Below are 72,089 nucleotides of genomic sequence, written 5' to 3'. Positions count from 1 at the left end.
TTATTTCAAAGTTGTGATGCAATTGGACTTTGATTCTCTATAATAATACTATGACACTGTATAATAACGTTAGAGAATCGCTTTCATGTTGTTATAGCTATGGATCTTCAACAACAATGATGCTGAGTTGAACACATTCGAATCGATGGAGAACTTGAAGTAACGAAGAATTCAAAGAAGTTGAAGAGCCAAGGAAATCAAGCATGACGGATCAGAAGCTACAAAGTTTATTTATTTTCTAATCCATATGTATTGATAGTTTTGTCACTAAAATTGACAAAGGGGGAGACCGTTAGAGCACTGCTCGATCGAACTCGCAAGCGTTCCTATGTCAAGCTTGTTTGTCAAGTTTAGTTGATCAAGACTATACACTTGATTTCTAGTCTACTCATAACTATGTCTCAGATTAGGATATAAGTGTGTAGTTGAGCTTTAGACTTCACGATGTTCACCAATTGAAGAAGAAAATATATTGAAGAGCTTGGAGGAACTTTATCAACAAAAGGCATGTTGAGACTAAAACTTATCTATCACTCAGAAGTCTATTTTATTCTATCTTCTAAAAAGACTAAGTCGTATAGCTATATAGACTTTTACATTATACACAATTGAAATTTCGAGCAGAGTTTATCTCGCTTATATATTTCTCGAAATATGTGTTGGAAGCTTTTAGATTTAGTTAAGTTCATCGTATACTTGACGAGTTTAGTTGGAAACAATTTATTTGTTGGAAAATAAATATTAAGTCAAAGTTGATCATGTGAAAATTACCTTGAACATCTTACATGATTTGTGTGAGACAGTCATTTGATGTTAACTTGGAAAGTTTCGTATTAATCGATCAATCACTTGAAAATTGCTTGAAGCTAGTGGTATTGATAAGCTTACCATTATTGTCTTCTAAGAATGTTTCAATGATTAAATGATAGTTTAGAACGACTACCAATACTTATATATATCACAATATGTATACTTTGTATGTGCAATGTGAAAGTCTAGTTCACGTCAGAACTATTGTTTGCGAACCTTGTTTGCGAACTGGTTTACCTGTGAAAAGGTCTGGAACTGTTGCTCGCGTACCCTGTTTGCGAACGGCTAGACAAAGGCTAAGTATGGAACTGTTGTTCGCGTACTCTGTTTGCGAATGACTGGATCCGGAACTGTTGTTCGCGAACACAGTGGTCAAGTTCTAAAATCGGTAAAGTGTGATTTTCATACTCATGAACTCAATTGCGAACTAAAGTGCCTGGAACTTTAATGACTAAGGTATGTGAACTAGTTTTACAAACCGTGACATTATATTCATGAATTGGTTCTTATATAAGTACTTTGTACAATTACAAACCAAACCGATTTTGTTTCAAATGGTTCATATATATTTTTATGAGATGATGAACATTTAAACAACTCTCTTGAAACACATTTACATTCACTTGATTATCTATCATGATTGATTGATCATCATATCTGATCTAGAAGTGTTAGATGAATATGTCTAAGTTATAAGTGTTAATATGACTAACTTCGGTTAACTATTATTGAGCCAACAAGGTATACACGTTTGAGCACGGTTCATCTATATCTAGATATAGGTATATTTCATTTGTGTGTATAAAGCTAATACCATCCTACAGTGGAGATTGATTGCTTTAGTTTCTAAGCAGACTTAGCTTGAATCTTAAATCAGGAGTTCATCTAACGGTGAATATCAATTTCTTTGTTACTAAGCTTTCTTAGATTTGATTGTAAGCAACCCTGATTTGAAAGACTATATAAGGGAGAAGTCTAGCAGTTGGGAAACCTAATCCTGACACCTTCGTGTGTCCTAGTTGTAAACTAGAGTCGATTCTCCTTTAACCTAGGTTTTTCCAAAACCATTATTAGGTTAACGACTCGAAGACTTCACTTGGGATTCGTGAAGCTAGATCCAACTATTTTCTACGTAGTTGCGTATTCTGATCTTAATTGTTCTATCGTATTGAGTTGTATCTTCTCTAAGATTTACTCGAGAATCATCTCGATAGGTAATACATAAAAAGTAATCACAACAGTTCTTCGTCTCAGACTCTTGTGATTCCGCAATAACTTCTTATGTCAATCAGTTAGGTTATTGTGAGGTGACTAATATTTCTAGGCCGCTCTTCGGGAGTATAAGACCGGATTATTAATTGAGTCTTCGACTTTAGGTCGTATCAACTCTTAGTTGTGAGTGAGATCAGCTAAGGGAATCAAGTGTGCAGAGTCCTGTTGGGATTCAAGAGGCGTAAGGAACGCGACTGTACCTTAATCGGTGTGAGACTTGGTTAGGGCTCAACTACATTCTAGTCCAAAATTAACTTGTAGTAGGCTAAAGTATGTAGCGGCTTAATACAGTGTGGTTTTCAAATCTGGACTAGGTCCTGGGGTTTTTCTGCATTTGCGGTTTCCTCGTGAACAAAATTTCCGGTGCCTGTGTTATTTCTTTTCCGTATTATATTTATTTATATAATTGAAATATCACAGGTTGTGCGTAGTTCAATCGGTTGATAAATCCGATCTTGATTGCTGAAAAGAACTTGATTGACACTCGACCATTGGTCTCTGGTACCATCCGAGTTATTCTCATATCAATCAGTCTCATGGATTTCTATCTAGTTGATTTATTGATTGTATTGAGAAAGAGATAAAGATCTTTGATATCTTTTTTGATTGAGTCTCACTTTTAAGTTGGTGCTCTCAGAATTATATTGGAGTTTAGTCCATACAGATTGTCGGACGAAATATTGGGTGTGGTTGTTGTACCCCCGCGTTTTCAAAGTGTATAGTGATAGAAATGTCATCGAGCGATCTTGTTTATAGCGTCAATGATAGAGAGTCCATCGTTGGCTTTGGAGACTCCAATGTTGGTGTTGGGGACTCCATCGCTCGATGGTTATTCTGTCGTAAATGGCTATTTTCCCCCACTTCATTCTTATCAATGCACCCGTTACTTCATCAAGTTACTCACACATATTTTCACATAAATTTTACACTATTTTAACCCTTTTTTTTTGTTACATTCATTCTCAGTTTACTTATTTTATATTTCATAATCGTTGACTTATTCCAATGAGATGTGAAAACACCGGGGGTACCAAAATACACCACCAACTTTTCCGTAGGCAATCTGTATGGAAGAACTCAACACAACTCCTATAGCTAAACTCAATCAAGGAAAGTGTCTAGAATTATATCAAGGTTATAAATTGAATAAATGGGCTTCATCTATAAGTTACTTAATGTTTGCCGATGATTTACTCTTCATTGATGAGAATTCTATAATTAATGTGCAACATTTGAAGGAAATCATTCAAGTACATTCTGATTTATTTGGTCAGCTGATAAATTTCAATAAGTCTTCCATATTTTTCAGTAAGGGTAATTCCACTTTGAGAAGACATACTATTATTCAAGAACTTAGTGTAAAAGAGATATGTTATGTTTGGCTCGTGGCTCTAACCTTGGCATTGGGACCAGTTTGTTGCCTTGTTTACATTTCAGTACTTTAGTTAATTATCAGGGTTAATTGCGTCTTTTATTTGATTAGGTTAAGTGGCGATCAACGTTTGTGATTGGCCAGGAGAGTAAGTGAGGATTGGTGAGTTATATTTATAACCCAATGATTGTATTAACTCGTTAAGAAAGAAAATAATCAAAACTCAGGCTCTTTCCTTTGGAAGAGAAGATTACTGTTATGTGTGAATCATCTTAACCTTGTTGAATCATAACATTTGGTATCAGATTGGTCGATCTTGCGTCCTGATTCATGACGGGAGGAGTTGATAAAGCACCTACAATGAAGGACGTTGCTCATCAACAGAAGCTTGATGGAGAACGATTACCAGCTGTTGAAAAAGATTTATCTGATCTAAAAGCTCAGATGGGTTTATTCACAGGTTATATCACTATTCAGTTTACTGCTCTATGGAAGTACTTGGGAGCACCGATTCCTATTGTTTCGGCTACAAATTTTGTTCAAAACCCAAATTTGCAATCTGAATCTGAGATTGGTAATCCTTTTGGTGAATCGAGTCAGAACAATGGGTTTCATCTCACTACAGGTAACTTTCATCGCTACCCTAAAATTGATTTTCCTAGATTTGATAAATCCAATCCTAGAGGATGGATAAGGAAATGTGAACGGTACTTTCACCTTAATTCTATTGAGATGGCTAAGAGAGTGGAATTAGCTTCTATCCACTTAGATGGCAAAGCTGATTCGTGGTTTTTAGATTACCAGGAAGGTAAATTGTTTATTGAATGGACTAAATTTGCGTTTGACGTTTGTATGCGATTTGAGGATGTTGCTTTTGATAATTATGTGGGTATATTCAATAAGTTGTCTCAAACTACCACAATCAAAGAGTACTATGAAAGATATGAATCCCTTAAGGCTATTATGAAAGCTAATAACAAATCCTTATCAGATGAGTATTTTACCATGAGCTTCATTAGCGGACTGAAGGAAGAAATTCGTAACCCAGTTCAAATGTTCAAACCCAAATGTGATACTCATGATTTTTATCTATCTCGTATTCAACAAGCTTCAGTAGACTCACAGGTTAAACCATATAAACCATACACTCGCCCCTTCCAACCCTCTACAAGCTCCTTTTACCCCATCTACATCTCCATACAAACCTGCTTTGCCATCTCTCACTACTCCACCTAAACCATCATTCTCATCTTCTAAACCATTTGTCACTATGCCACCTACTCCTACAAAAACAACACCAACTATTCCTTATATAAAAGAACTAACTCCAACTCAAATGAAGGTGCGTCGATATCAGGGTCTATGTTACAATCGCGATGAATTCTACAGGTCAGGACACTTCTGCAAGACCCAACAATTGTTTATGCTGGTGGCATCCGATGAAGAAAAATCACCAATGTCTGTGGAAGATTCAGAAGAAGAAGCAGCATCGCCAACTACTTCTGGTGACACAACAATGGAGATCTCTCTCCATGCTTTAACAGGACTTGTGACACAACACACCATTAGAGTATCAGGACAACTTAATAAGCGCAAGATTTTGGTCCTTATTGATACTGGTAGTACTCACAGCTTTGTATATGATGTTTTGGCAAAACAATTACATCTTCATGTAGCTCCAACTGGTCACATGCTTGTTACTGTCACCAATGGAGATACAACTATCAGCAAGGGTGTATGTCCTGAGCTTTATTGGTCTATGCAAGGCTACCAGTTCATTGGATATCTAAGAGTCCTTCCACTTGGTGGTTGTGACATGGTTTTGGGGGTGGATTGGTTAAAACAACTAGGTGATGTGATGTTTAATTTGGCTGAACTAAAAATCTCCTTCTTACATCAAGGTCAGCAAATCACCTTACATGGTAGTACTTATACTCCTTCTTGCTGTATGATTAGTGGTGACTCCTTCTTGAAGTTTCTCAAAAGCAAAGCCCCTGCTATCATTGGTCAGTTCTTCTCAGTCTCTGTTATTCCTACTTCTGAGGTCCCTCCTGCTATTGTTTCTGTGTTGGATAATTACTCTGATGTGTTTGCTGAGCCCACAGCACTTCCTCCTTCCAGAGAATTAGACCATAAAATTCCTTTAAAAGCTAATGCTACTCCTTCTGCACAACCACCCTACAGATGCCCTTATGTGCAAAAATCTATGGTTGAAAAAATGGTTTAGGATATGCTAGAAGCAGGTATCATCCAAGACAGTCATAGCCCTTTTGCATCACCTATTTTGTTGGTTAAGAAAAAAAAGGGTCTTGGAGGTTTTGTGTAGATTATAGGAAGCTGAAGGAGCTAACCATTAAAGATAAATTCTCTATTCCACTCATTGAGGAATTATTGGATGAGTTAAATGGTTCTGTTATCTTCACAAAATTAGACTTAAGATTAAGATATCACCAGATTAAAATGCATATATCTGACATCTACAAAACTGCATTTAAAACTCATCATGGTCACTTTGAATTTAGAGTCATGCCTTTTGGCCTTACCAATGCACCTGTTACTTTTCAAGCTCTCATGAACAAAATTTTCCAACCTTTTCTTAGGAAGTTTGTTCTTGTTTTCTTTGATAACATTCTTGTCTATAGTCCTTCACTTGAAGATCACATTATCCATATTTCTCAGACCTTGCAAGTATTAAGAGACCATTCCTTATATGCCAACATGAGTAAATGATGTTTTGCTCAACCACAATTGGAATATCTTGGTTATTTGATTATTGCTGAGGGTGTTGCTGCTGACCCTGAGAAAATCGTTTTGATGCAAAACTAGCCTTAACCCTCAAATTTGAAGCAATTAAGAGGTTTTTTGGGCCTAACTGGGTATTATAGAAGATTCACTAGAGGATATGGCACTATTAGCAAGCCTCTCACAGACATGCTCAAAAAGGATTGCTTCAGTTGGTCTCCTGCTGCTTTGGAAGCTTTCTAGACTCTCAAACAAGTGATGACTACTGCTCTAGTGCTTGCATTGCCAAATTTCTCATTGACTTTTATTCTTGAGACTGATGCTTGTTCCAGGGGAATGGGTGCTGCGTTAATGCAGACCAACATGCCAATTGCTTTCTTTAGCAAACCCCTTGGCCCTAAATCTTTAGCCTTGTCTACTTATGGAAAGGAATTGCTAGCCATTGTGATGGCAGTGCAAAAATGGAGACACTATTTGTCTCACTAGATTCATTATTCATACTGACCATCAAAGTTTGAAGTTTTTCATGGAGCAGAAGATTACTTCAGTACTTCAACAAAAATGGATGATGAAGCTTCTTGGCTTGGACTATGAGATCAGATACAAGAAAGGGCATGAGAACAAAGCTGCTGATGCATTATCCAGAATACCTCACTCTGCTACAGCTTGTATGGCTATTTCAGTTATTCAACCTAAATGGGCTCAAGATGTTCTAAGTAGCTATGCAGAGGACCCTACAACTCAAGAACTTTTGCAACAATTGCTCATTACACCTGCTCACAGGTCTTACACCTTGCAGGATGGTGTCATCAGGTACAAGTTCAGGATATACATTGGCTCAGCCAACAACATTAGGCACTCCATTATCCACTCAGTGTACAGCTCAGCAGTAGGTGGACACTCTGGTATGCATGTTACTTATAACAGGGCAAAAGCATACTTTTACTGGCCTAAGATGAAACAAGATATTACGCAGTTTTTAGATGTTTGTGATGTGTGCCAATGCAATAAACATGACCACATGGATCCAGCTGGTCTTCTACAACCCCTGCCCATCCCATACTCTGCTTGGCAACATATTTCTATGGACTTTATTGAAGGTCTGCCACTCTCCAATAGAAAATTTATCATTCTAGTAGTGGTGGACAGGTTAACCAAATACAGTCATTTCATTGCCCTTGGCCACCCATTCTTAGCTATTTCTGTAGCTAAGGAATTTCTACATCACATTTTCAAGCTTCATGGTCTGCCATCTTCAATAGTTTCTGACGGAGATAAAATATTCATCAGCACATTCTAGCAAGAGTTATTCAAATCATTAGGCACCACACTGAAGCTCAGCACTGCCTACCACCCGCAAACAGATGGACAGACTGAGAGAACCAATGCATGTTTGGAGCAATACTTGAGGTGTATGACAGGTACAACACCTAAACTTTGGTCAAACTGGCTAGCACTTGCTGAATGGTGGTTTAACACCAATTATCACTCAAGCCTTAAAATGACACCATTCCAAACTTTATACCAATATAGTAGCAACTGTCCAAGATTACATTCAACAAAGAGACCATATGCTTCACTTACTAAAAGAGGATTTGACAAAGGCTCAAGCAAGAATGAAGTTCTTTGCATATCAGTCTAGAACTGATAGATCATTTATGGTGGGTGACTGGGTATTTTTGAAGCTACAGCCCTATAGACAATCCTCAGTCGCTTTGCGCAAAAACTTTAAACTTTCTGCTAAATACTATGGCCCATTTGAAGTTATCCAGAAAGTCGGAGTTGTGGCTTATAAACTGAAGTTGCCAGTGGGTTCCAGAATTCACCCTGTGTTCCATGTTTCACAACTCAAGAAGAAGATTGGTATCCATACTACTTCTGCTCCGACCTTGCCACTGGTGGATACTAATGGTACATTTATAGTGGTTCTTGTGGCTATTTTGGATACTAGAGTAACCTTGCGTGCAGGTACTTCTATCTCACATCTCTTAGTACAATGGTCCAACTCCCCACCTGAAGATGCAACATGGGAAGATAAAGCTCACATGCAAGCGCAATTCATCCTTGAGGACAAGGATGCTTAAAAGGGGAGGGTATTGTTATGTACCCGTGGCTCGTGGATCGAACCTTGGCATTGGGACCAATCTGTTGCCTTGTTTACATTTCAGTACTTTAGTTAATTAACAGGGTTAATTGAGTCTTTTATTTGATTAGTTTAAGTGACGATCAACGTTTATGATTGGCCATGAGAGTAAGTGAGGATTGGTGAGTTATATTTATAACCCAATAATTGTATTAACCCGGTAAGAAAGAAAATAATCAAAACTCAGGCTCTTTCCTTTGGAAGAGAAGGTTACTGTTATGTGTAAATCATCTTAACCTTGTTGAATCATAACAAGATAACACAAGATGAAAAATGCTTGGGGTGTATATCTTCTTAAGTCTGATTATAGAATCTCAAGTTTTGATTTTCTTGGTGAAAAATTCAATTCAAGATTGTCAGGGTGGAGACGACATTTCTTATCTCAACTGGGAGAACTATTCTTGCAAAGACTGTGTGCAATTCCTATATTTCGAATGTGAATTTTTTTACTGCTAAAAGGTGTTACCAATCACATTGACAAGATTATTGGTTGCTTCTGGTAGGGTCATCCAACTGATTCTAGAAAATCTCACTTTATTAATTGGAATAAGGTTTTGTTGCATACAGAGTTTGGTGGATTGGGTATTAGAAATATGGAATGGGTGAATAAGTCGTTGATTTTCAAGTTAGCATGAAGATTTATAGAAAATAGAGATGCAAGGTGGGCTAAAATTTTGGACGCAAAATATCCTAAGGGTGACTCTTTTTGGACAACTGAGCCTGCTAAAATTGTTATTTTATATGTAGTAGTCTAATTCAGATTACAGAAATCTTAATAAACAAAGTTTTCTAGCAAGTTTCTAGTGCATCCATTCTCAAGATTTTGAAAAACCATGGTTACCCAATCAGTTGGAATATATAATCCAGAGGCCGGGTAATACCCCTGAAAAATATTTAGTTTTTTCTGATCTTCTTATCCTAGGGACAACTGAATGGAATATCATCTTAATCGAAAGCATTTTTCCTAGGGAAGTGGGCGATGCATCATAAATACTTATATTAGCAATGAGGAAAACAAGGATACCCTAATTTGGACTACTTCTAAATCAGGTAAATTTCCAACTAAATCATATTACAAGATTTTTATTGATTTTTTGCCTACTACTTCAGCCATTAATGACTTCCCGTGAAAAAAGTTCTGGTCTTTCAATATTATTACTCCTAAACTTTTGCTCTTTTAATGTAGACTTCTGCATAATGACTTGGCAATTCCTGAAAATATCTTGGGGTTTAGTAGCAACACCGAGTAATTTTATCCCTTTTGCATGATGAGGAAGAATCAATTGTCTATCTGTTATTCAGATGCCAAACGGCTAAAATAGGAACAATTAATTGGGGGATACTTCACTGTAGCTGCCGACATAATTTTTCAATTCCGACAATCCATCAACCATGCCGATTTCATTGAAAAACTATGCCGACAGCTACAGTAAAAATATCCCCTAATTAATAAAAGTGTCCCCCAATTGCTTGTTCTAAAATAGTATGCACCAATGTTCTGATTCTTTCTTATTATGCCGATGATGTTTATGTTCCAAAGATAACTCTTATTTAATGTATCGATGACAATGATAATCAAAAATTCAAAATGGGTCTCTGCATGTTATGGAACTCACCGAAGATGAGAAATGACATGGTATTCTCAGGAGGTTTTTTTTTCTCAATGCATAGTTTCAGATGGAGTGGTTACACAAATAGTCAAAATTCGGATGCATATCCTCAACGGTGGGAGCTTCCTAATCCACATTTTCCAAAAATTAATGTGGATGTTGCTTTTGTATCAAATAAGGGTGTTGCTGGTGTTATTGCTCAAGATCACTTCAATCTTTTTTAAGGTTGTGGTACCTTTATATCTGATGCTACTTCTCCTTTAATACCGGAAACAAAAGCAATCATGTTGGATGCAGAATTGACAAAAAGATTACGTTTTAGAAATGTGATTATTAAAGGGGACGCTCCAAATGTGACTAAACTTATTTTAGGTGATAACAAAGACATTTCATGGAGCTTTTACTTGATGGTTATGTAGATCAAGGACTCTATAATTCATTTTGATAGTTTGTCTTTCTGTTTCTAAAATTGTAAGTGAATTGGAACATATTCTTTGCCAATATGTTATGCACAATAATTATGAAGCATAGTGGAATGCCACCTCTCCTTCTAATTGTATTTTGTCAAGCCTCACCTTGAATGAGGTAATCTATTAATAATGTTCTGGGCCTTAAAGCCCTTTTGTTCCTTCAAAAAAAAAAATTTAAAAAAAAAAACAAACAAACTATGTATCTACTTGATCCATCAATGTTTCACTACCGAGGGATTTTTCGCTTTCTCTCTCCCCAACCCATTTTTTCCTCTCTGCAAAAACCTATTTCAAAGTTCCTAAGATTCATCAGGTTCTTTCCTATTGTACTTCTAATCTACCAGATTAGGTCGGATTTTTTCAGGTCTCCTGGTTAGATTTGGATACAATTATATATATATAATAAACTATGTTAAGTTTTCTAACCAAGTTCTTTTTTTTTATTTTCTTTTGTAATGGCTTTTATACGCCAATTAGATTACTTCTTATACGCTTTTAAAAAGGATTCTTATAGCCTTCATGACGTTTCAATCTGTATCATCGAGGAAAATTTAATTCGACAAGACTGACTTCTACATCTACGTGAAGAAAGACTATCAGAATTGATTGTGGTAACGATGATTTGCGTGTATTATTCCCTATTGGGACATTTTTTTTGAAGGAATGAGGGGCTTCAAAGAGTCCCTAAGATTAATTTATTATACTACCTCATTCAAATTGAGGTTTGAAGGATTACATCGAAGAGGTGGTAGATAGACACACCCTCTTATTTCATCATTATACATTTGGTACCAACAGAACAATTGGATAATGTAATTTGCGTTTTTTACAAGTGAGAAAAATGATGCTCCAAAGAATATTTTGATCATTCCCCATGCCGGCTTGTGGATCCCCTTGAATTATCACATCAATAAGATTAAGATTTTTCTTCAATTGAGATTCCAAAGCACATACCTTTGTCTCATCCTCCAGAGAAGAAGTTGTATCAAAATCAGTCTGGTATCCCATTTGTTTTACCAAAAAATCTTGAATATTCTTCATGAGAAACCAAAAAAGATTTCATCCAACATGACACATCTTCTCTATTCTTCCTTTCACTAATTTGGATAGATGAGGTTCTTGAGACAAGTTTTGAAGAAAAAAAATCTGTTGTAACAATTCCATATGTTGTTTATATTACCAAATCCCATTAAAAAGCCCAGGGGCTTATGATAAACCGCCGTATAAGCGTAGTAGAAGAACATAAGGCATATAATAGCCATTGAAATTAAACAAAAACAAAAACGGAAAATGAGTCATTTGTCCAAATATTTTTAAAACATGGTTCTAATGGACAAGTATAAATTATTACGGGTGAAATGGACAAAAAAAAAAGCAAGGATGAAACTGGATTTCCTGGCTTAAACTTAAAAAATAGTGAGGATGAAACTGGATGCATACTGATGTAAATTAAAAATAAGAAAAAGCATTTGAAAATGGGTAGGATGAAACTGTTTACATCCTGACTATTTTAACATTTTTGTCCATTTAAACAATATCAAAACCTAGATGTCTTTTTCACCAAGAAATTGTTGATTTTGGTCTTTTTAACCAATTTTGTGAAACAAAAACCTAAACCAAATATTGCTTAGATGCAATATTTTTATTAAAAAAGAAAAGCAAACTAATTACTATTTCCTAAATTTCCTCGGTAGATCTGAAATTTCAACCAAAAATCGAGTAAATCTGAATTAAGAAGGAAGATAATGGAGGAAAACCAGGAGAAAAAATTTATGAATTTTTTTAAGAAAAACGGTTATGCAAAGCGGAAGAGAAAGGTTCTAAATTGATATTTTGCTATTGGGACATTCAAATCTTAATGAAGAAGAATTCAAAACAACATTTTTAGATCTCAAGTTATCCCTCTCTCATCATCAGTCCCTTCTGAATTACATGTAATCAACACAATTCTTTTTGTAACTGTGCAACATAAAATTTTTGTATTATTTCATGTTCTTCGTAGGTGATGTATTCGGACAGGATGTATGAATTTTCAATATATTAATGAATCAAAAAGAAATCGTTGTTTCAGAAGAAAAAAATAAAATAAAATATTAAACGAAAAAAAAGTAATCCATCGAACAAAGCACAAGTGACACTAGTATTCTTTTCCATGCAAGTATAGTGATGATCTGCGTGTGTCGGCCAAACTGCCTAGTACCGACCTAATAGCCTTTCTCGGGTTTGCATGCATTACACGCGGAGTAAAGTGTCGTGTACGTGTCAGAATGTATAGGTTTCTGTAACCGTCCCTAATTTGAGAAGAGAGCTAGTTTTATCTAACAATTGGAACCATACGTGTCAAGAATAATAAAAATATAGGACACGCGTCAGCTTTAGAGTACACGTGGCATCTGCTTAGCCATTCGTGTTTCTGTATAGAAATGGTAGTTTCCATGCTTCGAAATAGCCATCAACTAACTACTTCATACACTATCACTGAGAAGAGAAATTTGTTAGCAATCGAAAACGCGAAATTCGAATCAACGAATTGAAATATGCAGACAGGAAAGAACGCAGCGGCAGCGGTCAAAGAAACTGCGTCAAATGTTGCAGCTTCGGCTAAGTCCGGCATGGACAAAACAAAAGCCACGGTGCAAGAGAAGGTATGTAATTACAAGCCCTTGGATACTCCAGTCTTGCTAGAATGAATTGTTACAGTCATGTACCTATGCGATAGGTTCATTGATATATGTTGGTGTTAATTTGCAGGCTGAGAGGATGACAGCACATGATCCAATGCAGAAGGAAATGGCAACCCAAAGGAAAGAAGAGAAAATCAATGAAGCAGAAATGCACAAACAAATGACACATGAACAAAACGAAGCAGCAAAACAACAGAGAAACGTAGGTACCCCTGCCACAGGTGGTGTTCTTGGTGGTCATGGTCACTCGACTGGGATGAACCCAATGTCAGCATTACCAGGACATGGTACGGGTGCTCCACACGGTGGGCATGTTACTGAAGGAGTTGTGGGTTCACACCCAATTGGTACCAATACAGGTACTGGCGGAACCACTGCCGGTAACCCCCGCGTTGGTGGGACTCATAATTCCTCCCTCACCGGTGGAGGATACAACTAATCGAGGCTTGGGAACTCTTTTACTATATTTCTAAGCTTCTTTGGTTTATATTTATTTTTAGGAGTGCGCTTTATGTTTTTGTATGGAAGACGTTGTAATTGGATGTTTGCAGTCGTTGTATGTGTTTGCTAGGAATGTAATTTGATGTTTAATAAAAATAAAAATAAGTTGAACTGTTGAACTATTTCTGTCCTGCTTTTTCCCATGGAATGCAACACAAATCGGCTGTATTCAGACAAGTACTTCTATTGGAAATGTGAAGTGTCAGTGTCGTAAAAAAAGGTAAAAAAAAAGGGAAAGAAAAAAGATTCTTTTTCTTTAATTTGTAATAAAAATGTAAGTGCAATCAAAATTTGTACTCGCAATGATGTTGCTGCACTCGCAGAGATTTTGCAGAACTGACTTGTCACCTTACAGTCTTCGGCAATACAAAATTTATCGAAGCTACTACATCCCCCCGCTTCACTCCCCCACCTTCCTCCCCCTCTATGTGGCGCTGATACACACCACAATTTTTGCTTGGGGCCTACACATGGAGATAGCAGGGGGGGCCGCTATTATTTGAATGTGAGTATGGGGGCAAGTTGGGGGAGAAGGGGCGGGGGGTATAAAGCATTTTCGAAAAATTTATGAACGAATTTGATAGTTCAGTAGCATATACTTTTGTAAATTGATAGTTCAGTACCGTATACTGTTGTAGAGTAAATGCGTACCGGCTGGATTGTTGGAAGGAACTATATATAATTGGAACAAAGTTTGGTTTTCCATATGATCAAATCAAAAAAGTAAAGTTTGCTTTTCCGTATTATTTGATATTTAAGCAAACTAGGGCCGGTTGATAAAATTTTGTAGAGATCCCCCACTTCATTAATATGGTACCCAATACCATGAAGACTTCCCAAGCTTTAGCCATAGGTTGTCGTGCGCTTTAATAGCTCATTTTCCTCGGTTGCCGAAAAGTTAATTAAAAGTCTTTCTTTTTCAATCAAACGTCCCTAACGTGAAACAAACCGGAAATTAAAACAAACAGAAAAGAGAGAAACATCATGAAAAATCTGTAATTGTGTCCCTAGCATGACCAGATTAATGGTCCCAATTATTTGAACCAAACAGAGTTGAAATTGACATGGCGTCCACTTGTCTACCCACTACTCACGTCGTTATCTGTGAAAGAGAATGCAAGCTTTTTATACAGCGACTTGGAACTAAGAAATTTAAAGCCGAGAGGTAAGTACAACCAGCGGATGCGATTCTATCTCCCTCTGTAGGCTAACTCCTATTGACTAGATTGAGCTCTTACATTGGCAATTAAGTGTTGTAAACAAAAAAAAAAAGTGTGGTATAAAAGTTAACACTAGTTCTCTCTACTAGCATTTACTCGCAGTTGAACTAGCAGCGAGATTGAAGCGTTGAATGGTTCAGCGCTCAAAAATTGACTTTTACGCTGAATGGTTCAGCGCTGGGAGATTAATTTTTTGATCGAACTGCTGAGATTTAAAGCGCTGAACCAAACAACGCTAGACAGTGGTCCCAGATAGGGGTGTGCAAAAAGTCCAGAACCGCGAATTTCACTCGTATTCGTCCGTAAAATTGTGTGTGAAACCCAATCCATAAGATTTATAAGCCGGTCACGGGTGAGATTTTAAAATCAACACTTTTAACGGTTTGGTTGCGGTTGGACGTTGAAACCCGCGGATTCACCCGCACCGTAGAGCTTCTAGAAATGATCCCAATACTGGAAGGCTGAAGCAGCCGGCAGTGACAACAAAAACAGAAAGAACGAGTAGAATGAGTAACATAAGTTACATAACACATAGCAGTAAATCATGCGTCATCAGGCCGGGTGAACTTCGGAAGAAACGATCAGAATGGGCACTAAGTTAATGAAACTACAGGCCTCTTGAGTTTGCGCTTCGAGATCTTAGTGGAGGCAAGGACAGTACACTACAAACCCTTGTCAATCCTTAACGGGACATCCTAAATGACCACATTCATGGCATTACAACTAGCATGGGACATTTGTTATGTTTCTCTTATATTTCCCTGCCAAATGAAGCCTTTCGTCTTTGCTCGTGTTCTCAACCTTCTAAAAAGAAGTCCCTCCTGCTTCGATCTTATTACTGATGAACTCTTGCTATTTGCAGGTTATCCGATTTAATTCCAATCTTACGGCATTATGTGAAAACTCGCTAACTCCCTGGCACACCTATTCTGTGGATTTTCTTTTTTATTTTTGATAAAATCCGCATCCATCCGTCCGTCTGTCTGTTGCACATCCCTAGTTCCAGATGACGTGGACTGCTAATCTAGCTGCTAGATTAGCACTCCCATAGGACTTAGGAGGTTTCCTTAGCTGACATGGATTGCTAATCCAGCTGCTAGATTAAAAGACCATAGGATTTACCCTTAGGGCAAGCAAGCTTAATTGAAATCCTTGCTTTTTTTTTCGGTTCACCAAACGAAAAATGGTTAACCAGACGGATTAGAGATTAAAATGTTAAACAAAATAGGGACCGTTGAGTTAAGAAATATAAATAAAGACTAAAATGCTTAACAGAATGGGCACTTAAAAATAATAATATATGAAATCGTTTATTTATAGAAATGCCATTTCTATAAAAATAAAGATAAATATTTTAAAACTTCGTATCTTCCAAATGGTACGTTGAATTTTTGTTAATTTTACATATTTGGAAAGCTCTTTCAATCACCTGCGCAACGAGTAGTGGGATCAAAATCAACAAATTCTTGTTTTGTTGAGTCCATATGAAGTGCTCTAATACCCTTCCCTCAAAGTAAAAATTTAAAACTTAAAATTAAAAACCAAATTCATATCCCCCATTCACTTCATCTGTTCCTGCACACTCTTAGTTTAGGGTTTCAAAAAACAAAATTCTTCATCGTTAACACCATCGTTCTTCATCGTTGATTTAAAAATTTCTTCGTCGATTACCCGAATCTATAACCATGCCTCAACGAAAGAAACCCAATCTGCAATCAAAATCAAAATTAGTAGCTCAACAAAAATAAGAAGAAAGGATCAATCGGATTATTGTTGAAGAAGAAGAAGAAGATTCAGACCATCAAACTCTCGAAAAAATGACTTTTATGAGAAGGTAAGTGATTCTTAACTGTTCTATAAGTGTTTTAATCGATTTAACGCAGTGGGTATAGGTTAGAATCACGAACGCTAACTCAAACAGTTGAGCTACAGTCAATACCGGCATTTAAATTAGTATGAATACAATACCGGTATTGATTTACGACGTTGAATTTAGTATGAATGCCATGCCGGTAACTGGTTTGGGCATTGGATTTAATATGAAGACTACGCCGGCTACAAAACTAAAAGCACCTGAAACTGAATGTTTAGTCCCGCCATTGAAATTAGGATGAATACAATGCCAGTACATGGTTACGACATTGTTTTATTTTTTACGTGTATGTCGGCAGTACTCTTTTGGTATACAGGAAAAACCTAGGAATTACCTAAGACTACTGACATTGTCGATATTTTTTCACCTATGTCGGCTTGTTGTCCCGGCATAGTTTATTTTTGAATTACAATGTCGTTTTATGGTCTCGGCATGGACGGGTTTTCGTAATACAATGTCGGCACCTATATTTCAATGTCGTAATTCGGCATATCAATGCAGGCATCAGATACGATTGTTAGTTGTCTTATATTTATTTCGCGTGTCTTTTGATATAGGGATAAAACCAAGGAAGCTAAGAAAGGAAAAGCTAAAGATGCTGGCATTAAGAAAAGAAAGAAGAACGCTCTTGGTATTCCCGAGTGTCTGCCTCCTCGAGGGAAGGAACTTGGTCGCAACAAGCGTTTGGGGGCAGGCTCTACAACAAATAAAAATTGGGAGAGTGGTGGGGACCGTAGAAAACTTGTAATCCATGAACGTACTAGAACAATTAATGATGAACATGATGAAGACGAAAACGAGAAGGAAGATGATGAGGTTGATCCAAGTCAATTAGCAATCCAAAGGGAAGTTTTAGAGGAAGACGGTGGGTTAAGTCAACAACCGACACAAGGTGAAGGTGAAGGGGAACAACCGGTAGAAGGAGATCAAGATAAGAATAAAGTAGTCAAAGTAAAAGGTTCGCACCTTCCTCATTATGATGACATGTTACCTGACCTTGGTCGTGGAAAATATTGGGGTCAAGAGGACGATCCGATACCACTATTTGGCTACAAGTACGCATGGGCTCGTACTATCTATCAAACCTATGTAAGCATTTTTATCTTATGCATATGTATTTTTTTGTGTTTATGTAAAATCTCCTAATTGTATTGACTCCTAATTGTAGCATCATAAGAAAGTTGTGCGTGTTTTCCGACACCAAGACGCGACTCATTGGATTTGGCTACGGAATGTAAAGAGGTCCAACAATTAGTAAAGGACTATGGGATATATGCTTTGATTAAAAATTATGTGAAGTATGATTATGTGACAGCCAATTGCTTCGTTAAGAGGTATCACGGTGAAACTAATACCATGCACTTCCTATTTGGGAGATGACATTGATCCGTGATGATACTCAGAACATTCTAGGCTTATGGGTTACGACAAATCATTTACAGAAGGAGATAAGCATCCGGACCTAGAGTGGTCGAAGTTATACGCTCTGATTAACAAGCTGTTTGGCTGGGACTACGAAACTTCTTTAGAAAGCTTCTATGTCTTTAGGAATAGTAGGACAAAGACCATCAAACTGAAGATTCTTAAGGAGACGTTTGAAAAGACGAAGGAGAGACGAAATAAGGATGGTTGGGACCCCGCACAAATTCATTATACAGCCGCCGCGTAACTGTTATTCATCTTGGGCACTAAGGTATTCCATGACGCTAGTGGGAACAGGGTGAGCGCAAACCACCGACAATACTTGGATCCGTTGGAAGAGGTCTGTAGCTATTCTTGGGGCACCGTGGTAATGACACATTTGGTGACGGAGATGAGAAGGGCCTCTAAGGCTGTTACCAAACAATTTTTCGGGAATTTCATTCTACTCCAGGTAATTTTGTTTTTAAACTTATGTTCTTATATGTTTTTCACATGTACCCTTATTATTGGAAACAAAATTACCGGTTCTTATATATATCATTCCACATTGGCATAGGTGTGGGCTTATGAACACTTCCCACCATTGTTCACGAACTACAAATCTTTGACGATAAAATAAAGTTCCGAGCCCGATGATCCTAGAGATCGAAGATACGACTTCAACAATACTCTGAAGCCCGGTAACAATCATCGACTGACAGATATGAGATTGGCTCTGGACGCGATGACTACCAAAGAGGTTGCGTTCGACCCTTACAAGAGCTAGAGACAACATCCACCTTTTGAGGTATAATAACGTTGTATTTTACAATGGACCGTTGTTCCACCCAAAGGGATATGTTATGGCCGATCCCCGACGTGTGATGTGGAAACTTGGATACAAGCAAGAAACTAGTTTGGAGACACTTTCGTTTGACAGGTACATTGCTGACTATCCTCGGAGCCTTTCAATTGCCTTAAGGTTGAGCGTAGAGTATACGCCAAATCCAGAACCAGCACATTGGAGGGATAGGGAACAACATCGTTTGGTAGATATCACTAATTGAGAGATTGCGGAAAACGATGATGAAGCCCATCCTGACTACATGAGGAATTACCTTCTATACTCACATCCTTTCGTTGTTCGCCCGGATAACGTTTAAAATTTTCACCCCAGAAAAACCCTCTCGTTCCAACTCCTACAGAGGCACCACCTATAATTGCCGGACTTCAAAAGACCGTTGGATTGCTAGTAAGTGTTGTTAATTTCTTAGTCGTTTAATGTATGCATAATATTATATTAGTATATATATACTAATCATGTGTTGCATGTATGAAACTAGCGGCGTCGGCTTAGCAAGTTGAGGAAGATGTTTGGTTGCAAGAACGAGGAGGTACTATCCCCTGAAGAAATGAAGGAAGTCGAGGAAAAACTTGAAAAAAATGGAAGATCCAAGTGCAAAAGCTCTATTCGGGGAAACGAGGAAGGTGTTTACCAAGAAGCAAAGGACCATGTGATATAAGCTTTTGTATTTGTGTTTCTTCATTTGAACTATTTGGAACTTGTTTTTGTTTGTAACTCATGATGAACTCTTTGATTGTTTGGTTTACTTTTGGTTTATGGTAGCTGGATTATGAACATTTAAGCAAAATTCAGTGGTTTGGTTTATGTTGAACATGTAGATTTTTAGAAAAAAATTATTTTCTAAGTTTTCTTTACACAATTGGATATGTTCCGCCGTTGTCAATTCACTACATTTCAATGTCGGCAACTGTGCCGGCATAAAGGTATTTTCTAAAACTATATAGTTAAATAAAGATGAAAGTCACCACATTTCATGTATAAAATTTGCACTCTGCCGGCACGGAAATGTTTATTGATTCCATGCCGGCAGTCTGATTTGTTCTAAAATTGGGGAATTTTGCAGAATATCGGCATGGTAAAGAAGATATATGTCAATGTCGGCATTCTATGCACCCTTCAGAACTTTAGGTTTTCAGAATGCCGGCATTGGGTTGGACGAACTACAATGCCGGCTATCTATGATTATATATGAGTTACAAATGCTCTTTTTGTTTCATTCCTAGATAATCTATTACATTAGATTTGAAATAACAACTTCAAATTAAAACATACCAAAACACATGCGAATGGATTACTTTTGGTTTAAGATGATCTCCTATTTAGTATCCCTTTTCAACAATTGCGGCACCTTTGAGCCTTTCACGAATATCTTCGAAGACATCTTCTGGAACCTCCGTGTCAAGGATTATCTTCATTGGTTCATCTTCTCTTTCAACATATTCTTTTCCCTTCATATAACACCCATCACACCCATCAATAGGCTTGCATTGGTCCTTGTGTTTTTCTCTTGATTCCGATGATGCAACATCTTTGTCTAACCATTGAAACTCTTCGCATTTTGGGTGATTCAAACACCTTAAAAATATTCTTCCATTTTTAGCATCATCAACTTTTGAAATCCAAAACTGGCATGTCCCATCACAATTTCCACACTTCGAAATAAATATAAAGATAGTCCATGTCTAAATGAGAAGGTGACTTTCACATTTGACAGCTGCAATGATGACTCTGTAAGAGAAGATTATATTAGTGATACGTCCTAGTAGAGAAGATTTTAACTTCCTATATAGTATTAGTAATGGTGAGTCTACTTACTTTGCAAGAGCTTGATGGTGGTTTGCAAATAGATCTTGTTGATGAATCGCTCATCGCTTGTGAAGCTTGAACCGTGCTTGCTTGATCTATTTTTGGATGCTTGCGTTCTTGAGGGAAAGATTTTTGTTTTTTGGTGGGTGCTTTCAGTATATTTTCCCATGGGAATGGGGGGTAGTTTATAGAATGAAGCTCTAACGGTCATATTTTTTTTCAAAAAACTAGCCGTTAGTTTTTGAATTTTCCTTATGCCGGCATAGACGTATTTATATTTTCCAAGCCGGTTTAGCTTCCGACGTTGTATGTTAGTATAAAAAGAATGCCGACATTACCTGCAAAATCGGCCCAATTTCTGTATAAAATAAATCAGGTACCTGCATGGATGTTGAATACAAATCCATACCGGAAACAGTTGCCGACGTTCAATCTACATTAATAACAATGCCGGCGTGCGTGATTTCAAAAAAACTAGCCGTTGAGGTATTTGTCTATATAAAGAGAGGTCATAATTGGACCCGATTGCCCCAAAACCATGTGTTATCTATATCCTAAAGACTAAGAACTTATTATCTAAGTTATGAAACCTTAAACCCTCCCTATAAATAGCTTAGTAGAGAACCTACTCATCCCCTACTTCCACATACAACAAATGGCATCGTTTGACTCCGAGGAGGATTTAGCAATAAAAAAAGCATGGTACGCCAAGACGCGAGTTTTAGATGACTCTTCATCCTAGACCTTATGGGAGAAGATTTATAACAAGTTTAGGCACGATTATGGGAACCCGAAAAGAAGAAGTGTTCAACAAATCGAGGATACGCACGCAATCATCCTAGATGCGGTAGTTGATTTTCTAAAAGTGAAAACTATTGTAAACCCCTTACTATATGGGTTCAATATTTAGAAACCCAACAAAATGGATCTTTCACTATCAGCTCCATTTTTTCACATTGTGATATTTCTAGGCCCAAAACTTTAGAATTCAGGGCTTGATAATAGTGGAAATTGAACTATTGTCCCTCCTTCTGATGGGCCTTCACAAATATCCCTAAACCTCTTTATAAATATCCCTGATGGCATAATTGAAATTATTAATAGAAATATATTTTTGCAATATCTCTTATTTAACCTTTCCCTTCTTCTTCCCTTCTTCGTTTCATTAGATTTGACATTTGAGATTTGAGAGAGAGAGAGAGAGTTCTGTGATTGAAAATCAAATCAAACCAAACCACTTCCACCACCACCATTCTCATTGTCACCAGCTCTGCAACTATCACCACCTTCGTCGCTGCTAACTGGTTCAGGATTTTGAAGATTAATTTTCAAAATCAGATCTGACGAGATGGAGATTTGATTTAAGAAGAGGTTTATGAAATTGAAAGATGGGTTTTGGTTCGTTTCGAGATTCAGAAGGAATTGATTTCGTTTGTGGAAGCTAGGATTTCAGATGATTATGGATTTGAAGTGGTTTTGCTGTTTGAAGATTCAGATGGATTTGATTGTAGATGTTGGTGGTGATGAAGTCGGTTACAAAGATGATGGTGTATGTGATGTTGTGTATGCTGGTAGTGTTTGAGCAGCAAGGAAATGGCTGAGCTGCAGATAAGAGTGTTGATGGTGATGAACACCGGAGATGTGTGTTGGAAGTGAGAAGTAAATGGATAGACTTCGGTTTTTATGGATCAACTACGGTTGTTGATCTTATTTATGGGATAAACTCTTGTTGTTGACCCAATTTTTTATGGGATCAACTACTGTTGTTGGTCCATCTATGGGATCAACTCCTGTTGTTGACCCAATTTTTTATGGGATCAACTACTGTTATTGATCCTTTCAACTCCTATTGTTGACAATACTTCCTTGGATAAGTATAATCATGCTTGTAGTTTAAATCATGTAAATTTCTTCCAATGTTGAACTTGTGGTGCAATGGTAGCATGACTGACTCCATGTCAGATGATGCATGTTCGACTCACGCCAAGTTCATTCCATTTACATGGATCAACTTCTACTGTTGATCCTTTTTTTTGGATCAACTACCGTTGTTGATCCCCTAAATTGGATCAACTTCTACTGTTGGTTCTATTTTTATTTGGATCAACTAATGTTGTTGACACAAAAATATCTGAACCAGTGGTGGCGGCGGCGGCGGACTAGTGGTGGTGGCGGCGACAGACTAGGTGGTGGAGGACTGGTGGTGGTGTAATGGTAGTGGTGAAGGAGTTGTGGTATAATATTAGTAGTGGTGGCGGTTGGTAGGTGGTGGTTGTTCAACGGTGGTGGTGGAATTGTAGTTGAATGTTAGTGGTGGTGGTGAAGTGGTAGAGGAAAAAATTTGTTCCATTTTGAAATAAAGAAAATATTATATGGGTGAGTGTATTAAGGTAATGTAATTTTAAATGGATAAAATTATTAAAAAGTAGGGACATATTTATTGTTGTGTAAGGATATATTTATTGGATGTCAAAAGTAGGGACATATAAATAATGTACCCTTGATAATCAAAATCCATAATAATTATAATAATACCAAGATTTCCCATTAGTATATATAGGTAATTGAAAAGACTAGGGCACCCAAATATACCTCAATCTAAAACTCTTCCACCTATAAGTCCTTTCTCCTAAAGTGATTGTCTATGGACTGAGTCGAGACAATACAACTAATCGGTTCACACTTCGTGTGATCGTCTATGGATACGAGATCGACACAATACGACAACAAGATAACTTGTGTGATTGACTATGGATACAAGATCGAGACAATACAACAACGAAGTATGATTACTTGAAAATAGGTTTGGACTTAACCAAACACAATAGGATTGCTATCAAGTAAATAGGAATTAACGTTTGTGTATTTTACTTCTAATTATAATAAAACAATTATAATTGCGAAAATAGAAAAGTAAAAGACACAACAAGATTTTGTTAACGAGGAAACCGTAAATGCAAAAAAAACCCGGGACCTTGTCCAGAATTGAATACTCTCAGAATTAAGCCGCTATACAAAATCTAAACCAACTTCGTATAGTTGAGACCAAGCAACTAAACCTATAGTTCACCTAGTTCCCTCAATATCCCTGCGCCTCCAACTTGTAATAAGTCACGCACTTGGAACAATTCCTTTGGTTCGTATTCCAAACGGTAAATGAACAAAAAAAATTTCGGTAACAACTCTTTTCAAACAAGTGATATGAGTTTGACAAAAGGCTCTTCCGCTTATCCCAATAAACTCCTTTGTCAGGTTCTTAGATCTATCTCTTAACAACTACCAAAGTAATTGTCTAGACTATGCAATCAATACTCTTAATCACAAAGAAATGTATCGATGCAGATCTACTCAACTAATCAATCAAGGTTAGATAAACCGATTATAGTTGGATCCCCAGCCGATCAAGTTTTGTGCACACCAAAGATGATGAATTCAAATAAGAAATCTTCTTTGTCTTCGAATCTTCTTAGATCTTCAATAAAAAACTGCACACAAACAACTTGAATCTCTTGTGATCAATCACACACAGAACAGAGTCTGTTAACGATGGATTATCACAAGGCGTCTTTAGATCTACAAACAGTTCTAAAGATCCACGTCGATACTTCGATCTAGTTTGAGTGAATCTTATATCAGAAGAGAAGATTCTCAAGCATAAAAAACTAGGTGCAATCAAAGTTCAACAACCGTTAGTCAATCGAATCAATCGAAAACTAATAATAAACTGCAATTATCTAGTTTCCCACCAACGGTACTCGTAGAGCTTCCCAATCCCAAAGAAGTCTTTAAAACGAGCGGTCGTAAGAGATTTCGCCTAATTAGGGTATTTTTCTCTCCGAATAGACGGCTCCACCGATAACAACACACCTAGGTGGTTTTGATTTCTATGAGGATTAGTTTGCTCGAAATGCAAACTTCAATATTTATAGACCAAGGAAGTTTGGACACCAAGGAATTTCCAAAACCGAATATTCTCAAAGATATGCAATAAAGGCAAATACGGTTTTCATAATTCCTGGAAATGCTCTGTCCAAATATTGACTGAAATCTCAGTAGAAAATCTCCAATTAGTAAATGCACATTACAAATTTTTATTTTCTAAAGATATGCATTTAATTGTTGGAAATTAAAAGCATATAAAAACTTAATTAAAAGATTCTCAATTTATTTCGATATGGGATTCTCCTTTAGTTATTAAGGAATATCTTTGAACAATAAAAGATAAGAGTTACTGCACATGTTCAAAGTATATCTACATCTTTACTTTGTAAATCCTTTTTCATATTTAAAATCTTGGAACCGATTTGCCACACTTCCAAACGAGTTTAGAATTGGTTCATTTGACTTCCAAGAATTATGTGATTTATTATCCTATCAAATCACCATTAATGGGTTTCACGGTTCTACCAAAACACAAAGCTTCGGTTCTACCTCCATGTGGGTACTAGGATCGGTCACACTAGCTTTCCAAAAAATGGTTGACTAGGTACTAGGATCGGTTACCACATGTTCATGGTATTTTACTTGTGATCGGTTGCACAAGTCATAGGATCGGTCACCAATTACTAAGACTTGTTGCACCTCTTACAAGGATCGATTCCACATACTTGTGATCGGTTGCACCTCTTACTAGGATCGGTTCCCCAATGTCTAGATTTGGTCATACCAAATACAACATATCAATCATACCATCTCATATGAGTACTTAAGAACGGTTTCACTAATAAAAGTCATACCAATACAAAAGTCAGGCATTGTAATAGTTTTTCCAAGATACATAAACAAGTTATGAGCGGTTATACTAAACACACATATTGGTAATCCAAAGATTTGCAATGGATAACAATACCAATAAGCCTAGTGATTTCCCTTTCGATTCACAAAACAAGTTTATGAATTTTACTTCCTTTAAACAAATGTAAAACATTGTTTCCTAAGACGAAATATTCAACCATCCCCATACATAATCACAATAGCATTCATACGATTATGTCGATGTCTTATATACGAAGTTCAAAAGATAGACGTTATACTTCATATTGTAATTCCTTAATACTATGTCTAACTAGAGTATAATCATTCACAACTTTGCAGTTATATCTTCAATATGCACGACTTGAAAGATACGTTAGGAATGAAACAGTTGAAGTCAAATATTACTAACCTCAAGTGAAAAGATGATGTCGTCGTTGTAGCTCTTTACTTCTTCACATTCTTCAAGTCTTCACGTAATACTTGTAAGTCTCATATCCTAGTAACTTTATAGCTAACCTATACGAAGTTGACTCTAGTAAATAATCAAGCGACTCTGTAAATGAGTTTTGATTCACTAATATATGACAACCAAACTTGACATACCAACGCTTTGTGGGTTCAACCGAGAAATGCTCTAACAATCTCCCCCTTTGTCCGTTTACCATTTTAGTGACAAAACTCTTACATCATATGGATAAACAAATTACAAGAATTCATTATACATACGCTTGATTCCAAGTTTCAACAACACAATAACCTGTATATATTCAATCCATAAATGCCGCTGTTGACATTATAATAACAAAGCTAATATTCCCCCAAAAGGTAAGATATGTAGATTTTCAATCCGCACGTCTTTGTTATTCCCTTTGTAGTTAAGATAACCACAAGTATCAATATGATATGTTACCCCCCTTTAGTCTATGCTTTACTCTTTCGTTAGATATAACGTTTAAGCACATTGTCCTTTCCTTAGTGATACCAAATCACTTGTTTACTTCATATATTTCTCCCTTTTTTTGTCACAAAATGACAAAGGTGCGAGCAAATAAAAGACAAATCGAAAGGGTCTTACAAATCTTAAAAGACTTGCAAAACCTATAAGAGTTAAGCACGAGGGTTCCACACACCATTTTAGATAACCAATATCAAAACCGAAGCGACAAAGTACTTTTGTTTTGATATGTTACAAAGGAAACAATTGCCCGAAGAAATTTTCCCTAATAGTTTAGCAAATCAAAAATTGACTAAACACCTTAGTTCTTTTGTTAAACCGATTGTACAAATACAATCGCTTGTTCGATAAGTCCAAAATAAAGATCAGAATTAACTATATTTTTCTCATCAGGTTCTAATTATTCAAATAATAACTTAGACCTTTCACTTTTAAATAAGACAAGTACTAGGTTAGTTAACTAGCATTTCTTGTTAAGGCATTCAGTTAGACTTGAATAACCGAAACCTCCACTTTGATAAGTCTAACTAAGATCAGAATTAACTCAGTTTCTCTTATCTGGAATCGAATTGGACTAAAAAATTGATCCCGAAAACCTTTTTGTTAAGCCATAAACAATTCATACAAACCAAATAAATCAACTTGCATAATTATTTACCTCAACCGGAAGCAATTGAAATAAACACAGACATTAAAGTACCGCAATTGCACAGAAATTTCATAAGCCTAAACAATTGATACCAAACCATAAAGCAAGATAACGATAGTTTTTCTTAACCGGAAACAATTGAATCACACACATACATCCACACACAAATAATGGAATAAACATCAATTGTACCGAAATTTTGTTAAACAAAAGCAATAAATTTATGCAATAAAATCAGGCTTTTCTTAAACAGGAAAACGATTAACTAACAAATTTGTTACCTCAAGTTCTGCATCCTATTCACCCCAAAAGATATGTCATTAAGCGCAAGTTCACAAAGAACTCTCCCCCGTTGTGTTGTCATCCTCTCGCAAAACAAAAGAACAACAACAAAGAGCAACCTTTACCATAGAAAGGTTGAAAATCGGTTTTAACTAATACAATGCAAAAGTTGAAACCCCAAAACACATATGCTTTTATGCTAAACCAAAAACGATTCAACATATTGTGACTTTATCACATATTAGTTTCAATCAGAACCCCTTATGATCCTTTGATAAAGCCTACCAACATGGGCTAGAACTCAATCTCGCTACATCAAAAAGTCACCCAAACCATAAGGGTTCACACCATATGAGATCGAATATTAAGGTTATGAAAACCGAAATCAAACATCCATAACCACATACCAATTTTTTTTAATGGTAATTTAAACCAAAAAAAAAGTACGGATAGACTGCATTGGAATCATAAAGCATCTTACTATTACACAAAGGTTCTTAACAAGCATACAACATTAAAGATTGTTTACCAGACAAACCTACAGTAATATACATAATATTATACAATAACAGTTGTAGAAGCTAATCTGAGATGTCCAAGTCAGTATCTTCTTCTGAAGAAGTATCTTGATACTTGTCTGAAATGCCACTCAAGGCTTCAGTAAGATCTGGATAGATGTTTGTAGTATGATCAATCAGTTCAACAATGCAGTCATTATTCCTCTGTAGTCTTCTCTTAAGAGTTTGTGTATCTCCTTCAACTCTTATAGGAGGAGGAGCATTGAAAACTTGTCCTCTCATTTTGTTGAGAATTCCTTCTCCTAATTTCTTTGGAATTTTTTCCCTGGCGTTTGGCCAGTCAATTGCAAAATATCTGCATATTCTTGTAATCAAACAAGCAAAGCCAGAAGTTCTTCTTTTACCTCTCTGAATTGTGATCATTTGTCTGATCGTTAAACCACATAAATCAATTTTTTTGATTCCTCTGAAAAGATGATATACAAGTTCAACAACATCTCTAGTCCATTTAGTCTAATGCATATTGCTAGGACACAGGTTTGCACAAGCTAGTTTTCCAAAAACTTTGAGATGAAATTCAATATTATGAATAACAAAGGAATTGCTTGACCATGCTCCACCAATTTCTGATGAGATAGTATTGTTGTCAACTTTATACCTTTCATCCGAACATGGTAAGAATGTATTTATGTAGGGATAGAGAATCAATTCCGAAATCACTTGTTTGTTAACCTCAAACGATCTTGTACCAATCATAGTGCGAAAAGTACATCCTTCAAAGTTCATTTCATGCATATTAGCATAAAATAGATTCACAAGGTCCGGAGTAGCCTTGAAGGAGCTTTCATGAATGATACCCCATTCACGATGTTTCACAAAATTCATATATTTCATATCCGAAACTTCGAAAAATATCATTTCCATAATGGGTTCTTTGATTGAACCGAATTTCATAAGACATTCATCATTCACAAAATAATTTTGAGAACCAACATCAAAGGTGAGACTAGGCATGTTTTCGTATTTGATGTTCAAGGTTGAGTAGAGCATGGAATTTATATTTGAGCCTTCTCCTCTAACAAAGTTTCTACTACTCCTACCTCTATTTGCCATTGAATCAACAAGAAGAGTGAAAAACCACTTACAATTGATAGAACTTGTAGAATATTGAATCTCCTTGTTTGGAATGAGTTGGAGCGAATTGAGAGCAACCCTTAGTCCTTCTTGAATTCTAGGATTAATTGATACAACTTTTTCTTCTTGAATCGAACATGCAAAAATCATAAGAAGAGAGATTTCGAACCCTTGTGAACTGTTGGGTTCTACTTGAAAGCGAAGAAGGTAGAGAAGGAGAGAAACACATCCTTATTTATTTTTATCATCAAAACTATTTTATATTCGGACGTGGATCTGGATCCGAATGTGACTGATCATAAGCACCAGAAATTGGTTAGAGGCAACCAATTATGGGTTTTTTGATAAACCTTGAGTTGTTCAAGACTTGGGGAACTTGACATTTTGAATATTAAAATGAGATTATCAGTCAATATTACTTTATCTATTTCGGACAGATCAAAACAACTTCTTGTATCATCATTGACATCTGTCACATCAATAATCTTCAAGAAGTAATTCTTTAATTAGAAGAATTAAAAATAATTTCATGAAGGACTTCGTTTTCTTCAGAGGTTTAATTCATCAAATACTCATGGATGAGATGATTTCCTTTAGAATTATTAGTTTCCTTTGAGTTATCCAGCTCCTTGAGAAACTCATCAACCTCATTTTGAACTCTACTAGAATCTTCAAGGATCTTGAGTGTTTTAGATAGTGACTCATCTTCCTTTTGTTCATATATCTTAATCTCATTTTTTAAGTTAGAAAGTTGTCTTTCCATTTAAGCAAATTCTGATAATTTTCTGTTGATTTTGCTAGAAGCATCTTCTGTGAGACTAAGATATACGCGACATTCGTCGAATGTCCAAAATTCTTTGGACCGAAGGGACTCAACCATTTCAGTGTTTGTTTTTGATTCAAACAGCTTTGAGTCTACTGATCCTGCTAAAAAGTTAACTGAATCATTCATAAGATTCATTTCTTATAGGTTGGATCACACCAAACACAAATTGTTAGATCTTTTCGTGTTTGCCTACTCTGATACCAATTGAAAAGATGAGGGTACCCAAATATACCTCAATCTAAAAAATTTCCACCTATAAGTCCATTCTCCGAAAGTGATTGACTATGGACTGAGTCGAGACAATACAACTAATCGGTTCACACTTCGTGTGATCGTCTATGGATACGAGATCGAGACATTACGACAACAAGATAACTTGTGTGATTGACTATGGATGCAACATCGAGACAATACAACAACGAAGTATGATTACTTGATAATAGGTTCAGACTTAACCAAACACAATAAGATTGCTATCAAGTAAATAGGAATTAACGTTTGTGTATTTTACTTATAATTATAATAAAACAATTATAATTGCGGAAATAGAAAAGTAAAAGACACAACAAGATTTTGTTAACGAGGAAACCGTAAATGCAGAAAAACTCTGGGACCTTGTCCAGAATTAAATACTCTCAGAATTAAGCCGCTATAAAAAAACCTAAGCCAACTTCGTATAGTTGAGACCAAGCAACTAAACCTATAGTTCACCTAGTTTCCTCAGTATCCCTGCGCCTCCAACTTGTAATAAGTCAGGCACTTGGAACAATTCCTTTGGTTCGTATTCCAAACGGTAAAGGAACAACAAATCTGTTCGGTAACAACTCTTTTCAAACAAGTGATATGAGTTTGACAAAAGGCTCTTCCGTTTATCCCAATAAACTCATTTTTTAGGTTCTTAGATCTATCTCTTAACAACTACCAAAGTAATTGTCTAGATTATGCAATCAATACTCTTAATCACAAAGAAATGTATCGATGCAAATCTACTCAACTAATCAATCAAGGTGAAACCGATTATAGTTGGATCCCCATCCGATCAAGTTTGTGCACACCAAAGATGATGAACTCAAATAAGAAATATTCTTTGTATTCAAATCTTCTTATATCCTCAATAAACACCTGCACACAAACAACTTGAATCTCTTGTGACCAATCACACACATAACGGAGTCTGTTAACGATGGATTATCACAAGACATCTTTAGATCTACAAACAGTTCTAAAGATCCCCGTCGATACTTCGATCTAGTTTGAGTGAATATTATACCAGAATATAAGATTCTCAAGCATAAACAAACTAGGTGCGATCAAAGTTCAACAACCGCTAGTTAATCAAATCAATCGAAAACTAATAATAAACTGCAATTATCTAGTTTCCCACCAACGGTATTCGTAGAGCTTCCCAATCCCAAAGAAGTCTTTAAAACGAGCGGTCGTAAGATATTTCGCCTAATTAGGGTACTTGATGCGTGTCGTGAGTGCAATCAAATTAAATCACTTATTTCCACACAATTAACTGGTAAAATAATGGAAGCAAGGATCGTTCCCATGAAGAGCAGGGAGTTTAGTTGTTAAAAAGGTCACAAACGGGGGGTTTTGGTTTTTAGATTTTAAAGTAAATAAACAAAGCAATTAAAAGATTAAGTTGTAAGCAATAGAGAGAGATATGATCGAGGAATCCTTCTTTGTTACTAAACCGTCATCAAGTTATTATATCAATCCATTCATCCTTAGTACAGATTATCACCAACCGTAGAAAAGCAGCTAGATCACTCAAGGAAGTTCTCAGCTACCAGATTAGAAGCAACGAAGGTCTAAACCATAAGAAGGACTAGAAGACCAATATCAACTCATCCTTAGTACAGATTATCCTCTAAATCCCTTAACTCACTGGACACGGAAGTTCTCAGCTACCAGATTCTATTCAACGGAGCCACCAAGTAGTAGATCACTCAAGGTGTAAACCAACCGAATGCTTTAAGATTTATGAATTTATAGGTTGATCCTACTAGTTAGACTCTTAGATAAAGTCCCACTTTTTAGTGTTGTTTATACACACAATTGCTCCACAGAATCCCTCTACAAGGTCTTATGTTTTCTACTTGTGTACGAATTATTCGACGATTACTTGTTTCCTAACTCAATACTATCATTAGATTAAATCAATAAATCAATTCAGTTGGCCACCTAAACAATCTACCAATTAATCATAAACATTCATAATCGTATAAACAAGCGATAATCGTATGAAGAACTTCAAAATAAATTAATATAATAACTCAAATCTTGTCTAGAACTTAGAATTCATCCTCAATCAATTATGGGTTTAGATACTCATGGATGTAGGAGCATCCATGTTAAATATATAAGAAAAGTAAAGAGATATCGTTACGATTGATGAGAACCGCTCCGAAACCCTAGCTTTTTCCTCCGTTTTTGTTTCTCCTCTCCAAGCTTTGCAAAGTAATGTCCAAGATGTCTTCTTAATGTTTTGGAAGTCCTCTTATATAGTTTTCAAGAGATATAGGTATTAGAATCCATCCGGGACCAAGTTTCCTTGATTTGGGAGTCAAAATACGTCAAAAGGGACCCAATAGGCTTGTCTCAGTCGGCATTGTCGAATTCCCCAATGCAATACCGAAAGTTGGTGTCTAAAATACACCTTCTCTTCCCCAAATACGTCTACTTTCGGTATTGCTTTACCAATGCCGAAAGTGGGGGTCTAAAATACATCATCTCTGCTCGAAATACGGTTACTTTCGGTATTGCTTTTGCAATGCCGAAAGTGGTGACGTAGATTGCCATTTTTCGTCTCAACTGTTTTGGCCGTAACTTCTTCGTCCGAACTCGGAATGACCTAATTCTTTCGCCGTTCTCTTCATAATTGAATTCTATTCAAGATGGTGATAAGAAATCCTGAATTTGGATGAGTTTATATTGGTCTTCTAGTCCTTCTTATGGTTTCGACCTTCGTTGCTTCTTTTCATCGCACTTCTTTCACTTCTTTGGCTTTAGACACTTGGATCTTTGGAGAACTTCACTTTATAGCTCTTTTGCACCTTTTCCATTGACTTTGAATGATTCACCTAAATAAACAAATAAAATGGAAAAAAACAGTAATACAAGGATAATATGCAAGGAATCTAACTAAAACAAGCATGGAATTAACACTAAAATCATGTAAAACATGCACTTATCAAATTCCCCCACACTTAGATTTTGCTAGTCCTCGAGCAAACTACCTAAAATACAACAACTCCATGTCGTCTAGGATACGGATGCCCTTAGAAAATGCAACATGCCTTTAAACCTCTAGGTGTCCCTAGTGGACGAGTTATAGTCTCGTGAGGGCTTACGAGAGGTAAACCCACAAAACCTACTCCAACTTCAAAGCGTTCCAGCTTCCCAAGCATCCAAAGTGCTATGAGGACATAGAGTTTCTTCATGCTAGTAAGAAGTTAGAAATACCAAAGAACATATTCTCATTGTTGAGTGAGAAATAACCACACCATAATGAGAGAACGCGTGTTTGAGAGCGATCAATAAGCATTTCGCCTCGACTTCTGCCTCACTTAAAAGAATTTTATGATAATTTCACTCAATAAGACGGCTTTTTTTATAGGTCTCACATGTGTGTAGGTAGGAATGAAGAGAGAATCCTACACACGTTGAATGGTGGGAAGGAAACCTTCCGAATTATTTCTGGAGACCCCACAAGATCGTGAGAAATAAAATATTTTCTGATGATCTCTAAGAAAAGAAATCAACCATTATTATTGAGGATGAGAGTACTTACCACCTTCACATCTGATTGCAATGATGATAACACCACTCTTGCAGCATCCAATAGAAACGTCTTGCTTCGGCTCGTCTTCTTCGTCTTCTTCTTCTTCGTCATCGGTCTTCAATTGTTGATGATAAACTCTTGAATTTCGTAGAACTCTGACAATTTATAACTCTTTTCCTCAAATTTCTTGTTGCTTGAAACTTCCTTGTAGATTTTTCTTCTTTATGGCCTTATTGAACAAATGACAACCTAAATGCAAATCTCTCTCTTTTTTCTTTTCTATTTTTTTTTTTTGTATTTTGTATATTTTTTTAAAAGAGATTGCAACTAAAATATTAACATGGCCATGAGAAGTACTTTACCACTTGAATCTTCACAACTTGTATCGTCTTCGTATCATAAACTTCAACAACTCTCATCTTTTGATTTTCTTCTCTCTTGTACTTAGTCTTCCACTTTGATATAGATTACCGCCCCTTATGTGTAAGTCTTCAACATGTATATAAAAATCTGCTCATTGTATGTTGCTTTACTTGGACATGAAATTTTGCTCTTCCTTGTATTGTTGCTTGTAAACCTCAAACCTCTTCAACTTTCCTTGTAAATTTTGATGTCGCTCCACTAGTTGATGATGATGGTGTTTCTATGGATCTGTTGTTGGCGAGAGAGAGAATGGTGCTAACTGCAAATCAAACTACAAGAAGGTGGTTTTCATCTATAGACGACACCCTCATGATTGACAAAATTAGCACTCAAGAGATAAAAGAGTAGTGCTTCTATTGGTGGGAGGTTGGGTAGCTCACCATTCTACCCGGAATTAACGTACGGAGACACACACTCAAAAGAAATCTCTTTAGTTATATACAAATAGATCTATTTTGGTGCTTCAGTTGATATGAAAATAGGTAGTCTCCACTAATGATTGATCAGCAACTCTAATAATGCACTTCTCCCTGCTCCTAATTTGCATCAACGACATGATTAAATCCATTATTTAACACTCTAACAAGCAAGAAATCCAACGTAGTTCCCTAACACTTCCAAGTTCAGTTATGTCGGTCAGAATTCTCTATGTAAACATGCCTAGAAGTATGCTAGTGACTCTAAAATCTCTACAAGTTGGAGGTTTTATGCAAAATTTTTGAAAAACTCTATATGCAAAATATCCAAACACTACCCCACACTTAAACTTTACACTGTCCTCAATGTAATTGACTCGTCCTAAGTAAAGTCAAGGTGGGAAATCAAAATATGATATGAAAAACGAAGAAAAATAAATAAGATAAAGATAGAAATACAAAACCGATGGGTTGCCTCCCATTTAGCGCTTAGTTTTACGTCCTCAGCCCGACTTGGCATTCTCCAAATTACTCCTCCAGAGGGAGTAAATCACGAAATTCTAGCACATCCATATCTACATACGCAATGCTTTCGTAATAAGGTTTCAATCTGTGGCCGTTTACCTTCGAAGTTGTCCCATCTCGGAGATTAGTTATATCAACTGCACCATGAGGATAAACATTAGTAACAACATATGGTCCAATCCATCTGGACCTTAGATTACCAGGAAATAGTTTAAGACGAGAATAAAATAAAAAAACTTTTTGTTCCACAACAAAATTCTTTCGAGAAATCATCTTGTCATGGAAAAACTTAGTCTTCTCTTTGTAAATCCAGGAACTCTCGTAAGCATCATTACGTATCTCCTCAAGCTCATTAAGTTGTAGCTTTATATGTTTCCCCGCATTGTCATAATCCATGTTGCACATCTTTATCGCCCAATAAGCCTTGTCCTCAAGTTCAACCGGAAGATGACAAGCTTTGCCATAAACCAACCGATATGGAAACATACCAATCGGTGTTTTGTATGCCGTTCTATACGCCCAAAGTGCATCGTTGAGTCTAAAACTCGAATCTTTCTGTGTAGTGTTAACGGTTTTCTCCAAGATGGACTTGATCTCACGATTTGAAATTTCAGCTTGCCCACTAGTTTGTGGGTGATATGGCGTACCGACCTTGTGAGTTATGTTATACTTCTTGAGAAGAGCATGGAAGGATTTCTTGAAGTGCGAGCCTCCATCACTGATAACCACTCTTGATGTACCATGTCTATAGAAAATAAATTCCTTCACAAACTCACAAACAACTTGAGAATCATTAGTAGAGGTGGCTTTAGCTTCCACCCATTTTGAAACATAATCCACAACAAGAAGTATATAAAATTTTCCATTCGAATTGACAAAAGGGCCCATCAAATCAATTCCCCACACATCGAAAATCTCCACAACAAGAATCGGTGTGAGTGGCATTTGATTTCGAGCACCTAGATTGCCCGTTCATTGACATCTATCACAAGACTTACAAAACATATATACATCCTCAAATAAGGTGGGCCAATAAAATCCACTCTCAAGGACTTTGAGAGCGGTACGTTTAGAACCAAAATGGCCACCACATGCATAAGTATGGCAAAAAGTAAGGATGGATTGAAATTCAGAGTTAGGTACGCACCTGCAGATAATTTGATAAACACCATATTTCCACAAGTAGGGCTCATCCCACACATACTGCTTGGCTATCTTTTTAATCTTAATCTTTTGAAAATTAGACATTGTACTAGGTAATTGCCTTGTAACCAAGTAGTTCACTATATTCGCGTACCATGGTGTTGAATCTTCAATTGAGAAAAGTTATTCGTTTGGAAAACGATCTTGTAAAGGAAGTTCTTCTTCGGATACAACAAGTCTACTGAGATGATCCGCAACAATATTTTCAACATCTCTCTTATCCTTGATTTCATAATCAAATTCTTGCAATAACAAAATCCACCGTATAAGTCTCGGCTTAGCTTCTTTCTTCTTAAGTAGATATCTAAGTGCTGCATGATCGGAATATACAACAACTTTTGCACCCAACAAATACGATCTAAATTTTTCCAAGTGCAAACACTATAGCCAACAACTCTTTTTCGGTAGTAGAATAATTAATTTGAGCATCATTTAGGGTCCTAGATGCATAATAATCACATGAGATAACTTGTCCACTCTTTGACCCAAAACAACTCCAACCGCGTAGTCACTTGCATCACACATCAACTCAAATGGCAAACTTCAATCCGGTGACTTCATAATCGGCACAGTTGTCAACAATTCCTTCAATTTGTCAAAGGCTTATTTGCACTCCTTATTGAAGTCAAAAGCAACCTATTTTTGCAACAATTTGCACATCGACATTGAAGATTTTGGAGAAATATTTGATAAACCGCCTGTAAAAACCTGCATGACCAAGAAACGAGTGAATCTCCCTCACCGAAGTGGGGTATTGTAAGTTCCTTATTAGGTTTATCTTTGCTCTGTCAACTTAGAACCCTTGGGAGGACACGATGTGACCTAGCACTACACCATGGTTTACCATAAAGTGGCATTTCTCCTAATTTAAAACAAGATTAGTGTCTATGCATCGTTTTAGCACAAGTTCAAGATTTTGTAAACAAATATCAAATGAATTGCCATAAACACTAAAATCATCCATAAATACCTCAATGATGCGTTCCACGTAGTCAGAAAATTGATAAGCACCTATGTGCTACATTTTATACCCATATTTATATTAGCTAGGACTCGATTTTTTGACTAACAACACTATTTTAGTGCTTTTACAGAAAGTACTCGCAATTCTGATTATCCAGAACATAAACATCTAAAGCATGAGAGAATTGACGTTTGCGACAAAATACTAAATGTTGTTGCCACATCACCAGGGGAGTCGGAGCTCAATTACTGAGATATGGGCTACAGATTCAACACATGTTTCAACACCATCACCAATCTTATGAGTCACAACCAGGGAACAATACAACAAAACAAAGAAATGTGCTTCTTTGCCAGTAGAGATGCACAAGGGAGATACAAAGTGGGTCAGCTTAACAAATGATGTTCCCATTCCTCATCACCACATTCTGATGGCGGAACATCCAAAGCGTATTCCCTTCGATTACGAAACAGAAAAGAAATTCTCATTCCAGTGGAGAGTTTTGGATTTGTTCGAGTAGCGCAGGCAGTGGTGGTGGCTGTATTGTGGATTTTCTTATCTCAAATGGAAATGATTGCAGGATATGGTGGAATACCTAGTACCTCGAGTGAGTTTAGTTTATAACCTGTTTTTGGCTGAGATGGTTGCAGTCAGGGGTGCTGTTATATTCAAGGGTCTTATTTCCCTCCATGGCAGAAAGTAATTGATGACAGTGGTGGTGGTCGTTCAAAGCTCTTCAACACAGCCACAACAATGGTTCCTAGTGGTAGTCAGAATTGAGGGTTCATGTATGGATGAAAATGGCTTGGATTGCACTCCTGGAAGTATGATGAAACTTGGGTTCTAGTTGGATGTGACTTTGCAGGTTAAGAAAATTACAAAGAGGAGTCCAGAAATCAAGCACAGAGGCACCTCTTCACGAGCAGAAATCGCACACACCCTGTTTGGTGGATTGCCTGAAATAAGAATAGGTGGTGTTGAGTGCCGGTTGATGTTTACATTAAGAAGATGGACTTGCTCGAGAGCCAAGTTGACTGTCTCGAAGCCGCTGACGTTTGCCGTGGTAGGAAAACGAGTTGAGTGCTACCGGTGGAGGAACTGTGACTGGAGAGGAGTTTTGGCTCGAGTAAAAGAACTAAGTTAGAGTTAACCAATTTTCTTTGCAGTCAGGGAAGCAACGCCAGTGGTGGTGTCTTCTGGTACCTACAATTGGGAAGTTTGGATGGTGTTCATGGCAACAGAACAATGGAGAAAATGTCGATAAAGCAGCGACGGTGATGGATTCTGTAGGAAATGATCTTGGTTTGGTGATGGTTGTTGGTACAGAAGTTGGGTCATACTTGGCCTGAGTGGTAGCCGGAAGTTAGGGCAGACGCGAATGGTGTAGTTGAGAGATGAATAGCTTCAAAGAAGAACGGTGATTGGTTGAGTATCTTCGGATTGTGAAGTTCAGGAAAAAAGAGGTGAAGATGGCACGATGGATTCAAGACAGACTTGGAGTTGATGTTTGGTTAATTTGGTGGGTCTGAAATTGGTTCTATATGGAAAGTTGTTGCCGTGTGCACAACCAAGTTGGTACCCCTGTTAACAGGGGGATGGAGTTGGCTGGAGTATGGAAGGAAGTTGGATTTGGAAGTTGGATCAGTGGATGGATAGGTGGACTGGGCCTTATCGGTATTTGCTAGGTTTTCTTTCTCGCAACGCTGATATAAGGAAAAGACAAGAAGAACACAGGGGAGGAGGTCGGCGGCCACAGAGCCGAAGAACAAGAACTGGAGAAGGAAAAATGAACAAGAATTGGAGAAGGAAAAAGGACAGGCGCAGCTACAGGGGTTTGCGTTCTTTTGTTTTTCATTTCCGTTTCGATTGGATTTGCGAGTGCTTTATTTCTATATGTTTATGGCTTTTGAGAAAGCCATGTGTTGCTAGATTTTCGTAACTAGGGTTTATGTTGAAACCATATGGAGTTATAGGCTATTTTGAATTGAATAAAATTGAGCAAAAGACTATTATGAATTGAATAGATTAGCTCATGATTTTTGTTTATTGATTTAACGATGATATGTGTTGTTGCTTCACCGGTTTTGTATAACCTATGCGCATAATTAATGGGAAGAAAATATATTTGTCTACTTATTCGATATTTCATGCTTGGGTTAAATCCTTTGATGGGGTATGCCTAGAATAGCCAGGTATTATTTGTGAACCTAAATTTAGTTTCGTAAAATTTTCTCGCTAACGCAATTTGATGGTGTATGCTTTAGTTTAAACTCTTGATGTGCCATGCTTAAGGTGTCCCAGCGATATTCGCGAGTCTAATACATATAATAGGTGATGTCAATAGAACGAATGATAAATGAATATTCATGAGTTGTGTTTCATTTCAGTATTTGAATAGAAATAGTGGTGGATACATTAAACCCTGGTTACCGACTCTCCCATTGAATTTCTTTTATTAGTTTAGTTCAATTTTATTATTTCATTTTACATTTCTCAATTATAAAAATCTCAAAAACATCATTTCTGATTATTAAAGATATTAATTTCAGTATTTCCGCCGCTCCTCGTGGGAACGACCCGTACTTGCCTCTGTCTACTAGTTAGACACCGTGCGATTGCGATTTATTATATATAAGGGTTCTCCAGAATCCTATCAATTTTTGGCGCCGTTGCCGGGGAGCGGTTGTGAAATATTGTGATTGGTATTTTTGATTTTGTAAATATCTTTTTATTTTTATTCTTTGTACAATATTTTTTTTTTATTTTTAAGGATTTATTTTTCCTTTTGATTTGTTTTGTGCTTCAGAATTTTATTTCAGGAGCCTTTTTGAGAACAATGAGTGCTTTGCGCGAGACGTTGTCTATGACGCTTGGGGAATACATGTATGGGTCACGGTATAAGGAAGTTCTAGATTATAATCGTCTCAGGTATGGAACTTGGAATCCACGTAATTTCTCTATGGGTGGTTATTTAGATGAGTATCAACCCCAATACCATGAGGGTGAAAATGAACTTGACACTAGAAGTGATTTTAGGAATTATGATGCCGATATAATATCTGAATCTATTGTATCTTACCCAACTCATGATCATTTAACTGATTATTTGTCTATTCAAAAGGACGAGAGTTGTGTTAGAGATGCCATTTATTCAGATAATGATGATTTAGAAGAACATATTTTTACAGAAGATACTATTGTTGAGTCTGATGACTTAGAGACAGTAGACGTGCATAATGAGATATTTTCTAATCATTCAAATAATGAGTTTCCTATAAGTCACTTAGTTGCAGATAGTGATAAGGCGATTATTCATGATACTCCATTGTGCTCTTGTTTTTCTGACCCATCTAGTGATTTTCTAAATGCTGTGAATGTTGAACATATTGATATTGGTCAGATAACTCGTGTCGATGATTTTGAGCCTTTATCTGTTTGTTTATCCCACTTTTCTGATTCCGATGACCCTATGATCATTGATATTATCAATGCATTGCGACCTCCAATAGTTAATCAAGGTAACTCAACAACGGAAGTTATTTCCGCAGACTTAGAACCAGATTTAAGAGTTACTGATTTTGATAAAATTGAACCACAATATGCATATTTAGGTCATTGTGCTGAGTTTGATGATTCTTTGCCTTTTGAAAATGTCGATTCATTACCTCCTCTGATTTCTAGTGATAATAATGTGTCGACCGAATGTATTTCAGCTGATTTAGAACCTGATTTAGAGTGTGCTTCCCAAATAAAAAATAATATACATTCTATGTTTGTTGTCCATGTGAGTGATTTATTTATCTCAACTAAGGACTATTTTCCGTTGGGAATGAATTTACACTTCTTTTTGGAGGTTTATAGTGCTTGCAGGTTCAGATTCGCGACAGACTTGATTTGTTGGAGTGATCCCCAACTTTTCAGACTATACATATATGCTTTGCAGTTTACTTTGGTGCAACCTCACCTAGTTTGAGGTTCTTTATGTGCGCAAACATGGATGCAAATATTATGCTTTATGGGGAGTCAATCCATACGATTTCGCTTCATGGGAGTCAACCCATCAGATTTGTTTTCTTTCCTCTATCTTTTATTTGTTTGCTTGAATTTCCCATCTTAGTATCTACGTTGGATGACTCAATTACATTGAGGACAATGTAATGTTTAAGTGTGGGGGAGTGGCATTTTGGTTAGGCTTTAAAAAAACAATTTTTTTTTGCATATTATGACCAGCTGTTTAGCGGGTCTTAAAAAAATTGCATATTATGACTAGCTGTGTAGCGGGTCTAAAAAAATTAAAAAAAAAAAAAAAAAATGATCAGCTGTGTAGCGGGTCTTAAAAAAAAGTTATCATCATTATAATAGAGTTATGACCAGCTGTGTAGCGGGTCTTAGTACGGTATTTCAAAGTTTCATTTGTCATGATTAGCTGTTGAGCGGGTCTAACTCTCTCTTATTATGACCAGCTATTGAGCGGGTCTATTCTTTGTTTTGCTCGAGGACTAGCAAAATATAAGTGCGGGGGTGTTGATCAGCACCTATGTGCTGCGTTTTATACCCATATTTATATTAGCTAGGACTCGATCTTTTGACCAACAACACTATTTTAGTGCTTTTACAGAAAGTACTCGCAATTCGGATTATCCAGAACATAAACAGCTAAAGCATGAACGGATTGACGTTTGCGACAAAATACTAAATGTTGTTGCCACATCACCAGGGGAGTCGGAGCTCAATTACTGAGTTATGGGATGCAGAGTCAACACATGTTTCAACACCATCACTAATCTTATGAGTCACAACCAGGGAACAATAAACAAAACAAAGAAATGTGCTTCTTTGCCACAAGAGATGCACAAGGGAGATACAAAGTGGGTCAGCTTAACAAATGACGTGTCCATTCCTCATCACCACATTCTGGTGGCGGAACATCCAAAGCGTATTCCCTTCGATTACGAAACAGAAAAGAAATTCGCATTTCAGTGGAGAGTTTTGGATTTGTTCGAGTAGCGCAGGCAGTGGGGGTGGTTGTATTGTGGATTTTGTTATCTCAAATGGAAATGATTGCAGGATATGGTGGAATACCTAGTACCTCGAGAGTTTGGTTTATATCCTGTTTTTGGCTGAGATGGTTGCAGTCAGGGGTGCTGTTAGATTCAAGGGTCTTATTTCCCTCCATGGAAGAAAGTAATTGATGACAGTGGTGGTGGTCGTTCAAAGCTCTTCAACACAGCCACGACAATGGTTCCTAGTGGTAGTCAGAATTGAGGGTTCATGTATGGATGAAAATGGCTTGGATTGCACTCTTGGAAGTATGATGAAACTTGGGTTCTAGTTGGATGTGACTTTGCAGGTCAAGAAAATTACAAAGAGGAGTCCAGAAATCAAGCACAGAGGCACCTCTTCACGAGCAGAAATCGCACACACCCTATTTGGTGAATTGCCCGAAAGAAGAATAAGTGGTGTTGAGTGCCGGTTGATGTTTACATTAAGAAGATGGACTTGCTCGAGAGCCAAGTTGACTGTCTCGAAGCCGCTGACGTTTTCCGTGGTAGGAAAATGAGTTGAGTGCTACCGGTGGAGGAACTGTGACTGGAGAGGAGTTTTGGCTTGAGTAAAAGAACTAAGTTAGAGTTAACCAATTTGCTTTGAAGTCAAGGAAGCAACGTCAGTGGTGGTGTCTACTGGTACCTACAACTGGGAAGTTTGGATGGTGTTCATGGCAACAAAACAGTGGATAAAATTTCGATAAAGCAGCGACAGTGATGGATTCTATAGGAAACGATCTTGGTTTGGTGATAGTTGTTGGTACAGAAGTTGGGTCATACTTGGCCTGAGTGGTATCCGGAAGTTAGGGCAGACGCGAATGGTGTAGTTGAGAGATGAACAGCTGCAAAGAAGAACGGTGATTGGTTGAGTATTTGCGGACTGTGAAGTTCAGGGAAAAAGAGGTGAAGATGGCATGATAGATTCAAGACAGACTTGGATTTGATGTTTTGGTTAATTTGGTGGGTCTGAGATTGGTTCGATATGGCAAGTTGTTTCCGCGTGCACAACCAAGTTGGTACCCCTGTTAATAGGGGGATGGAGTTGGCTGGAGTATGGAAGGAAGTTGGATTTGGAAGTTGGATCAGTGGACAGGTGGACTGGGCTTTATCGGTATTTGCTTGCTTTCTCGCAACACTGATATAAGGAAAAGACGAGAAGAACACAGGAGAGGAGGTCGGCGGCCACAGAGCCGAAGAACAAGAACTGGAGAAGGAAAAAGGACAGGCGCAACTACAGGGGTTTTCGTTCTTTTGTTTTTCATTTCCATTTCGATTGTATTTGCGAGTGCTTTATTTCTATATGTTTATGGATTTTGAGAAAGCCACGTGTTGCTAGATTTTCGTAACTAGGGTTTATGTTGAAACCATATGGAGTTATAGGCTATTTTGAATTGAATAAAATTGAGAAAAAGACTATTATGAATTGAATAGATTAACTCATGATTTTTGTTTATTGATTTAACGATGATATGTGTTGTTGCTTCACCGGTTTTGTATAACCTATGCACATAATTAATGGGAAGCAAATATATTTGTCTACTTATTCGATATTTCATGCTTGGGTTAAATCTTTTAATGGGGTATGCCTAGAATAGCCAGGTATTATTTGTGAACCTAAATTTAGTTTCGTAAAATTTTCTCGCTAACGCAATTTGATGATGTATGCTTTAGTTTAAACTCTTGATGTGCCATGCTTAAGGTGTCCCAACGATATTCGCGAGTCTAATACATATAATAGGTGATGTCAATAGAACGAATGATAAATGAATATTCATGAGTTATGTTTCATTTCAGTATTTGAATAGAAATAGTGGTGGATACATTAAACCCTGGTTACCGACTCTCCCATTGAATTTCTTTTATTAGTTTAGTTTAATTTTATTATTTCATTTTACATTTCTCAATTATAAAAATCTCAAAAACATCATTTCTGATTATTAGAGATATTGATTTCAGTATTTCCGCCGCTCCTCGTGGGAACGACCCGTACTTGCCTCTGTCTACTAGTTAAACACCGTGCGATTGCGGTTTATCATATATAAGGGTTCTCCAGAATCCTATCAAAAATATACTAACCATACATCTCTGAAAAGTGGCGTGTGCATTGCAAAGACCAAACGACATCCGTCTATAGGCAAACGTACCAAAAGGACAAGTAAAAGTAGTCTTCTCTTGATCCTCTGGTGCAATAACAATTTGATTGTACCCGAATAAGCGTCCAAAAAGCAATAATGTGAGTGTCCCGCTAACCTCTCTAGCATTTGATCAATGAAAGGCAAAGGAAAGTAATCCTTTCTTGTTGCGGCATTAAGCTTTCTGTAATCTATGCATACTCTCCATCCTGTTTGAACTCTTGTAGGAACAAGTTCATCATCTTGATTTCTAACAACAGTGACACCCGATTTCTTAGGCACCACTTGTACCGGACTAACCCATTTGCTGTCAGAAATTGGGTAAATTACCCCCACACTTAGTAATTTGAGGATCTCTTTCTTTACGACCTCCATCATTGGGGGGTTTAGCCTACGCTGAGCATCACGTACCAGCTTGCTATCATCTTCCATAAGGATCCTATGCATGCACAATGATGGACTAATGCCTTTGATGTCAGCAATAGTCCAACCAATGGCCGTTTTGTGCTCCTTCAGAACCCGAAATAGACGTTTTTCTTGTATGGCAGTGAGGTTCTTTGCAATAATCACCGGAAGCTCCTCTTTATCACCTAAGTAAGCATACTTTAAGTGGTCGGGAAGAGACTTCAATTCTAGCTTAGGTGCTTTCACAATAGAAGGTAAAGGAACCTCATTAATTACGGGTAAAGAAATATAAGAGATATTACCCGTTTTAGCTTCTTGTAATGCTGTTAAAGCACCACATATCTCCACTAGCTCTTTGACTAAGTCGACATCCAAATTTGGTTGCCCATGAACGTCCAAATCTATGCTATTTCGCAACACAACTCCAAGTTCATCTTCATTGCTCAAATCAAACATTTTTTGTGCTAACGAATCAATAACATCAATAGAAAAAGCGGAGTGCACATCACTAGGATAACGCATGGCTTCAAATATGTTGAAGCGAATGATCCCCTTATCAAATTCCATAGTGAGTGTACCATTGTCCACATCAATCTTCATCTTTGCATTTTTCATAAACGGTCTCCCAAGTAATAACGAAGTAGATGAACAATTATCTCCATTATGCTTATCCACAATGTAGAAATCAACCGGAAAGATTAACTGATTCACTTGAACTAATACGTCCTCCACGATTCCCTTAGGATATATATTGGACTTGTTTGCCAATTGAATTGTAATCTTTGCTTCTTTCAAAGGTCCAAGATTCAAAGAATCATAAACATCGGCTGACATAACACTTATGGATGCTCCCAAATCAAGCAAAGCATGCTCAAATCGTCTTTTACCAATAGTATTTGGCACTGTGAAGCCACCCGGATCTTCACATTTTGCAGGCATCTTCTTTAGTAACATAGTTGTAGCACTTTCGCCCACTTGTGTCTCGTTGGCGATCAACTTATCCTTCCTTGTGCACAAATCCTTCAAAACCTTAGCATACATGGGTACTGTTTTGATGGCCTCAATAAATGGGATGTTGATTTGTATCTTGCTAAAAATATCCATGATCTCCTTGTCTTGAGCTTTCTTCTTTGACTTGGCAAAACGACTAGGGAAAGGAGGTGGTGTGGTAAAAGTGGGAACCGTGTCCTTAGGTTGGCCTGTTGAGGTTGGCTTTTCCTTTGGGACGGTTTCCTCCTCTACTTCATTTTCAATGTCGTTACTAACCACTTGTTGTTGATGTTATTGTGGTTCTTCAGTTTGTCTCCCACTTCTTAAAGTCACTGCATTAGCATGCTCTATTAGGTTCACAAAATGTTGTGATGGTAATTTTGTTAATTTTTGTGCTTTTAGTAAATTCACATCCGTAGCCAATTGTCCCATCTGCATCCTTAAGTCCTTAATAGCCATTTCATGTTGTTGGTGATTTTTTTGAACTGTTTTCTTTAGACTTTGGATTGTAGATGCAACACCCTGCATGCTTTGCATTAGCATGTTGAACTTATCATCGATAGAAGTCCCCTGCTCTTTAACTTGTTGTGGTTGTTGAAAGTGTTGTTGAAAACCATCTTGTCTTGCATAAGGATTAGGAGTTGCAGCTTGCTTGTTTGCATAACTGAAATTAGGATGATCTTTCCAACCAGGGTTATAAGTATTTGAGTATGGATCATACCTTGGCCTCTGATTAGGGAATAAAGCATTTACCTCGGCCTCCTCTTCATATGGTGGAGCAACTACCGAAGTTATACGATGAATTGCCTTTTCAATGGTGTTTAACCGGTGCTCTGTATTTGGAGATTCTCCCATCTCGCTAACTCTTCTAACATTTGAGTCATACCTTGTATAAAATTGTTGTGCATTTGAGGCCATACTCTCAATCAGACTAGTTGCTTGCGAGATTGTCTTCTCAGTAAGTGAACCACCGACTGCATCATCAATCGAATTCCTCTATTCTGGAAGTAGTCATTCGTAGAAGTATTGAATGATAAGTGTTGAGGATATATTGTGGTGAGGGAAACTCGCCAGAAACCTCTTGTATCTCTCCCAGTATTCATAAAGAGATTCCCCAGTAATCTGTAGAATACCACTAATATCTTTACGAGCAGCGGCCGCCTTAGAAGCAGGAAAGTACTTCTCCAGAAATAGCTTTTTCATCTCAGTCCATGTTGTAACACTCCCTGAAGGAAGATAATACAACCATTCTTCTGCTAAGTCTATTAATGAGAAAGGAAAAGCTTGTAGCATAGCCATATCTCTGTCTTCGGTTCCTTACCTTAGACTTGTCATCTTGTGTTGAAATACTTGAAGATGACGGTTCGGATCTTCACCAGGATGTCCCTTGAACTTCAGGAGATGATGAAGTAGATTCGACTTCAGCTCCACTGGGTTAGTGATTGTAATGCACAGTGGTTGCGAATCTAAGCATGGAGATGTCAACTCTCCTAACTTCCTATCCGAAGGTGGAGGTGGTGATTGATTATTTGTACCGCCTACCATTGTTGATGTAGAAGGTTCTTCTTGAAACTTTGGACGTGCTTGTAGTACCGTTCCCTTGCGAGTTTGAATTCCGCACCTCTGGTTATTCCAATCCTTCGATGCCAGAGATTAAGTACCTAAAACAAAAATCTAAAAAAACAAAGTTAAAAACTAAAAAGAAAATCTAAAAACAAAATTAAACTAAAAGAAACAACTAAAGCTACCGACTGCTCCCCGGCAGCGGCACCAAAATTTGATGCGTGTCATGGCAATCAAAATTAAATCACTTATTTCCACACAATTAACTGGTAATATAATGGAAGCAAGGATCGTTCCCACGAAGAGCAATGAGTTTAGTTGTTAAAAAGGTCACAAACGGGGGGTTTTGGTTTTTAGATTTTAAAGTAAATAAAAAAAGCAATTAAAAGATTAAGTTGTAAGTAATAGAGAGAGATATGATCGAGGAATCCTCCTTTGTTACTAAACCGTCATCAAATTATTATATCAATCAATTCATCCTTAGTACAGATTATTACCAACCGTAGAAAAGCAGCTAGATCAGTGCTATCCTCTAAATCCCTTAAGTCACTGGACACAGAAGTTCTCGACTACCAGATTCTATTCAACGGAGCCACCAAGTAGTAGACCATTCAAGGTGTAACCCAACCAAATGCTTTAAGCTTTATGAATTTATAGGTTGATCCTACTAGTTAGACTCTTAGATCAAGGTCCAATTTTTAGTGTTGTTTATACACACAATTGCTCCACATAATCCCTCTGCAAGGTCTTATGTTTTCTACTTGTGTACGAATTATTCGACGATTACTTATCTCCTAACTCAATACTAGCATTAGATTATATCAATAAATCAACTCAGTTGTCCACCTAAACAATCTACCAATTAATAATAAACATTCATAATCATATAAACAAGCGATAATAATATGAAGAACTTCAAAATAGATTAATATAATAACTCAAATCTTGTCTAGAACTTAGAATTCATCCTCAATCAATTATGGGTTTAGCTACTCATGGATGTAGGAGCATCCATGTTAAATATATAAGAAAAGTAAAGAGATATCGTTACGATTGATGAGAACCGCTCCGAACCCTAGCTTTTGCCTCCGTTGTTGTTTCTCCTCTCCAAGTTTTGCAAAGTAATGTCCAAGATGTCTTCTTAATGTTTTGGAAATCCTCTTATATAGTTTTCAAGAGATCTAGGTATTAGAATCCATCCGTGACCAAGTTTCCTTGATTTGGGAGTCAAAATACGTCAAAAGGGACCCAATAGGCTTGTCTCAGTCGGCATTGTCGAATTCCCCAATGCAATACCGAAAGTTGGTGTCTAAAATACACCTTTTCTGCCCCAAATACGTCTACTTTCGGTATTGCTTTACCAATGCCGAAAGTGGGGGTCCAAAATACATCATCTCTGCCCGAAATATGGTTACTTTCGGTATTGCTTTTGCAATGCAGAAAGTGGTGTTGTAGATTGCCATTTTTCGTCTCAACTGTTTTGGCCGTAACTTCTTCGTCCGAACTCGGAATGACCTCATTCTTTAGCCGCATAATTGAATTCTCTTCAAGATAGTGATAAGAAATCCCGAATTTGGATGAGTTGGTATTGGTCTTCTAGTCCTTCTTATGGTTTCGACCTTCGTTGCTTCTTTTCGTCGTACTTCTTCCACTTTTTTCGGCTTTAGACACTTGGATCTTTGGAGAACTTCACTTTATATCTCTTTTGCAGCCTTTTCCATTGACTTTGAATGATTCATCTAAATAAACAAATAAAATGGAAAACAAGAGTAATACAAGGATAATATGCAAGAAGTCTAACTAAAACAAGCATGTAATTAACACTAAAATCATGTAAATTATGCACTTATCAGTACTTTTCTCTCCGAATAGACGGCTCCACCAGTAACAACACAACTAGGTAGTTTTGCAGGCTCCAAGGATTAGTTTTCTCGAAATGCAAACTTCAGTATTTATAAACCAAGGAAGTTTGGACACCAAGGAATTTCCAAAACCGAATGTTCACAAAGATATGCAATAAAGGAAAATACAGTTTTCATAATTCCTGGAAATGCTATGTCCAAATATTGACCAAAATCTCAGTAGAAAATCTCCAATTGGTAGATGCACATTACCAAATTTTATTTTCTAAATATATGCATTTAATTGCTGGAAATTAAAAGCATATAAAAACTAAAAACCTTAACTAAAAGATTCTCAATTTATTTCGATCTCGGATTCTCCTTTAGTTATTAAGGAATATCTTTGAACAATAAAAGATAAGAGTTACTGCACATGTTCAAAGTATATCGACATCTTTACTTTGTAAATCCTTTTTCATATTTAAAATCTTGGAACCGATTTGCCACACTTCCAAACGAGTTTAGAATTGGTTCATCTGACTTCCAAGAACTATGTGATTGATTATCCTATCAAATCACCATTAATGGGTTTCACGGTTCTACCAAAACACAAAGCTTCAGTTCTACCTCCATGTGGGTACTAGGATCAGCCACACTAGCTTTCCAAAAAATGGTTGACTAGGTACTAGGATCGGTTACCACATATTTATGGTATTTTACTTGTGATCAGTTGCACAAGTCATTGGATCGGTCACCAATTACTAAAACTTATTGCACCTCTTACAAGGATCGATTCCACATACTTGTGATCGGTTGCACCTCTTACTAGGATCGGTTCCCCAATGTCTAGAGTTGGTCATACCAATTACAACATATCGATCATACCATCTCAGGTGATTACTTAAGATCGGTTCACTAATAAAAGTCATACCAATACAAAAGTCAGGTATTATGAATAGTTTCACCAAGATACATAAACAAGTTATGAGCGGTTATACTAAACACACATATTGGTAATCCAAAGATTTGCAATGAATAACAATACCAATAAGCCTAGCGATTTCCCTTTCGATTCACAAAACAAGTTTATGAATTGTACTTCCTTTAAACAAATGTAAAACATTGTTTCCTAGGACGAAATCTGCACCCATACCCATACATAATCACAATAGCATTCATACGATTATGTCGATGTCTTATATACGAAGTTCAAAAGATAGACGTTATACTTCGTATTGTAATTCCTTAATACTATGTCTAACTAGAGTATAATCATTCACAGCTTCGCAGTTATGTTTTCAATATGCACGACTTGAAAGATACGTTAGGAATGAAATAGTTCAAGTCAAATATTACTAACCTCAAGTGGAAGGATGATGTCGTCGTTGTATATCTTTACTTCTTCACATTCTTCAAGTCTTCAAGTAATACTTGTAAGTCTCATATCCTAGTAACTTTCTAGCTAACCTATACGAAGTTGACTCTAGTAAATAATCAAGCGACTCTTTAAATGAGTTTTGATTCACTAAAATATGACAACCAAACTTGAAATACCAACGCTTGGTGGGTTCAACCGGGCAATGCTCTAACAGTAATAAAAGTAGGTTTAGATTTTATTTTCGGTTTCATTTGCTTTTTCACTCTCTCTCATTTTCTTTTGCTCTCTCCTGGAAGAAAAATCCGGCCGAGAAGACACAATTTCTAATCGAAATTTCCAGTGAAAAATGATTTCAAAACCAAGATCTAATCTTTACAAACACAGGTGCTGATTATCTAAACCTAATTCAACATCATCATCACTTGTTCTTGGAAGATTCGGTGAAAATTAACGGATAAGAAGTGATAATCATCATCAGCAACAAATGAATATGAAGATTCTCCTGCAAAATCAAATTGAACAGATAAGCATACTTATCTTTAACATTTCAATTGAATTGGTTGACTTCATTATGAGATTTCGAATTTTTATTTTCTGAAAAATCATATGAGAAACTTTAATAGTTTGATTTCAGTTCAAATCTGTTACAGAAATCTTAATCAGAGTTAGATATGTTATAATCTTACCTCAATTTTACTTTTGAGAGAAAATTTTCAAAGAAATTTCAAAGAATAATTTCTAGGGTTCTTGAACAGAATTCGATCTATCTTTTAATCTCTCATCTCGATCGAAAATCGGTTTTCAAATTCGAAATATGTGAATCATTATCCGTTTTACCCATCTATTTGATATGAAATTCATTTCCTTTAATTTTCGAACTAATTTGAGTTCATCTTTAATGGATTTTGTTCTTGGCAGATTGTTTTAAGTTCAATCTATATTTGCTACATTCAGTACCTTGTCTTGAAAATGAAATCTTAATTGATGAAGATAACTGGAAGCATACGGTTGAACCTATGCAACTTCAGCAACTATTTCGATAGAAAATCAGTTAAATAAGATAAATTTCCTTGAGTTTTTTTATGATTCATGAGAATGATGAATAAAACTTGTAGAACAGGTATGGGAAATATGCATGAACTTTGATTTTAGTTTGCTTATCTTGAGTCTTGGCCTACAAATATGCAGTTTGATTAAAGAATTTGTGGTGGTGTTGATGGTGGAGGTGTAGGTGTTGGAGGAGGATGAGGAGGCAGTGGTGGTGGTGGTACTGGATCAGGTTTGGAGGATAATTTGGATTTGGAGTTAGTGGTGGTGTTTTGGTATAAAGCTGAGAGGTTTGACATGGATGCTGGAGTTGTATTGGACACTGTAAGTTGGATCTATTTTACATTATGCTTGTCTTAGTTTTTTTTTTTTATATGTTGGTAGTCATGATCTTGCTAGAGCATGTGTGAATAATCGCAAGTTGATACTGGTTCTTCAAGTCGACTATTTATTGGTTTCAAATGGTATTTTGTTGGTTTTTTTCTGGTACTAATTTTGCAGTTGGAAAGTTCTTGCATATGTTAGACATTGAAAAACACATATTAGGAATTGTTTGAATAACTTTACCGTAGTCGCTCATTTCCTGTAGTTGAGTATTCATTTGCTTTACACATTGACTTGAGCTCAGTTTAGGCGAGAGCTAGATAGTACCGGTCCCTTTGGGAAATTATTCACCATCAACAAATTCTGTCATGGAAGGGATCAAGGTAGTGAAAAAGACCAAAGAAGAGCTTGATTCACTTTGTTAGCGAAAAAGACTTTTTTAGATTCCTTTCAGTGCTACATTAGAGTCTAAATCTAATTTACTTAGTTAGACCAGAAGATCCATCTATTATTGTTTGACTTGGAGGCTTGAACACTGAGGTGGGTATTAACACTGAAAAGTCTTTCGAGATCAATATTACCATATTCTTTCTAAAATAAAAGTCCATTCAGTTTACTAGGAAATATACCTGAATGCACATCATTTTTTAAATATGTTAACCAGCTATAAGCTCAGCTTCTATCTACTCTGAGAAGGATATTCTGTGATTTCTATAACCATATCCTTGCTTATCAGTTTGCAGCCATGTGTAGTCTACATGACAGTTTGCACGTTTAACTAGCATTGGTAAACTATGGATGTGTAACTAGTAGTTACACATGCTAATTAAATGTGTAACTTATAGGTACACAAGCTAAATGGATGTGTATCTACTAGTTACACATGCTAATTTGATGGGATATACATATGCAGTTCTTAGAGGAATACCTGCTGATCTAATTGAAACTCGTATGTCGATCTACTAGTTTTGTGTTGTTTTGTGCAGGGAAACACATAAGGAATTTGATTTATTCTCGATATCATGCACGAAGAATGACAAAAGCCATGTGTTAGTTTAGGCCTTCATAAGGCTGCAAAAATGTCTAGGAACCTTTCAGACTATTGGTAAATCACTTACTCTTAATCTTTTTTTAGTATGTATCTCAATATGTATTTCTATGGAAGTAATTTCTAAATAAATATAACCTTTTTTGGATCAATTGATGTCTATGCAGGTCTCAATGTGGTTTGCGCGCACTGACATGACACTCTAGCAGTTTATGCCTATATAGATAAGGATGTTGGCTACTGTCAAGGTGAGCAGTGATGATCCTTTGCTCATGGATGATATCGTTGACTATGTCAAGTACTTACAACTTCAGATTAAGGTACTTGTCCCTCTTACATTCATGTGTTTTCATTCGGACATGTATAAATTGTACTTAAACTTAAAAATACACTGCTTGTATTTAGACTTAAAAATGAGTTTTCACATTTTTGTACATGCTATCCTGCTCACTTTGTTTTTAATTTAATTTTCCTTGTATTGGACTAGACTACTTTATCTCTTAGTTTCATTCGATTAGATGCTTCCCAGTAGACCTTTTAGATGTTTCCTAGTATACCTTTTGATATACATAAGTAATATGGATGTGTAATTCCTAAATTACACATGCGTATCACATGTGTAACTCCTAGTTACACTAGTCATATTTATGTGTAACTTCCAATTACACTGGATACATGCATATGTAACTCCTAATTACACATAATAAGATAAGTTATTAAGTATTTTTCTGCCATTTATGTTATTCGCCTTGCAATTTGTTCTATAATTCTGTTTTTCCATTTTTTTTCATCCAACCTAATCCCATGGATGTTTATTTTGTTGTAGATTGATCGCTATCGTATGTGTCAAAAATAAATTACACTTTCTCACAACTCAAAATAAATAATATAGCAAGGGTAAGAAAGGATCGTTCCCACAGAGAGGATCTAGGTTGTCAAGTTGTTTCGGTTTCCTATATGAACAAGGGGGATTTCTGATTTCTATGTAAAGGAAAATAAACTAAAAGCAAATAATGAAATAAACAAGCAAATCAATAAGATGAATATATTGGTCAAGGATTAGTTTTCATTCACAAACATGAATTTGTAACAATAACTTGAATTGAAATTTAATCTCAACTTTTATCAAAGGTCCTAGGATACCTTGATCGCAAGAATATCCCGCTAATTTCCTCTTGTCATCAACAAACACATTAAAAGATGCGAAAGTGAATTCTTCCTAGAAAGCAACCTAAAGTGTAAAAGCACAATTAAGTTTAACTCCCTAAGAGCACTAAGTTGTATGAAATAAGACTAATCAATGCAAACGAACGTGTAAAAGCACTAATCCGTTTTAACAAAGGTTATGATCCACATGTGACTACTAGGATGTATCACTACAAGCAATAATCACAATTATGCTACGTATATTCAAGGTGTATCACGTTTACGTATAATAAACCCTAAACTAGCAATAGATATGATTACGAGTTCCACCAATTTGCAACTTGACAAAACTAACAATCAATCATACATGGCGATATTTCTAGCGAATCATAATCGACAAAACATGGAGACAAAACTAATTTATTAAATAAAAACCCATATTTGGAAATCCAACTTATTCCTTAACCAATAATAAAATCTAGGTAGTCATGGCATGGGAGTTCATCACAAGAAGAAAAAGAAAACTCATGTTTCTAACCCTAGGCTAAAAGTAGAAGAAGAAGATAATAATATGGAGATATCTCGGTTTAGAGAAAAAGACTTTTATATTTATATGCTTCTCCCAATCCAAAAGGATACTCTTTCCAATATTAGGTCTTCTCAAAACCCATCTCCAAGTGGTCCACTAGGCCCATGTATGAGAAATATGTCTCTGGAATTTTGGGTCCAAAACTGGTCGCCGGAGTGATGACGTCATCATCGGAATTGCTGACGTCATCGCCGGAATCCGGTCACCGTCGTCGGTTTTCGGTCATCGGAAAAACTACTCAGGCCACCTGAGATATCTGAAACTGTCACCAGGCAATTGTATCCTTCCAGCACCTCAATTCTACTTCTCTGCAGTTCAAACATTCACAAAATACCATCTAAGTCAATTCTTTGTTCTTGCGAAAACGTAGTCAAAAGCGTGACTCGTAGCTCATATATCCTGCAGTCGATTCTTGCATCCGACTCATACCCCTTTCATGATTCAGTGAAACATTATGATCCATGCTTCAAGATCCAAAATCCGACATCCCGGCCTATGCTCACCAGCTCACCATTCTCGCTGTGTTTTCGCACAATTTCCGCAGCTTCCCTGCAACCTAACATACATCTATTTCAACTTCACTGCTCAGCTCACAACAATCAACATCCCTTCAACATTCTTCCAGCCATCACTTCAGTCAAAACCCATAACAGCTGCACAACCAACCCTGCAATTTAGCTTAGCTGTATCATTATCAGCACCACCTCAACATCAGTTCCATTGCCACTGCCAACATCACATTCCCCTTCATTGCAGCTTAGCCCACAGCATCATGCCTCAATCTCATTACAGCACCAACAATTCAATCTTCTCTTGTTCTGTGTATTGTTCAAATCCAACACAAACCCATTCTTTCATCTTCAATTTCAGATCAAATACAAACCCTAAACTGAAATCTCGAATCGTCACCTGTACCTGCAATTTCCCATTGCTGCACTGAGAACAACCAATTTCTCCACCATTTCTTCATCCTTCCAAACAACAAAATCAGGGTCTTCTCGTTCTCAAACAAACTCAAACCCTTAATTCAATTTCATCTCTTCGATTCACAACATCCACTAGACCCTCGAGAATCAAGGCAGCGCGGCAGCAAAGCAAATAGGCAGTAAGACTAGTCACAACTAGCTTGAAATGTGAAGAACTACTCGTTCAGGCCTTTCTACAAACAACCTGTGTGCAGTTTGCTGTTCTTACAGATATGAACCTGCTGCTGATCTGAAATTCATTTCACAACTCCTTCCCTGCAGTCATACACACAAACCCATATTCTCAATGCATCTGAAGCACACATATAGGCCTGAATCTCCATTAATACTTCAATCAATCGACTGCAAACTTGTTTCTTCTCTGATTTCTTGGCTTGAACAACGGCTTAAATAGATGAAACTCGATCATCTGCTCATTATTCTTCTCACCCTTGAACCCATGGTATGCCGGCGTGAATCCTTGGTGTAGCAGCTCTCGATCCAGGGAGAAGGGATTGAACTTAGTTGAGAAGAAATAAAACTTCAATTTCGAATCCTTTCTTTACAGGATGTGTTCAAAGTACAGGCTGGTGGTCCTGAGTTATCTTGTGACTTGGCTTCCATGAGCACTGAGTGCAAGTGCCTTCATCCGTTCCATTCAACTGTCAGTCTCATGAGACTGACAGTTCCCGTTATGCTCTGTGGCTGCCTTGAGTAGAAGTGGCGTCCGCCTTTAACAATTCTGTGTTGTCTCAGTTTTGCGACAACTTTTACTTGTTTCAACCGCTTCCAGATTCTTCATACGACGTCGGTTTGACTCCATTCTTTCGCCATTGCCTTCGTCTTTTCGTCCTCTTCAAGTTGATGCGAATAAGCTTCGGATTTGAGCTAGTTCCACTTTCTTTTGGTTAAGTTGGCCTCAAACACCTAAGGAACTCAAAAGCAAACAAAATCAAAGCATAATGATACAAAAACTACCAAGAAAGCAAAGCATTTAAGTACCTAACTAGTGCAAATATTGCACCTATCAAATTTCCCCTCACTTGCCTTTTGCTAGTCCTCGAGCAAATCAAACAAAACAAAAATACAACTACTCCGTGTCGTCGAGGCTACGGTTACTCCTGGCATGAATAACAGGAATTTAAACCCCTAGGTGTCCCTAGTGGACGAGTTATAGTCTCGTGAAGGTTTACAAGAGGTGTACCTACAAAACCTATTTTTCCAACTTACTAGTTCTCCGTAATGATAGCATCCAACGCGCTAAGAAGACATAGAAATTCTGCACACTAGTAATAAGAAGTTAGACACATAAATGAACACAATCTCATCCTTAAAAGTTGAGAGAGAAATAACCATCCCTTATCGAAAGAAATTCGGTTCGAAGTGATCGAAAGTCTCGACTCTGCCTCACAAGAAAGGGTTTTATGAAGTTTCTCTCAATAATAAATAGCTTTTTATGAGTCACACATGTGTCGAGGTAGGAATGAAGAGAGAATCCTGCGACACGTTGAATGGTAGGAAGGAAAAAACCCTCCGAATTGTTTTGCAAACCCACATCTTTTATTCATTTTGAAAACCCTTTTTCTGACGATCTCTAAGAAAGGAAATCAACCACTTAACGAAGGTGGGAATATGCTTACTTACCTCTTCGGCGTGCAGTTAGCACCACTCTCACAACATCCATAGAAACGTCTTCGGTCTTCAACTCTTGATGATGAAATCTTGAACTTCGGTCTTCAACTGTCGATGATAACTCTTGAACTTCGTAGAATCTTGACAATGTGATTCTTTCCTCTAATTCCTTGTTGCTTGAAACTTCATTGTGGATATTCCTTCTTTCCATTGGCTTTATTGAAAGAAAACAAAACTAAAAACGAACTATACAAACCCAAAATATGATCCAAAGAATTTTTCTTGTCTATTTTTTTTATTGAGACAAGAAAAATAAAACAAATATAAAATAAAAATAAAACAAAATAATAAAACTAATAATAAACGTAACAAAATTTTCTCTTGTCTCTTTTTTTCTGTTTTTTTTTCATGAGACAAGAGAAATAAACCAAATACAAAATAAAAACAAAACAAAATAATATAACAAAACTAATAATGAACCTAACAAAATTTTCTCTTGTCTCTTTTTTCTTTTTCTTTTTTATTTCTTTTTTTTTTCATTTTTTTTTTTACTTTTTTTTAATCATCATCAACAACAAGGAGTTTACAATTATTGGATGGAAGCCTGGAAACAAGCTGTGCTCCAATCCCTTTATTGAGAACCACACCTATCCTATGAAAGAGAAAATCCCCGATTAAGACATTCTCATCTGACTAGCCATATAGTTTCGCAACCTATTCAGGAACTCCTCGGTATCACTCCCCAACCCACCTAAGGTTGTGAAGGCAAGAACTCCAAACCCCAGCTTCTGACCCTTGCATTTCTCCAAATACTTGGCCCTCTTCTTCACCGCCGCATTATCCATAGCCCGACCAAGATCAAAATTACGTTCCCAAGCGCCAGTGAAGGGGGAAACCACCGTGACATCCAAGCACATATCATGGCCATTATCCTAACCATACACAAGGATATCCGCTGGGAGTAAAGCCTACCCATCATCCGAAAGGAGTCCCAAATCTACTTCCTTTCTGGCAGGAAGACTCGCACGATAACAAATGTTCGCAAAGGTGTCACGCATTAGGTCATGCCTGTATTTGATCCCGACCCCGTGCTTGCAATGCAATGCAAAAACTTTATTACTTTCATTGAGAGTTGAACTCAAGACCTCCCACTTACTAAACGGGTGCTCTGACCAACTGAGCTATGAAAGCTTATTAAGAAGAAAACTATGATCCGAAAGTTTTTTTTTTTTTTTTTTGAAACAAGAGAAAATAATATACAAATATGATAAAATAAAAAATGCAAGTACAAAGGTCATGGTGTAAGTACTTTACCGCTTGATTCTTCACAACTTATATGTCTCGATATCATAAACTTCTTGAATTCTCATCTTGATAATATTCGCTCTTTTACAATAGTCTTCAACTTGTAAAAATTATGCTCCTTGTCTAGTTGCTATACTTGAATGTGAAATCTGCTCATTTATGTATTGTTGCTTGTAAACCTTGAACGTCTTCAACTTTCCTTCGAATTTGTGATGCTCCTCTTGTTGATGATGATGGTGTTTTTATGGACCTGTTGGTGTAGAGAGATAAAGTGGATGGTGCTAACTGCGAACAAGAATACAAGTGGTATGTAAGTTAGCAATTCGATGTCACCATTCATGATTGATAAAATAGCACTCAAGAGATCAAAATAGTGCTTCTATCGGTGGGAGGTTGGGTAGCTCACCATTCTACCCGGAGTTTACGTACGGTGACACACACTCTAAAAGCACATATTTAGACAGGTACAAAGAAGTGAAGGTCGGTGCCTCTCATGACGTAACATGGGTAGTCTCCACTATAGGGGATCACAAATATAATACGAATTCAGTCTGCACCTCATTTGCCACTGGCTTGGTTAAATCCAACTTTAACTCTCATACAAGTAAGAAACCCGATCACGTTGTCTGTCATCTCTAAGTTCAGTCACTCTTATGAGAATTTCGATGTAATCTTAGCTACATGTATACTATGTGACTCTAAACTAACTACAAGTTGGAGTTATTCATGCATTAATTTACAAAAAATTTGAAAAATCATGAAAATTTTACAATGCAAGCTTAACCCCCCCCCCCCCCCCCCACCCACCCACACCCACCCACCCACACACACACACTTAAACTTCACATTGTCCTCAATGTGAAAAACCGAAAATTCTGAATTCTGACGTACCAGAAAATAAAACACAAAAACTGTACAAATTGGTAAGGAATTTGGCAAAACACTATTTCAGTAAAGTTGTTCGCCTACGGCTTTTATACACAGTGTCAAAAGGGCACAGTGTTTCGATAAACGGTCTGACAGTTATGGTCTCTGGACTGAACTACGCGCAGTCTGAAATTTTCTGACGAAAAGGTATTCGTCATCATTTTCTTCTAAAATAGATTATTGACTCAAGGAAGTTAAACATGGGGATGCAAATATGATATGAAAAACGAAAGATAGAAATACAAACTCAGTGGGTTTCCTCCCATTTAGCGCTTAGTTTAACGTCTTTAGCCCGACTTGCACGACGAATTCCCCATACACCAATAATCGGAAAAGTTGGGGATCCACCCATAGCACCTGTTTTAAAAACACTAACTTCACACACATATTAGCACAATAAAATATAAACGGAGCTATTAACCGATAAAAGTTTCCCCCGCACTTATTCTTGTCCACACTTGGAAGTGTATAAAGAATGTAGAAGTCGGGTACTTCCACGGTTTCTTGTTCCAAGACCTGCATACTTTGAGAATCAAGTACCTTTAATGGAGGAAATCGAGAAACAAAGTCATTCAACAATATTCTCGAAGCACATACATTCAAACCAATAAGAGGTAAAGAAGAAGAAGAAACAATATGCAAAGAGTTAGACAAACCTTGCACAATCTCTTGTATCACATAATCCTCGTCATCCTTGAAAAATTCAAGTGAATTACTCACCTCTTTTATATCATGGTCCTCTATCAACCCTTGCAACCATTCTTCATCCGTTTCTACCTTAACTAAAGTCTCGGCATTAACATCATCATTATAATCCTTTGCAAGATCAATTGGGTCTTCCACAATATTGGTCATAACGATCACATTCTCAACATACTCGTCATCATTAGGCTCAAACTCTTTTGCGGCTGCAAATTTCGCTATAAGGAACTTTTTTAGAAGACTCAAAAATGCATCATCCTCAAGCTCCACCCTTTGAATAGGCTCTTGATCATTATTAAGATCAATGCTTGAGTAATCTACACAAGTGTAAACATATTCCTCTTCGTCTTCATTTTGATCCCAAAAAGATTCTGTTGTACACCTTTGGGAAATGTCACCATGGGTTGGTTCAAGCGACGTATGTTCATAATCATCATCACTTTCATAGTTAACATAAGATTGGTTGTCGCTGAATTTAGTGTTGCTAACCTCAAACTCATCCTTTTGAATAGGCAAATGATCATTATTAAGATCAAGAGTTGAGTTAGCTACACAATTATCAACGAAAGTCCCCAAAGGTTGGCCCTTTTCAACATTAGAATCAATCAAATATTCATCACACACCACAGGCACATTAGAATAATTATTGCTTTGAAAACAAAAATCTTCTTCATACCTTTCTTTCTTGTATTCATCAATGCTTCTTCGTAAGATATCCATACCTTCACGAAGTTCTTGGAGTTGCTCGTTTGTAGCCTCTTTATATTTTTGAAACTCTTGTCGTAAAAAGTTGGAAAAGTTGTCTAACAAGTTAGAGACTTGTTGTTCACGAGCATAAGAATCCTCCAATCCTTGTGGTTGTTCACACACATACCCGCCATAAGGTTGTTGAGGAAAACTATAAGGATCCATGGAATATTGGTCATATCCAATGAATTGGTTTTGATTATACCCTTGGAATTGTTGGAAGTTGTCATGTTGTTGAGATTGTTGGAAACCGTATCCATTGTTCCAATATGCTCCATCCATGAGAAATAAGTACCTGAAACACAATTCTCAAAACAAGGTTAAAAACCAGAAAATAAAACAAAACTAAAAAAAAAACAAGAAAATAAGAAACCAAAAACAAGTGACAACCGCTGCCTCCCCGGTAGCGGCGCCAAAATTGATCGCTATCGTATGTGTCAAAAATAAATTACACTTTCTCACAACTCAAAATAAATAATATAGCAAGGGTAAGAAAGGATCGTTCCCACAGAGAGGATCTAGGTTGTCAAGTTGTTTCGGTTTCCTATATAAACAAGGGGGATTTCTGATTTTTATTTAAAGGAAAATAAACTAAAAGCAAATAATGAAATAAACAAGAAAATCAATAAGATGAAGATATTGGTCAAGGATTAGTTTTCATTCACAAACATGAACTTGGAACAATAACTAGAATTGAAATTTAATCTCAACTTTTATCAAAAGTCCTAGGATACCTTGATCGCAAGAATATCCTGCTAATTTCCTCTTGTCATCAACAAACACATTAAAAGATGCGAAAGTGAATTCTTCCTAGAAAGCAACCTAAAGTGTAAAAGAACAATTAAGTTTAACTCCCTAAGAGCACTAAGTTCTATGAAATAAGACTAATCAATGCAAACGAACGTGTAAAAGCACTAATCCGTTTTAACAAAGGTTATGATCCACATGTGACTACTAGGATGTATCACTACAAGCAATAATCACAATTATGCTACGTGTATTCAAGGTGTATCACGTTTACGTATAATAAACCTTAAACTAGCAATAGATATGATTACGAGTTCCACCAATTTGCAACTTGACAAAACTAACAATCAATCATACATGGTGATGTTTCTAGCGAATCATAATCGACAAAACATGGAGACAAAACTAATTTATTGAATAAAAACCCATATTTGGAAATCCAACTTATTCCTTAACCAATAATAAAATCTAGGTACTCATGGCATAGGAGTTCATCACAAGAAGAAAAAGAAAACTCATGTTTCTAACCCTAGGCTAAAAGTAGAAGAAGAAGATAATAATATGGAGATATCTCGGTTTAGAGAAAAAGACTTTTATATTTATATGCTTCTCCCAATCCAAAAGGGTACTTTTTCCAATATTAGGTCTTCTCAAAACCCATCTCCAAGTGGTCCACTAGGCCCATGTATGAGAAATATGTCTCTGGAATTTTGGGTCCAAAACTGGTCGCCGGAGTGATGACGTCATCATCGGAATTGCTGACGTCATCGCCGGAATCCGGTCACCGTCGTCGGTTTTCGGTAATCGGAAAAACTACTCAGGCCACCTGAGATATCTGAAACTGTCACCAGGCAATGGTATCCTTCCAGCACCTCAACTCTACTTCTCTGCAATTCAAACATTCACAAAATACCATCTAAGCCAATTCTTTGTTCTTGCGAAAACGTGGTCAAAAGCGTGACTCGTAGCTCATATATCCGGCAGTCGATTCTTGCATCCGACTCATACCCCTTTCATGATTCAGTGAAACATTATGATCCATGCTTCAAGCTCGAAAATCTGACATCCCGGCCTATGCTCACCAGCTCACCATTCTCGCTGTGTTTTCGCACAATTTCCGCAGCTTCCCTGCAACCTAACATACATCTATTTCAACTTCACTGCTCAGCTCACAACAATCAACATCCCTTCAACATTCTTCCAGCCATCACTTCAGTCAAAACCCATCACAACTGCACAACCAACCCTGCAATTTAGCTTAGCTGTATCATTATCAGCACCACCTCAACATCAGTTCCATTGTCACTGCCAACATCACATTCCCCTTCATTGCAGCTTAGCCCACAGCATCACTGCCTCAATCTCATTACAGCACCAACAATTCAATCTTCTCTTGTTCTGTGTATTGTTCAAATCCAACACAAACCCATTCTTTCATCTTTAATTTCAGATCAAACACAAACCCTAAACTGAAATCTCGAATCGTCACCTGTACCTGCAATTTCCCATCACTGCACTGAGAACAACCAATTTCTCCACCATTTCTTCATCCTTCCAAACAAAAAAATCAGGGTCTTCTCGTTCTCAAACAAACTCAAACCCTTAATTCAATTTCATCTCTTCGATTCACAACATCCACTAGACCCTCGAGAATCAAGGCAGAGCGACAACAAAGCAAATAGGCAGTAAGACTGGTCACAACTAGCTTGAAATGTGAAGAACTACTCGTTCAAGCCTTTCTACAAACAACCTGTGTGCAGTTTGTTGTTCTTACAGATATGAACCTGCTGCTGATCCGAAATTCATTTCACAACTCCTTCCCTGCAGTCATATACACAAACCCATATTCTCAATGCATCTGAAGCACACATATAGGCCTGAATCTCCATTAATACTTCAATCAATCGACTGCAAACTTGTTTCTTCTCTGATTTCTTGGCTTGAACAACGGCTTAAATAGATGAAACTCGATCATCTGCTCATTATTCTTCTCACCCTTGAACCCATGGTCTGCCGGCGTGAATTCTTGGTGTAGCAGCTCTCGATCCAGGGAGAAGGGATTGAACTTAGTTGAGAAGAAATAAAACTTCAATTCCGAATCCTTTCTTTACAGGATGTGTGCAAAGTACAGGCTGGTGGTCCTGAGTTATCTTGTGACTTGGCTTCCATGAGCACTGAGTGCAAGTGCCTTCATCCGTTCCATTCAACTGTCAGTCTCATGAGACTGACAGTTCCCGTTATGCTCTGTGGCTGCCTTGAGTAGAAGTGGCGTCCGCCTTTAACAATTCTGTGTTGTCTCAGTTTTGCGACAACTTTTACTTGCTTCAACCGCTTCCAGATTCTTCATACGACGTCGGTTTGACTCCATTATTTCGCCATTGCCTTCGTCTTTTCGTCCTCTTCAAGTTGATGCGAATAAGCTTCGGATTTGAGCTAGTTCCACTTCCTTTTGGTTAAGATGGCCTCAAACACCTAAGGAACTCAAAAGCAAACAAAATCAAAGCATAATGATACAAAAACTACCAAGAAAGCAAAGCATTTAAGTACATAACTAGTGCAAATATTGCACCTATCATAGATATACAAGAATTTTGGTATTGAGGAAGACAAAAAGGGAGAGGAACATGATTTCACATTTTTAACTCGTTTATTGTGTTCAGTAATAACCAATTACTATGGTTGATAAACGAAGAAATTATTGTAAATAAATATTAAATTAATACATGTATTTTCTGTATGTGTATTTTTGATGTGTAACTGCTGAGTACACATCCATATGTATGTGTAACTTCTCAATACACATGTTATATGGGTGTGTAACCTTTGGATACAAATATTATATGAATATGTAACTTCTGGATACACATGCAATACGTATGTGTAGCTTCTGCGTACACATGTGTAACTACTGACACATCTATATACAAGTGTAACTTTGCATTACACATGTCATATGAATGTGTAATTTCTGGATACACATGCCATATGCATGTGTAACATCTGTATACACATCCATATGTTGGTGGTGGTGGATGGCGACGGTGGTTGTCAGTGGCGGTGGGCGGCGGTGGTGGTCGGAGGTAGTTGGTGGTGGTGGCGGTCGGCGGTGGTGGTCGGAGGTGTTGGCGGTGGTTGGTGGTGGTTGTGGTGGTCGGAGATGGTGGGAACATCATCACACAATATTTTAATAATTTTGGGTCTAAATTTAAATTTTAGTATTTAATTATGGGCTTGACAATATGCATAAGGATATCAACGTTTTTTAATATTTCGGGGCATAAATTTAAACTTCTTTTAATTAAGGGCTTGATATTATGGGTAGCCCATGGGTGGGGCCTTAGCCTAAGGCCCTTAACTAAAAGAAGTTTATGACTAGTACAACCGTAGCCACGGTGGAAGGGTCGACCAAAGAACTTGATGAAACGACACCACTTCGCATGTCCTACACATTCATCTAATTAAACATTCATTCATATCCATATCCAAATGCTCATCACACAGACTCTACCAACACTTCACAACCTTCCTTGATCTCCACCAGTGCCTTCACTGCCATCAGCACACCCGTTATGCATGACATACCTGAAAAAAATACTCTTTCTGCCTATCCATTGCATAACCATGTCATGCACTTCCCTTACGATATCAAAACTTCTGCATCCGCACTCCTCTCCATTATGTCAGCAGCATCATAAACTGAAGCTCAAACACATCTCAAAAGCAACTGTCCTTGCTTCATCTAATACTCTTAGGTATTTCAGAAACACCATTACCCATTTCTCCATCTCTGCAATTCAACCCCATTCCCTTCTCTGATTCTTTCTGAACCCTTCAATCACCATTGCAGCAACAACAACTCTCACACCATCTACATATCTTGTACCACCAATCTTTTACAACCGACTGTCAAAGCTTCATAGCTATAAGCCACACTTCCTGCAATCTCAGACCTGCAATACCAATCCTTACTGTTTCCTTCTAACTCCACCAGAATTATGTCCCAGTAAACCTTTAAAGACAAGCCAATTGACACAACCAGCACCAACACCTTCAATACTTCTCTGTAACTGCACCTTACGAATTCATTCTTCTCCTGAGTTCAAATACCAACATCTCAGCATATGCACTTCCTTGCATCACCACCTGCAATGACTCCACCAGATACAGTAACCCGTCACCTTCATCTTCAATCAAATACACAAAACTTCAAGAATTTCACTCAGCTTCAGCATCCTACACAAGCCATTCTTCAAATCCATGAGAACTGCCAAAGGTTCATCTTCAGTTAACCACCATTCTTAAATTCTTGATAGCAACCACAAATTCACTCCAAACTCAAAGATTTGCTTTTAATCTCAAACCTTAACTTTGTGAAACCATCACCAGGACCCTAATTTCATTTCTAAATTAAATCAAATCCTAAAAAATTCTTTCCCTATCATGTTTCAGTGTCAAGCAGTGTTAAAATCAAATCCTAAGGAAACCCTAGGTTCTTCATACTTAATTCGACAAAAATTGATAGTAGTTGAGTGATTGAATCATTGAAGAAGATATGATGAACGTTCGATAGATCGAAGCATGAAGAAATAAGATTGAAATCGTACCTTCAATCTCATAACAAGAACACCCAAAATCCCCTTTTCGATTATTCGCAAATCCCAACTGGAATTGATAAACTCAAGGGTCCATAACCAACACCTTTCTTTCTCTGAGCTACAATCGGAAATATAGATTAGGATTCATGATTTCGAAACCTATACTCTGATTCTTCAATTTCGACACAAACCCTAACTTCTCTGCTCAATTTCTTTATCCATCTCGATCTCCTCTATCAGTTTCATGGTTGAAGAAGAAAGAAGAGGGGGAAAAAAAGGAAAAAGAAAAAGGAGGTGGCCGGGATTCGATCCTACAACCTTTAGGTGACTTTACCTTGGGTTTTATTAAACTGCCCCTCAACAATTAAAACATTTCCAACCTCCGTGTCATTTCTCTTCCCACAAAATTTACGCGATTACCCTTCATTTTGTGTTGTATTTACGCTAGTTTTGGTGAGAAATGGAAACATTGAGGGGCTCTTTAGTCCTTTCATTGTTGATTGAAAAAGGTTTGGGACACCAAATCCAATCTTTTTATGTCAATTGATGACGTACAATTTATAAAAAAGTGGCCACATAAATGTCCTCCCTCGCTTCGCTCGGCCGGCCCAATCAGGCCCCAAATTGAAAACAGCTTTAATACAGACTGAAAAGACAAAACTGCCCTTTCGTATATATGTTTGTAAGCCGACTTTGTTTTTACACAGTCGGTCTGTTTCTGGAGAGAGAAAAGAACGAGAACAAAGAAAATTAAGAGAAAAAAAAATCAACTCTAGATACTAATATATTACTATCCTCAGATTCCTCACCGAATTCAATGTGTAGTGTGTACAGAAGTCTAAATTAAGAACTCGGCCTGAAGAAAAGTTGTGCGGAGTGGAAGAAGAGGATTCTAATGTTGATATCAGGTTCATTGATAAGCATAAGGACGATGGAATTATAAGAAATTAGGTTTTGTGTCATGTGGTTATTTTAGGAGGGGTGTACTTAGTAAAAACCTGGGATGCCTTTGTAATTTATTTTCCTTTTATTTTGAGCCACTCTCATCCGTCCACGTGCACTGCACAGATTGCTTCTTCCTTGGGAAGTTTAGCCCTATTAACTGTGTAAGAGAGGCGGTCGGTTTGGCATGATTTTATGATTTCTCAATAAGAACTTTTGTTCTCAGGCTGATTTTCGAATCAGAGTTACTAATTCCGGTAATCCTGTTGTTTCAATTTATTCATAACAGAACAATTGGCATCAGAGCATTCTGTCACCATGGGAGGACAAGGAGCTCAAACTAATAAATATTTACAGGAAACACAAAAGAAACAACAAACCCAAATAGATAAAGTAAATCAAGATGTATCGGAAATGAAAGAACAGCTGAATCAAGTTCTTCTACAATTACAGAATCTAAATAACAAAGAAAGTAATCAAGGGGAATCATTCGTTGCACCAGCAGAAGGAAGTACTGTACCAGCTGTTAATCAACTCACAGAGAATCGAGGTTTCAACAACTACACTCGATTTCCTAAGCTAGACTTCCCCAGATTCGATGGATCTAATCCAAAAGGGTGGGCTCAAAGTGTGATAGATTTTTTCTCCTCCACAACATCAGAGAAGAGACTCAGAAGGTGCAGATGACAGCGATGCACATGGACGGCAAAGCCGAGAGGTGGATTTCTAACCTACAAACTTACAGATCTATCTTATGTTGGTTTGAATTAGCTGAACAGGCCTGTTTGCGTTTTGAGAACCCATCTAACGACAATATTGTGGGTATGTTTAATAAATTAGCTCACACAACTACAGTAGATGAATTTTTTGATGAATTTGAGGTTGCTAGTTCTTTAATGATGAGCATTCATCCTGAGTTTCCAGAAAGCTATTATGTAATGAGCTTCATTGGAGCTCTTAAAGAGGAAATCTAACACAATGTTCTGATGTTTCACCCCACCACCCTCATGAGAGATTTTACTCTGGCAAGGTTGCAAGAACAATCATTAATCCACCAACAAAAAATATCAAAACCCACCCAGAAATTTTTCTCTAACTCTTTTTCTGGAAAACCTTCATACCAATCCAATTTCCAACAAAAGCCATTAGGCCTCCCACCAACAAATTCGAAACCACCACTACCACCACAACCACTTCCTAAACTGGCAACACCCACCCACCCTCCCATTAAGAGGCTCACTCCTGAACAACTCAAACTCAGGAAAACACAAGGGTTGTGCTACAACTGTGATGAAGTCTATAGACAAGGTCATATCTGTAAAAAGCAACAGTTGTTCTGGATAGTTGATGATGAGAGCACTACTGAGTTACCTGTGGAAGAAGTTTTAACTCAAGAAACTGAGAATGCTACTTCAGAAGAGATTAATGTTGAAATTTCTGTTCATGCTTTAACTGGTTCTCATTGTGGTGAAACAATAAGAATCCATGGGCTTCTTAACAATCACTCTATTTTTATCCTCATTGACACAGGCAATACTCACAGTTTTATTGATTCATCTCTAGCTCACCAACTGCATTGCAATGTACAGCCTACTCCTCAGTTGCAAGTAACAATAGCCAATGGTGACAAGACAACTAGTTCTGGCATTTGCAACTCCTTAAATTGGTCCATGCAGGGTTAGTTATTCTCTGCAGATCTCAGACTGCTCCCTCTTGGTGGATGTGATATGGTGTTGGGCGCTGATTGGCTCAGGCAAATGGGTAATGTTCTTTTGAACTTTACTACTTTAACAGTATCCTTCATATACCAGGGCACTGAAATTACTCTCACTGGCATGTCCAACTCTACTCTCCTAAAACCAATCAGTACCAAAGAAGCACATAAAGTCTTTCAGAAAATCCACATGGTTTGTGTGCACAATTATGCTCCATCTCTGCCACTCAGGCACCTATTCCACCTTCCCCAGAAATTACTGCCTTATTGCAAGATTTTCATGAAGTTTTTGAGGAACCATCCACCCTGCCTCCTCATAGAAGCCTAGACCATACTATACCCCTCAAACCCAACTCCACTCCCGTAAATCAAAGACCTTATAAGTTCCCTTATGTTCAAAAATATGTCATTGAAGATTTGATTCAACAAATGCTCTCTCAAGGCATTATCCAGCCAAGTCATAGCCCATTTGCCTCTCCAATTTTATTGGTCAAGAAAAAAGATAATAGCTGGAGATTTTGTGTGGATTATAGAAGATTAAATGATATGACCATAAAAGACAAATTTCCCATTCCTATCATTGATGAACTTTTGGATGAGCTACATGGTGCTGCAGTTTTCACTAAGATTGATATCAGGTCTGGCTATCACCAAATCAAACTCTTTCCTTTAAATATTCACAAGACTGCATTTAGATCTCATCAAGGTCACTATGAATTTCTAGTCATGCCATTTGGCCTCACTAATGCCCCTGCCACCTTCCAAGCCCTGATGAATGATATTTTCAAACCATTTTTGAGGAAATTTGTGTTGGTCTTCTTTGATGACATTCTTGTTTATAGCCCTGACATGGAAACTCATAAGCAACACCTCCAGCAGGTCCTTTATATCTTGCAACAACATCAGCTCCATGCTAAACTTTCTAAGTGTTATTTTGCTCAATCTGAATTAGAGTATTTGGGGCACATCATCACATCTCAAGGAGTGGTAGCTGATCCAAACAAGATACAGAGCATGACTTCTTGGCCAATTCCTAAATTTATTAAGGAATTGAGAGGATTTCTAGGCCTCACAGGTTATTATATAAAGTTTGTTAAAGGATATGGACATATCAGCAAACCACTAACTGAGTTATTGAAGAAAAATGCTTTCTTATGGTCTGAAGCTGCTACTACAGCCTTCAATTAACTCAAGGTGGCCATGACAACTACACCTGTCTTGGCACTCCCAGATTTTTCTAAAAAGTTCATCTTGGAGACAGATGCTAGTGATACTGGTCTAGGTGCAGTACTTATGCAAGAGGGGAGACCAATTTCTTTTCATAGCAAACCATTGGGCCCTAAAGCTATGGGACTCTCTACATATGAGAAGGAGCTCGTGGCTGTAGGCTCAGCTGTTACCAAATGGAGACACTACCTCCAAGGACATCATTTCACCATCAAAACTGATCATGAGAGTATCAAATTCTTTTTGGAGTTGAAGATTGATAGACACATTTTTGTGTCTAATTTGTCCTCAATGTCCGTATTGTTGGAACTCTGTTTTTGTACTAATATTGTGTTTTTATGTATTTTTAGGAAATAAACATTTTTGGAAAGATCTGCTCGAAAAATTATGCGGGGCATCCCCGGAGGACATTTGTTATTCGGACTCTCATTTTGGTTAAGGGGAAACCCAATTACTAAGGGGCACCTCAGTTGGGCATTTGCTATTTACACTCCACAGACGATTAGGGGCACTTCATCTCTTTAAATTCAAAAACTTTTTTTTGGCGGGAAATGAAGTTCTCAACTGATAGAGTTTCAATCAACAAAATGAAGGTGTTTTAGGGAGATTCAATCGCTCAAACTTGGTAGGAAGATGTGATATGGCATGAGGAACACATTATGGGCAGTGGGTTCGATCAGAAGTGGCTGGAAAACGCGTGATGATCCTTGAGACCAAAACAGATCACGTGCACTGTAACACGAGCAAAAATGGAGTTCTTGTGTGCATGGAAGAGTCCTACTAGCGTTGGAAGAGTGTTGAGGCGTGGAGAAGACATTTGGGAGCGTGCAGGATCAAAGTTAACTTGTGCATGGGATTAAAAATGGAAATTTTCGTTATTATTGGCAGCCGAGAATATTTGGATTAAATGGAGAATATATGCAATCAATGGTCGGATTTTTGGCTCCAATTCACTATAAATACAAGGCAAAACAGTTTGGGAAAGGCTAGCAAGTTTAGGGAGAGTTTGGAAGAGAATAGAGATGTAAAATCGAAAAACTAGGCGCTGTGAAGAAGAAGTTCCTGCTGCTGCTGGAACTGAAGAACACGAAGAACATTGGATGAGGCAGGAAAGTCGTTAAAAACTGTCGCTTTATTGCGACACTTTTCCACTCCTTTCCGCGACTGAGTCATTGTACCAACAACACTATCTCTGTGTCGTTGATTCTGGACGCCTTCTGTGGGTCGCAGAATCCTGTTTTATACTATTTACTTCTCTTTCTCTTCATTGTAAAACACTTTTGAGCATCAATGAAATATTTTGAGAGGTTTTCCAACATGATGAGCGGCTAAAATACCTGGTGACTGAGGCGACGGAGGAGCTATTCACTCATGTTTGATTGGTAAATTCTTTTTATAATTTCTTAATTATTTATTTTATTTAATTCACTTGGATCAATAAAAAAAGAGATAAAAATGGTTTTCTTAATTAGTTGTGAATCAGTTTGATGTTTTATGCTTAGAATTAATTCTTTGATAAATCATGCTTAAGGATTATAATTTAATATTTGGACAACTTATAGATTAATAAGTGATTTAATGGAAAAAGAGCTAGATAATAATTATGAAATATTTTTGTAACCAATCAACTTGAAGTAATAGTGAATCCAGAGCCTTAGTCCATTTTAAATCTTGACATCACTCTTTGAAAATTAATTTGCTTTATTTATATTAAGTCTAAAAATTCATTGCCTTCACAAGTCTTAAAACAACCCTTTTATCACTATCTACAACAACTTTGAAAAAACATCAAGATCATTACTGGACTATAACAAAAGTGGCTCATGAAGCTGTTGGGTTTTGACTATGACATTCAGTACAAAAAGGGGA

At 37.1% G+C, this 72,089-nt stretch overlaps 1 protein-coding gene and 1 non-coding gene across 2 annotated transcripts; one reads left to right on the top strand and one right to left on the bottom strand.

The window, feature by feature from the left end:
• Positions 1 to 12,880: 12,880 nt before the first annotated feature.
• Positions 12,881 to 13,726, top strand: LOC113313785 (11 kDa late embryogenesis abundant protein-like). Its single transcript, XM_026562572.1, has 2 exons — positions 12,881 to 13,064; positions 13,171 to 13,726. The coding sequence occupies exons 1-2, from the start codon at positions 12,957 to 12,959 to the stop codon at positions 13,540 to 13,542; spliced, it is 480 nt and encodes a 159-aa protein (XP_026418357.1). The 5' UTR covers positions 12,881 to 12,956; the 3' UTR covers positions 13,543 to 13,726.
• A 44,705-nt stretch (positions 13,727 to 58,431) lies between these two features.
• TRNAT-AGU lies at positions 58,432 to 58,505 on the bottom strand. The gene has a single exon. It is a non-coding gene; the product is annotated as a tRNA-Thr (tRNA).
• Positions 58,506 to 72,089: the final 13,584 nt, after the last annotated feature.

This window comes from Papaver somniferum, chromosome 9 (assembly GCF_003573695.1).
Source record: "Papaver somniferum cultivar HN1 chromosome 9, ASM357369v1, whole genome shotgun sequence".
NCBI lineage: Eukaryota > Viridiplantae > Streptophyta > Magnoliopsida > Ranunculales > Papaveraceae > Papaver > Papaver somniferum.
This window is presented reverse-complemented; position numbering and strand designations above follow the sequence as displayed.

Excerpts from the sequence above, each read along its gene's own strand:
- LOC113313785 (XM_026562572.1), top strand. The coding sequence starts at position 12,957 with ATGCAGACAGGAAAGAACGCAGCGGCAGCGGTCAAAGAAACTGCGTCA. Across the intron at positions 13,065-13,170 it reads AAGCCACGGTGCAAGAGAAG|GCTGAGAGGATGACAGCACA; the intron begins GTATGTAATTAC and ends GTTAATTTGCAG.